The sequence below is a fragment of the Eupeodes corollae genome, chromosome 2 (assembly GCF_945859685.1).
Source record: "Eupeodes corollae chromosome 2, idEupCoro1.1, whole genome shotgun sequence".
Classification (NCBI taxonomy): Eukaryota; Metazoa; Arthropoda; class Insecta; order Diptera; family Syrphidae; genus Eupeodes; species Eupeodes corollae.
In genome coordinates this window covers 78,783,158-78,855,246 of record NC_079148.1, presented here as the reverse complement: position 1 = coordinate 78,855,246, position 72,089 = coordinate 78,783,158, and the positions used below count along the sequence as shown (strand labels likewise).

The following is a 72,089-nucleotide window of genomic DNA, read 5'->3' as shown; positions in this document are numbered from 1 at the left end:
AACAAATAAATACATCTAATTCTGAACACATCCAGTCTCAAACCCCAAACATTTCTTCTTCTGCTAACCTGGAAACTCCAAATCCTAATTCTCTAAAAATTTGTTTTGGCACTAAACACGAATCTACCCTTGCAAACATCACTTTGTATAGTACAGAATCTAACTCCGAATCAGATCATAGCTATGCTTCATTGAAAGAGAATTTAACCCACTACAAGGATTTAGATGACATTGGAAGATGACCAGACCATATTGCACCAAGAATTAGAACTCTTCTTGTTCAACGAGGACCAGAAGTTGTACAGCTTCCTCAAAGTAACTTTGCTGCTGTATCTACAGTTTCAGGTACATCTAGGCGGTTAACGAAAGATTGGTTTTACCGCACACTAACAAATGGCGAAAAAGTATTAAGGAGCTGGTTAGCTTATTTTCCTTCTAAAATGTCATTATTTTGGTTGAACAGAACATTGGAATCAATGTTCTGTTCAACCAATGGATTCAATAACTGGAAAAAACTTAATCCCAAAGTACAGAACCATGATTCAGGTCCAAAACATAACATAAATGTTTTCAAATGGAAAGAATTGGAAGTAAGACTTCAGAAAGATCAAACCATTGATCAAACTGAGAAAAAACTCTTGGCAAATAAATATGTAAAAAAAATGGCAAGAAATTCTTGTTAGAATGGTTGACATCATTTAATTTATAGGAAAACAAACTTTAGCTTTTCGTGGCCATAGAGAAGACCCTACAAGCTCTAACAGAGGCAACTTCTTAGAGCTAGTACATCTCATCTCAAAGTATGACCCAGTCCTTCGTGAATATCTTGTAAGAATAAAAATGAATGAAAAAATAACAACAATTTATATGTCGCCACAAATTCAAAATGAATTTATTAAAATTTTAGGAGAAGAAGTGCGACATCAAATTATTTCTGAGGTGAAAAAAGCGAAATACTATTCAATCATTTTTGATAGCACTACTGATATTTCCCACAAAGACCAGTCAAGTGTTGCGGTACATACAAATTGAAGATCATGATATAAAAGTGGTGGAATCCTTTGTTGATTTCATTGAAACGAAAGATAAAACTGCTGAGGGCATTGCCGAGATGATCCTTTGTAAACTAAAAACCGACGGCCTCGATATAATGTATTGCAGGCATCAAGCTTACGACAATGCCGCTGTTATGACCTAAAAAAACACAGGAGCCTAAAAAAGAATTCAAGATATAAACCCGAAAGCCCCGTTCGTTCCATGCTCAAATCACGCTTTAAATCTTGCTTGCACGCTGCTGCAACTGAGTCCGACTCAGTTACTTTTTTCGGAACATTGAACCGATGCTATGTGTTTTTTGCAATGTCAACTCATCGTTGGGACGTCCTGATTGCGACTACTGGCAAATTGTTGAAAAGGATTCAAGAAACAAGATAGATTGCAAGAGCGGATTTTGTGGAGACCACATACTCTTACTGTGAGGATATTTTAAATTCTATAAAAAACCTTACTGAGACAGGCAAAAGCTTAAATATCAGATGCAGGAACTTTGCTTACAGCAATGCAAACCTTCTCTTTTCTCTGCTTTTTGGGCTTTTGGAAACCTGTTCTTCATGAAATAAATGATTGTCAAATTTACTTATAAACCGAAGGTCTTGACCTTTATCATTGTGCAGCTAAAATCAGTGCTCTACTGACTTTTCTTGAAGACACAAGAGAAAAATTAGTCAATGATGCTCTTGTTTACGCAAGGAATTTGTGTGAGAGCTTAGGTATTTCCTTGGATATTCCCAGAAGGAAAAAAAGGAAGTACATCTTTGGTGATGGAAGCACAGATGTTGGCCTGTCTCATGACGAAGAGTTGAGAAGAAATTTGTTTTCTTCCTTAGATAAAATCATCGTCGAAATCAAGGAGAGATTTAAGCAATTGCAAAGTTTGGCCAAAAAATTCGACTTTTTTTCAGCTTCCAAGCTACTGGCTGAAAATTTTGATTATGATTCGGAACTTGCATTCAATGAGCATGATGTATCTCCCGATGATTTCAAAATAGAACGTGGTCGATTAAGAGCCTTTGCATCTTCCTTGGAAAGACTTAACTATCTTGAAAGAACAAACCCGTTTTAAATATTAAATTTCATAGTACAGTCGAAGTTAGAAACAAGTTTGCCAAACATTACCATTATGCTGCGTATTTTTTTAACAATAGCAATAAGCAATGCCGGATGTGAGGGGAGATTTTTAAAATTAAAACTAATAAAAAACTATCTCAGGTCAACAATGAGTACTCTAAGGTCAAGTAACCTAGGAATTCTAGCCATAGAAATGCAAAAAAAACTGATGCGATTGACACCGAAAGAATAATAAAAGAATTTGTGTGTTAAAAACAAAGAAGACAAATAATTTAAAAATTTTCTACGTTTTATAAATTATTAAATATGGGTAACGTACATAAATCAATGTCAGTTGAGTTGCTTGCCACAATGTAATTGAACAAATCAAATTTGCTTAATTTAAATATCGAAACAAAATGTTCATTAAAAATAAAAATACACGAAACTTTCCTTATTAAAATGAATACAAACATTAAATGTTTGCTTTATAATGTACTAGTAATAACCAAAATGAAGTGATTTAAAAAATTAAATATAATTTCTTAATCTTAATTTATTTTTTGAGCTTTATTTTATAGTGAATTTGAATGTTAGGTTCCTTAAAATGTGGTTACTTTCAATATAGTTATAATCGATATACATCACCTACAAATAAATTTATACTCTGTAAGTATAGTTCATTGTTAAAGAAATGGTAGTGTTCACCAACTTTGACAAAAAAATTTGGGGCGGCAAATGCGCCACTGCTTGATTCCAGTCAGAAAATTTGTGTTCAATGAAAGCTTTTACAAACCTGTCAAAAAATTACAATTATACCTATGAGTGGCACCTAAAAATTAAAAGAAACGTATATCTAATCTATATTCTAGCTTTAAAATAAGTTAACAAATCCGGTCAAATTAAATATATGTACATAGGTACTTATAACACCTTCTTTACAAAAGACTTTCCGAATAAAATTTGTAAACTGAAAAAGAAACAATTTGTGTATGGAGGCCTTCATAATACTTAAAATTGATCGGAAAAAGTTTAAAAATAAATCAACGTAGTTTTTTTAAGTTACAAGATGAAACATTTCGGAATGAATCGAATAGTTTTAATCTTAACAGTAGATTTATTTGTTTGAACAGTATTTACATGTATTAAAAAAATAAAACGTTTGTACTTAACTTATGTCTTTTTTGTCCAAGTGACGAATAATTAAGAGAAATGTTTTGTTTTTTAACTTTGAATTAAAACAACTCTAATAACTATTTTAAGTTCTGATTTCAAAATTGGCTACTCCAGTATTAAAACACGTTTTTACAAAACTTTTCCCTTTTTAAGTTATCACCCGGCACCCGTGAATACCTTAAAGGTAAGCTGATATCGTGGTGCTGTAATTTAAGTCAAAACAAATTATTTGGGACTTGATATGTATTTATGAATAAAATATAATGAAACGCCACACAGTAGGTACACATGTAATGTTATATTTATGTTTTGTTTTAAACATTAAAATAACATACTTACAGTTTCAACACGCCATGTCAAGGCAAAAGGTCTTTATAATGGAAGGTCAAGTATGATTGTCGTTCGTGTTCAAATAAATAGGAGTTATTTTTTTTAACAGAAATACATACAGATGTAGTTAAAAAGAAAGACTTTATTTTATATTTTATCTTTATATATTATGTAGTTTCAATCGTAGGTATAAGTTTAATAAATGTTTTATTACAAAGAAATAGATAGACAACATAACGAGACCATCGAACAATTCATATCGTTTATTACATACATTCTGCATCTGAATATTGTTATCATATATTTTAATTTATGAAAAAAGAAAATAGTAAACTACTTTAATGGGTATATTATGTGAAATAATTTGTAGGGTAACCTCAAATCAAGCAACGAATTATGTATTTCAGTCAATTTTGACGCTGGGTAAACACATCCTGCTTGTAATATAGCTTAGTTTAATTGGTGAGTTAACTTGAGGTATAACATATTATTCTTGATAGTTGCGTGTAAAAATAACTGAAGAAATGGATGGCGGAAGTATAGACTTGGAGTCACCATTTCGAGTTCGTTATTTTGTTTAATTTATTTATTTCAATTTATATGCTAACGTGAACAATACTTATGAATACATGCTTCAAAACTACCAACATCTTATTTTAATCTAAACTGTTATTAAACATCGTTTTGAATTTGAAATTCTTAAAACTGTCATTTAGGGAACTTAAAAAAACATTTATTGAATATTTCAATTAATTCATTAAGAGAGCTTTGAATTTTAAGTCGTATACTCGATCTACTAAAAATAAAGTTGAAACGAATAAGAACCGATGATAATGGTATTATTCCGGCAGCAGAACAAAATTGCAAATATTTTTCATTGTATGTCAACGAAGGAAGATTAACATGAGTGATCCTTTGTAAATAAGAAGGCAGAATATTTCCACTTAATAAAGGAAAATAACGGAGATAAAAACGCAAAAACCTGCTCTGAATCGGTTTAGTTATCATTTAGTGTATAGAATAATAAGGCGCCCACGCTAAATAGGATGTTCTCGCAAATGATACACAAATTAACGTGAAAACATAAGGATTTACTTTCTTTTTTTACACAAAGCTAATATGCTCAGTAAATGTAGGTTTCGAGTCTAGAACTACACCCAAGTCAGTAAAAATAGATACAGAAAAAGAGGCTGGGATGCGACCCACACTGATAACTTCCCATCCCGTCTGTCGATTTGTCTTGCTTAAAAGTTTGTCCATATGTACTCGTATCAATTTTTACCAAATTTGAGAGCTATTTTTTGTATATTTTATTTTTTATGAAAAAACGTTGGATTTTTATATCGAAAACAATATTTTCTGTGAAATAAAATAAGTTTGAAGCCAATAATTTAAATTTTTGAAAAGCTATTTGAGTCGATATTCAATTTTTACCAACTTTGAGTAATTGTTTTTTTTAGATTTTTATTTTTTTATAAAAAAACTGTCAATTCGATTTTTCTCAAAATTTTATCAGATGTCAAAAACATTATTTTTCGTTGCACAAAATTGTTTTGGAGACGATATCATATTTTAGTCGTAAAATTTTGGAGGTGACAAATTTTTGTTTCCAGTTTTTTTGATTTATAAAAAAAACCGTTAAATGGATTTTTTTTCAAAAAATATACTTCCTTGATATCACGTTACAATATATAATATAAAATTTAATTCAAGTCTCTAGCCTTTTTGGTTCGTAAGATATTTAGGGTTAACCAAAGTGTTCACCTTTTTTCAAACTGCTATGGTAAAAAAAACACCCACGCAATTTTTTTGAGAGCCCATTCTGCATCTTTCTGCCTTATTATCTGTATAACAAAATTTATTTGATATCGATATCTCTTTTGGTTCTTGAGCTAAGGACAACGAAAAAAACGTCGCGAACGTACGGACGTACGAACGTACGTACACACGCACGCACAGACATCTTTCTAAAAATCTTTTATTTCGACTCTAGGGACCTTGAAACGTCGACAAATGTCAAACTTTTCAATTTGACAAATCGGACCCATTACAATAACTTCCAATTGGAAGTTAAAAATAGAAATTCTTTCGTGTAAAATTCATGGTTTTACAGTTATCAATATTTAAAACTAGACGGTTTTTATTGCATCATTCCTAAATATTAAGTCTACTTGTCAGACATTCTAATTATTTTGAAAAGGTGTAATTTTATCAGAATATATAAGGACGGCGAATGTTTAATGATCGAAACCAAGTCATTTCTAAATAAAATAAATAAGATATTGCCTAAATGGCTGCCCTATGGTAAGTAAGTAAGCAAGCAATTCATCAATTCAAGAATGTTACTTGTATCAATTTGCATATCTTCACCAAATGAAGTGGTAATTCGTTGCCATTTGTCATACCACCAGGCATTGTTCCTTATTTCGTGAAGCAGCATCATTTTGCTCAGTCAATCATCTGGAAAACCTAAGACTTTGATAATACAATCCGCTTGTAATTTCAAAGTGCTGGTAAGCCAGTTTCTAAGTAGATCGCATAGTTTGGAGTGTTGGTAGGTTGAAGATTTTTTTGATGAAACTCCTCTGAAATTTCTAAATTTCCTGATACTCTTCCATTCCCCAAACTTGACCTGCATAACATAAAGTGGACTTGACAACTGTATTCAAAATTTAGTATTTGGTAGACAAATAATACAAGGATGTTCGAGAAAATCTTTCTCCATGTTAAGTTTATTAGACTTTGTGATGATTTGGCTTAAAAGTCAAGGTGCTTACTAAAATTCAGTCCTGGATTAAGGTTTACTCCAAGGTATCTATATTCGTTTGTCATTTCCAAGCTGCTTCGGTTGTACTTCCAGCTTCAGTCCGATTGGATCGCAAAAAGATCATTATTTTTGATTTATCAGTATTGTTTTCTAATCCCCATTTATCGCAGTATGCAGACAGTCGGTTTTTCATCAGTTAAAGATTTCCTTTCGATACCGATTATATGACCATGTCATCAGCATCAAGTAAAACATTCCGGATTCCGGCCATTCTAATTCCTCCAGGTAAGTGGTTAACTATGTCATTAATGAATAGGGAAAATAAAAGTGCACTAAGCGGACATCCTTGTTTGACACCAAAAACATCCAAGGCGTTAGCTTCTGTGTTTATGTACATATACTTGATGACATGTAAAAACCTGTTTAACACATCCGTCTGCGAAAGTTTGTACATTTGCGATTTACCAAATCAAACGCTTCTTTGAAGTCGACAAACAGCAACTGAACCTTTTTATTTCTTGCCCTATGGCACACCAGAATTCACAGCGAAACAGTTTAAAAAATAGTGTTTTACGACACAACTTATCGAACACTTGTTCTCGTTTCTCAAATAGATCTAAACAAAAGGATGTAAAATCAAATAAATTAGTAATTGTAGAACGTTTTTTAACAAAACCAGACTGTTTATCAGAAACAATTAAACTACAATGAGAGGATAGGACACTACATAGGATTGACTCAAACAATTTAAGTATCAAAGATAGCTTAGCAATAGATCTGTAGTACATAATTTAAATTTAAGGACCTTTCTTGTGCACACATATATACGCATGTAAGACAAAACTCAATTGCTTTTATTATATGTAGACGATTTAGGCTATCTTAGCTTTACTTTAAGGCTTTAACTAAAACCTAGTTTTATAATGTGATTTTGAAAAATCGAATTAGTATGAATAGATTCCAAATAAACAATTTATGTTAGTTAACTCTTAATTAATAAAGTGTTTCAATTTTCATTGTGAGCATATCTTTATTTATCTCCACCAATTCAGCCAGATTTTGGTTATAGGCTTGCGCAAATGAAATTAACAATCGAAAAAGGAAATGCTGGGATGTGACCCACACTGGGAACTTCCTATTGTTATACGCGTAAAAATTAGAAATTGCTATCTTTAGTAATTAGTCAAATTTTCATTTAAAAAAACTTGAAGAAGTATTTAATCAGTAATAAAACTTAAAGCTGTTGAACTACAATCAAATATTATTTTTTTTGGTAAAAGATTTATTAATTCAGTGTTATAATAAAATCGTTATTTGTGCTGATATTTGGGATTATCCATAATCACTTTGTATGTATTGCACGAAATGATTCGAAAGCTGTAATGTATTTTTGTTGACAAAAGCGTTAACTGCAAATATTATTCAAAATATTGTTGCGATTAACGCGAGCACCCCATAAATTTAAACTTATTTTTTTTAAAAAACCTACACACAATTATTTTTCTAAACAAATCGCGTGTCTTTTTTCATTGGTTAGAGATATAGTAAATACAAAATTATCGTTCCAACAATATTAATGTCCTATTTGGGGGAGTGAAAAAAAGAAGAAATTCCTAATGACATTTATTTTACATTTAATTGTAATCTTTTAAATCAATTGATTTTTCTTCAATTTAAACCGTGATAAAAAATGAAATTAAATGTATGATATAAACTGAATGATTATGGGGAAGTATGAGTTTTTGGTTACAAATATTGCGATATTTAAATTTTTGTGATGGGCGAATTATGTATCGAAGTTGACTTGTACATGCATTATGTATACATCAAACGTGCGTGGCAACTCCGGAAAGTTCTACATTTCATGGAGTTTATTAACTAAACTGAAACACATATTGATCGCATACGTAGATTGTTAGATGGATATGAATAAAAGTTGAAACCTACTGAAATTAATTTCACTGAAATAATTATGCAAAAATATGGCTGTAATAAAATGTTATGTACATTTATTCCTTAAAGAGCTTGAAAAACATTTGAAAATAATATGGTTTGGCATATTTTTCTTATATGTATATTTTCTTGCTGGTAGTTTTCTGGTGCCAAAATATTTTAATATCACAATACTTTATTTAATTCAAATACTTATTAGTGCATTGGTAAAGAAGAGTAAAGCGAACTAGTTTGGTTGAATGTAGAGACGGAAGTGGTAGAACCAATATTTGTTTTTTTAGCTTTGCATAGGACGTTGTTGCAATCGGTCTCATTTAAAAAATGGCCTTTCTCGGCTGCCTAGAATCTAAATCAATAATTTTTAGAGAGATGTCTGTGTGAGCGTGTTAACGCACTTTGATACGTTGCTTGGGACACCATTTTTCAAAGTTCATAACTTACGAACCAATAGAGATATCGACTTCAAATGCATTTCTTGTTTTTGTTTTTTAATTTCGAAAAAATATTTACTGGATGAAGCAAATACATCCCCGGATATATTTATTTGTAAAATAGATACTTACAAATATTTTCCAAGATAAGATATAATATAAGACATATTTAAGTTAAGATAAAGTTCAAACCAAAATATAGGCTTCAGGTCCAAACACTGGGTCTTGGAAGCTTTCATTAATTCTTGTATGATTTATGATGCTGTCGGTTATAAGAACATATTTTGAAGAATTTTTAATAATCCAAACATTCTTTTTTAAACGTTTATTTTGTTTTCCGAAAAGCTTAACCAAAAATGTTTTCTACGTTGTGTCGTTTATATTAGAAATCAAAAACCCAATTGCGATGTTTTGATAGATACCCTGAACAAGGCTCCACAAATAAAATTTGACTAAATTTTTTGGGTTCAAACTCGTCACCATTTAAGGAATAGAGAGCTCTTTAAAGCTACCATGGCCTCGGGTTGGATCTTTCTGAATCTAATCTAGATAGTTGGAGTGAGTTATTTGCAAAGGTAATATCTAAGGCTGATGAAAAAAATATATGTTCAACACCTAAATCGTGTGGCTGCATCGTCAACAAGACTGATATACAGTGATACAAGAATGAATTACATTGAACTCAAGCTGCTAATTATTTTAAACCAGAACTCCAGAGCTAAAATTCTTAGCTTAAAATATCTTAATAATCGATCAGTTATACCAATTTTGTCTAATTTATGCCACATATTCGAGCTCGATGATGTTTATTACTTTACAGATGTGATCAAAATTTTGCAGTAACTAAGAAGACTTTACTTCCACCAAAGTGGCTCCTCTATAATTTAGATTATAGAAATCTTTACCGGTTGGCTTTTGTGAACAAGTTCTCAGTTATCTAAACTATTTCTTGTGTAATTTGACGTGTAAATTATTTCAAAAGCTTTTGTTTCCAGGATTTTTAAATTGTTGATATTTAAATGTTTCGTATGTCTTCATATACATATATACTTATACGAAGTATAAGTTTTTTTTGTTTCGCAATTCTATTTTGATAAATTTTAATCGATGAACTTGCATATACCTATTTGTAAATATTCTTCAGACTGATTTCAGTGAACGAAGGGAGTATCTAAAATAAATAAATTACGTATCGCAACGGTAAATGAAGAACCAGGGCCTAGTGACTTACAACTCTCAACCATTCTTGTGTGCGAGTAATGTTGTCGGAAATGGAAGGGACCTACAGTTTATATGCCGAATCCGAACGGCTAATTTGAGAAAGCACTTTTCATGACAAGAAATACTCTTGAAGGAATTATTAATTCCTCGCAAGATGCAGTACCCGCGAAAACTTTTTTTTTAAATTAAGGCACAGGCAGGAATTGAACCCAAGACCCTTACATTTGTAATATTTATATAATTATTAAAAGACAACTCAAAATTTCAAAAGGTATTGCTCATTTCCGGCCGAAGGTGTGTATACAAACGAAATTGGTGTCAAATGGAAGGTTACGTTTGGCTTGTAAAATCTATCATGTGAAAGCTGATAATTGACTATTGAACTTGAAATAGTTGAAAATGTCTCTTGGCATCAAAATAAAGTAAATTTTATTTTACTTGTCAAAAAAATATCTTATAATGAAGATAAGCTGTTTCAAAATACACCTTAATATTCCAATAGACTTGGAATGATGTAAATCATAGGGTAAGCACATTAATTTATGAAATCTTGAATTTGGCATAGGATCATGTATGGCTGTATTTTAGCATAAAATATTTATTTATTGGATTATTTAGTCTTTATTTCAAAACAAGATACTATTTTTATTTTTACAAGACATTTGTTTTAAAAGTGGAATGAAATAACATATTTGTAAATACTAACAAAAGTAATTTATTGTTGTGAACTTTATGACTTTGACAGTTTTGGAAAAAGTATTTTTGAAAAATTTAGAAAGGTTTAGACACATATATGTCCCCACCCGTTATTAACTGCCTTACCTGTTGCAGACCACCAAAAGTTGTTCCAATAGCGAGCGCATTTGGATTTATATTTTAAGAAGTCATAGCAGAAGTATAGAATAATAATTGAGAAACTGATTTCCATACTGCATTGTAACTTTGACTTCAATTTCCATTTCACTGAAAAAAGTATTCATACAACTAATTTTACATTGAAAAATTCGATGGTTAAGTTGAAATATTAATACTGAAAGAAATATTTTTTTAATATTTTGCTGCTAGATGAATTCTTTGTCTGGCAAAAAAAATCCAAAATACTTTGAAATGTCAGCGATAGCTTCAGTTTAAACCAAAAAAAAAAAAAACAATAAATTAGATTTTTCTTAAAAACTAACTAAAAGTTTTTGAGATTGTGAGTTCATACGTTCGTTCACTTATTAAGGTTCTAGAGACCTTGAAACGTAGATCAATGTTGAAATTTTCAACTCGACAAAACGGAAAATTTGTAAAAAAAAAAATAGCCTTAAATATTTAATGTAGATACATAAATGACGCTGCTCCTTTAAAGTTTAAGTTTATTTTAAATAAATTCTGTTATCAAAAATCTGTTGATGGCAGCACTTATCCCATGCGAATCTAATTTATCACTTTTTATATGTAATACTACTACTCAAGTTTTACATACATACAAACCATACACCAAACCAATCGAAATCATATTAGGTACCTTTAACTTATACGGTTTGTCACTGCTGTTGTTGACTTTGCCAATCGATATTTTCCATTAACTTTCTCCAAAATATAAGAGAACTCTTTATTGTGGAGTTGGAAACATTTAATTTAATTTACACGCAGCTATACCATATGTGTTCATTTCTATATTGTATTTACATATGCATTGTTGTCCACGTATTTATTCACACCTGACATTTCCTTTATTTGTATTCAATTGTTATTGTCGCTGTGAAGGCTTAGATATTAAAATAAATATTTTCAAATAAAAATCCAGAACAGACGGTAATAAAAATTGGTAGTGGAGTGCAGAAATTATTGCCGGCCGGAAACGATATTAATATACCTACATATAAAACAGGTATGAGTATATGGATACTGTGTACGCACACATAAATATTCCAATGATATGGATGCGAAAATAAATGTTTTTGACAGTTGGGGGAGGTTTTGTTGAAGAGCGGAATTCTCTATGAAGAATGAACTGGAGGAACAAATTTAAACTTTAAAATATACAGCTATTGTCTAAATAATAAGAACATTTTTTACTTTTGAGTTTAACTTGTGACATATATATACATATAGGAACTTTGTAGGTATTGTATTCGTAAAAAATTTAAAACTCGAGATTTAAATCAATACGATTGTATACTAGTCGATAGACGTGGGTTCCTTGATTCGGTCCGCCTGTCTGTTCTAACCCCTACAGCCCAACTTGGAAATACAGGTTTTTTAAGACAAAAAATAATAGTAGTCTCCAAAATTCGAATGTTCTCAAAAATCAATCGATAGACGTTTATTTAATTTTCTCTATTTTTTTGTCTTAACTTTGCTTGTTTCAATAAAGAAAAATATGGTTGTACTTCTCCAGATTTTTGCCCTCAATAAAACTGTTATTTTGTTTTTAAGAGTTCTCAAAAACTAATGAACCGATTTCAACCGATTTTGCTGCTCAAGATCTTATATTGTTTAAATAATATTTGATTATCAAAAATGTTTAACATTTTTTTTATTTTTAAAAATGTACTATTTTTATTGTAAATTCGGTATCTCGCAAACAAGGCAACATTTTTTACGAATATAAAATTTGTAATAACTGCATATTAAACTAAAATTGAAAAATTGTATGCACACAAAATTATTTAAGCAAAACCGCTCTATCGATATTCAAAAACAAACATTAAGGTTTTTTTTGAGAAATGAAACGGCATGTTGAAATAATTATACATTTATTTAGATTGGATTGAAAAATGTTTGTTAATTGCTAAATGTCGGAAACATTCACCTCTAAACTTGTAAAACTAATTTTCAAACTTGGAGGTGAGAGCATAATACTTAAAGCTTACGCCTCTTGGGTTAGTGTGTCGAATTTATCTAATGTATGGAATGTTTAGAATAAAGGTCGTATGCATAGAATGTTGACTAAAAGAGTATGCCCCTAAATAGCGTTTCAGCAGAATAACGGCACACAGTATAATACTATAATGTAAATGTTATTCTCATTTCAAACAAGCGGTTTTTCAATACCTGGGCTTAATATCAATAGGAATTATTCTATTTCAGCACAAGATTAAAGTAGACATTAATCTTCTGATAAAAAAACAAGAAAAATGTCAGTAACTACATGGCACTATGAAAACTAGGATTAATGTAACAAATACACATAAGAATTTCATAACTACATAAGTATGTACATATTTCTCTATGAACAAACACAATAAATTGACATTTTTTTACAAAATATATTGTTTTTTCAAGTATAAATCAAGTAATCCTAATATTTTGTACAGTCCTTAATGTAGCAAATTTGAAGAATGACACATAAAGAAACATATGCGAATACAAATACAAAACAAGTACTAAAGACATACATAGTTGACCAAAATTACGCTTTGTTCCTATTATGTTGGCCATAGCTGTATAAATGTATATATGGTTAAGTTTTAAGATTATTTGAATATCTAGGCAAAATTAAGTAATCCTTTAATCGTGACCTAAAAATATAAATAATTGTAGGATTCAGGTCATAAAAGATCAATATCACAACTCTGCATGATTAAACTATAAAAATAATAAAGAAATTACTTTTTCTGTATTCAAAAGGCATTAGTTCTTTCAAATGTCACACAGTCAATAAAAATATATCCATCGGGCACTCGCTCGGATAATGGAACTCTATATGTACTATATTGAGCTTATAATTTTTATGCATTTAAATCCATAATTCCATTTTATGGAATTATAAACTTTTTTCAAATATGTGGAATATACATACATACGAGAATGTATATCTATTGTAATAAACAAAAATTAAACCACAACACTGAGGGATAATTATGGCAACCAGTTTGAGGTTGGTTGAAGTATTATGAAATAGTCTCGACATTATTTTGTAGAGTACCTACCACATGAAGTGTTTGCTGTCAACTCGTATTTTTTTTAACGGTTAGTACGTGTTTTATGTACGGAAATATTGAAAGCTGCTTTTGACACACCTTCAACTAATTGGTTGGCTATGAATGTATACTATATTTGTTTGTTTTGTCCCTTTTGAGGACATGTAAAGTTTAAAACTCTTCATTAAATATTTAAATAAGAATAAAAGGAGTCAGTGAGTAAAGATTTTTAAACAAAAATACAAAAAATAACTAATAACAATTTTGATTACTGTACCACAATATCAATTATGAATCGAACACAAATTGGCTCAAATTAGTCGTCGGATTCGGTTTTAAACTTTAGGACCCCCCATCCCTGACAATAGTACTTGCAAACAGGAATTGTTGAGAGTTGTAAGGCTTTATGCCCTAGTTCTCAACGGACTATTGCGCCACCCAATTTAATTTAAATTATAGAACTAACTTTTCGCTATCAAATGCAGTACAGGACTTTATTGTAAGTGTTGTCAGTGCTTTTTAATTAACTTCCCATAGGAAGTTATTGTAATGGGTCCGATTTGTCAAAATGAAAATTTTGACATTTCTCGAAGTTTCAAGGTCCCTAGGTCGCGACGTTTTTTTCGTCGTCCATAGCTCAAGAACCAGAAGATATATCGATTTCAAATAAATTTTGTTATACAGATAATAAGGCAGAAAGATGCAGAAAGGGCTCTCAAGAAAATTGCGTGGGTGGTTTTTTTTACCATAGCAGTTTGAAAAAAGGTGAAAATTTTGGTTAACCCTAAATATCTTACGAAGCAAAAACGCAAGAGACTTGAATTAAATTTTATATAATATATTGTAACGTGATATTAAAGACGTTAATTTAAAAAAAAAAATGAACGGTTTTTTTTATAAATCAAAAAACTGAAAAAAAATTTGTCACCTCCAAAATTTTACGACTAAAATATGATTTCATCTCCAAAACAATTTTGTGCAACGAAGAATAATGTTTTTGACATCTGATAAAATTTTGAGAAAAATCGAATTGACAGTTTTTCTTATAAAAAATAAAAATCTAAAAAAAACATTACTCAAAGTTGGTAAAAATTGAATATCGATTCAAATATCTTTTCAAAAACTTGAAAGTTAGGCTTCAAACTTATTTTATGTTATAAGAAATATTGTTTTCAACATTCAGTAAAATTTTGAATTTTATTTATAAAAAAAAAGTTTGTTGAATAGCATAACAATTCCCCATGACGTCACAGTGAGTTAAATACAATTTTAATAAAGGCATGAGATATTTGGAGTTAACCAAATTTGAAATTGCTATAGTAAAATAAAACGTTCATTGAATTCTTTTAAAATTAATTTCTGCATATCTCAATGTTATTGTGTGCCAAATAAAATATATTTAAAGTCAATAGGTACCTCTATTAGTTCTTAAGATACAATCAACCGAGGGTACAGTCATTCTGAACTTTTATGTATGCAAAATAATTAAATTCTCTGTTAAAATTATTAAAACTAAAAAAAAAAACAATTAATTACAGTTTTAACTTTTGCACATTTTTACCGATCCCTTCAAAGGTGTACGATTTATTGATAGAAGATTTTATTTTGAATAATGATGTATTTGGGAATTTAACTTTAAAAGCTGTCATCTTGTGGCAATTGACAAGTAGTCTTATAAATGCCGTTTCAAAAAATGACACGATAAACGCTTCAGAAAAACCATTGGTTACGAGATCTTGTGATATATGAACATTCAATAGCTTAGCGAATTTGACATTCACAATTTCATGAAAAGAATATGTTGCTGCACCCGCAGTTATGGCATCCATTTGGCTGATATTGTTTTCGATTGTTAATGGGAAACCTTAAAATTTGCATTGGAATAAACATCCATCCAAACTTGACTTAAAGTATGGTTAAAAAACTACTGCATCCAAAATTAATTTAACTGATAACAAAGTTTTATTTCGAAGCTAAATAAAAGTGTGGGTGAATTAATTTATATTCAATAAGAAGTTTTTGCAATCGGTCTGATTTGCCGAAGTTAAAATTTGATATTTTTCGATGTTTCAAGGTTTATAAAATCTAAATCAAAGACTTTTAGTGAGGTGCCTGTATGTGGGTGTATTCCTACGATCGTACGTCCAAAGTATCTCACGAACCAATAATGCTAACGACTTTAGTCAAATTTTGTATTATATAATGTGATATGATAAAAAACTAGTATAGTTTTGAAAAGTTCAATTAACTATTTAACTCTGGTAAAATGCTCAAAAAATTGAAGAAATTGTTTTTTTTTGGGAGAGTACGATAACTCAGGCGACAAAGTTTAATGATGGATTTGTATAGAACAGTTGAAAACAAGCGTTTTTACTATGGGAGGGCGGTCTATCTCCCCCCATTTAGGCGTCAGCGTTAATTTAAGAAAATATGAACGTTAAATAGAAACAAAAATAATTACAAAATATTGGTAATACTAACAACTAAGTTTTATAAATGTTCTTAAATCCAACACTTTTGTCTATTAGCTTGTTTTTAAATCAAGTCAAAACTATTCATAGTTTTTGAAAATTTTGTATAAACTTAAAATTTAGGCAAAAAAAGTAAAAAAAAAGGTTTAAAGTGTAATTTTTTAAATTTTTTATTCTCATTTGATTTAATCAAAAACTGACAAATAGATAATTTTATGTTTTCGAGTTCTCGAGAAAATTGAAAGTTACCAAAACAAATATTTTAATTAAATTATTTTTTCCTTGCTTGAGTATTTACGTAGTCATATTCTGCTGGTATCGAATATGGATTAAGATATACCTAGCATTCATTAATGTTTCTTAAATCTAGCTTATTTAAATGCAAAAGAAACTTTACATGGACCCCAAGTTGCACCCACCGCACCTTGCACCCTTCCCATCTTGCACCCCACATCCTAAAGTGTGTCCAAGCAGGGGGGTTGCAAGGGGCAGCAAGGGGTACGACATGCCCCCATACACATCCCACTGCTGCATACACCCAAAATCGCACACACCTTACTGTTGCAATACAGCCAAACTCGCATCTACCATTATTACTATCAAAATAAGACTACTTCAGCAAAAAACAAATAATTAAATTAAAATAGTAGTAATTGTGATGTTTTTTTTTTAATTTTCTCAAAACAATCAATTTTCAAATTTTGATCAAAAACAAATAAGAGCAATACATTCTAAAATAGAAACAGTAGTAGATTATCCTGAAGTATTTAGAAATTACGCTTTAAACCTTTTTCTTAATTTGTTTGTTAAATTTTTAGAATTGATTTAAAAATTGGCTAATAGAACAGAATGTAATTAAAAAAAAACATTTCATAAAATTGGCAAAAATTGTTGCTCGATTCTCGATACTCGTGAATAAATAAAAATGTTACAATAACAAAAAAATCCTACTAAAATTGGTAAAAATCTCGTTAACTAAAAAAGATTTAAAAATCAAATTTATTTTATCAAGACACTAAAACCTACAAAAACTACAGAAAACTGATAAGAAATAGTTTTCGACTCAAGTATTATGGAAAGAAAGAAAGATATTGACTTCAAATTTGTTCACCTCATTCAAAATGTTGTTAATAATATTTTATTGAGGCTGGGATGCGACTTTTATTTAAAATTATTTTGAAGTAATTGCACATATTAAAATATAAATAGATATCAAGTTTAAATACTAAACTGAATGCAATTACCAGATTTAATTTATTGAGTGATTGATGGTTATCAACAACCTTAAGGAACATTTGTTCATAAACATTTTTAGGAATTTTCCCCAAAGTTCTTTTTTTTATTCTTTGTTCTCATGACAAAAAGTGCAAAAAATCATTCAAGACTATGCTTATTTTTACCAATAAACTTTCATTTTCACATTTTCTTTTTATATAATTCATTCACCCAAAAATAACTACAACTTACCTGTGTCAAATTAAAGCACACCAAGCCAAACGTTGACCCACCTCAATTTGAATATGCAACTTCGCAATAGATACAAGCTATACGAGTATTCAAAAAAAGTTTCCTTAAGACACAACTATAATAATGTAGGTGGAATTAAATGTAATCCCGCACCTATAAAACTGCACAACTTTCCTTTTGGGCTATTTCTTTTTTGCAATCCTTAACAACAACAACAATTTTGGGTTACATATACTTTTACTGAAAATAGGGCACCGCCGGCCATTTAGTACCTAAGACCTACTTACACCAATGCATTTATAGAGGAACTAAATTCTTTTCTGGCACGATCCGCCCTTGCAGTTAAATTACAAAAAAAAAAGACGTGCCTCGCTAATATTCCAGAATGCGTGTGTTTTTGGAATATCAATTGAATGTACCAGCTAGCCTACCGTGGAACATTACTAATTCAAAACGATTAACAAATGCAAATATACACTTATTTCCGTAGTGGTTCCTTAAAGTGGAGTGAGCTATTTAAATACACCGTATTTTTATTTAATTGCAATTGCAATGGCAATTGTAATTGCAACAGCTTTTAGCATAAAAATGCAACTCAAAAGACCAACAATAGAAGCTTTACATATGTACGAGTATAATATGAGTACATTTGTACATATTTGAAGATGCGAACAAAAAATTGTAGAAATAACGTTACACTTTAGATATAAGAACAATTCACTCTTCTCGGTTGGTTATAATTAGCCGCTCGTGTTAAATTCACCGAGGGGATTTAAGCTTTAGGCTATTAGCACTATTTAGAGATATTTATTATTGTTATTTTTTTGTTTAATAAACTGGTATACTCAGAAGATTAGAATGTTTTAATTATAGTAATCTATCATGTCACTTAAGCACTTTGTTGCACCGTCCCGTCCGTGGTCGTTCAAATGACAAATAAAACAAAAAAGCCGAAAATTGAAAAGGGTGTATTTTTTGGGGAGTTTGTTTTCTTACTGAATTTTATGCGGGTGGTACTAAATATACACAGCTGAGTTCTGGAAAATCGATCCTTAAAATTTCCTTATCAGAGATTGCTACTTATTAAATTGATATGTAGACAGCATCCGATTGGCAATATTATAGTTGAGAGCTCAACGTTTTATTTTCACGTGATTAGGACGAACGGCAGCGACAACGGCGATGATTATGATGAATTCGGATATGCTTCGGATTCGGACTGTGTAAAGAGAAAACGACCTTCAGAATTCATGAATGGTCACCCGTCCGATAAGATATTTTGAAAAGAACTAAACGCTTGAATGGACTGAAAAACCAAAACACAGAATTCTCATTTCGGTTCTGTTCGGTTCGGTTTGCGTCGACGTCGTTTTTGTCGGTGTAAATGTTGGCGTCGTCATCCCGCTCCTACAGTGGGACCTTTTTTATTGGCAGTTTTAAAATTAATTATAATTACGTTTACTTTCACATTTTATCCATCATTGTGGTGTTTTACATTTTTTAACCGTTGACTTTTTTAAGAAAATTAATTACTTTTGATTACGTATTAGTGACGAATTCGGGTTGAAAAAAATTATATTGATGTTCCATAACCCAATTTGTTTAACTTTTCGTTTTTAGTAAAGTTGTTCTACTGTGCGTGTCGTACTTGTTTTTGCTGTCGGCTCCGGCTACGACATCGGCATATTACACCAGGTCAGAATGCTAGGAAGTTTATAGAGTACATATAGAGAATTCTTTAAAGCTTATAAAGGGGAGTGATGATTTCGTCACGAATGAGGTGGTAGCATAAGCAGAGTTAGGTAAAGAGTTAGGTCAGAGGTTACAATAAGTGGGTGATGAGTAAGTTTGTAGAACATATTACATATATATGCGTATATGTGTATTGTGTATAAAAGAAAAAAGCTACAGCTACATAAAATCAAAGCTATCCTGCCGACACAGTGCGATACAATGATAATCTTTTGTCGAATCGTCGCTGGTTGGTGTATTAAGAAGATTTAAATCAAGTAGCTTTAAATCTTATAACGATGTTTTGCTTTTATTTAATTTTTGAGTGTTATGGTTTGTTCTAAGGAAGTAATAATGCCAAACGAAGATGAATTGGCGTCTTAAAATTAAAATAGGTGAAGTAAAGCTTTCAAGAATATGTAAATATAAATGAGCTTATCTGTACAGGAATGTTAATATAGTACGTTCAGAAAAAAATAGGCGAATGAAACAGCAGCCGAAAAAAATACATTTTTATGTTTATTTAAATTAAGAGGAATTACAAAAGAAAAGAGAGTAACAAAAAAGTTTTATAATGCACTTTTTTGTAGATATCCCAATCGAACACACATCAAATCAAAAAGTCAAAATAAAAACGAGGTTTTCAAAAAACAGTTGTTTAGACATTTATATTAGATTTTAAACCATAGATATGTGCGTACATCGTTCGGGAAACCAATATACATATCTCAAGTACCAGCAGAAATATAGACTTTAAATAAATTGTGTTATACAAATAATAACACAAAAATATGAGTATATAGTCGTTTTTTACTATAGTAATTTAAAAAAGTGGGAATTTTGGTCGACCCCAAGTATCTCACGAACCAATAATGCTACCGACTTTAATTAAATTTTGTTTTGTAAAATGTGAGGTGCTAAGAAACTAGTATAATTTTAGAATAAAAAATCAATTAAGTACTGTTTTTTTAAAAATCAAAAAACTGAATGAAATATTTGTCATCTGGAGTATCTTACGAACTAATAATGATTTTATCAAAATAATTTTATGCAACAAAGAATAATGCCTGGTACAATTTAAAACAAAATCGAAGGGGTGGTTTGGTAAAAATTGATTTTTGACTCGAATATCTTGGCAATAATTAAAGATATTGGCTTCAAAATAATTTCATCTTATGTATGTACATATGTACACAAAATATTGTTTTCAACATTCAGTTAAATTTTTATAAAAACCCAACAGCCATTTTTTATAACAATTAAAATCTGCAAAAAATAGGTAAAAATTGATGTTTTATTCTCGATATCTCGTTAATAAATAAAGGTATTAACTTTCAAATGATTTCATTCTTGCTATTTTGTTGAAAAATCTAATTTATATTTTTGAAATAAGAATAAACATTTTCAAAAAAAGATTCTTAAATTAGTTACAAAATTTAGTTCATATTTAAACATTGTTGTTGGCTTTTAGTTAAGTTTTTAGAAAACATCAAATTGTAACTTTTTCAACAAAACACGAAATCCTACAAAAACTGATCAGAAACGTTTTTCTACTCAAGTATCATGGGAACAAAGAAAGATATTGATTTCAAACACATTTTTTTTATATATTTTGTTGAAATTTTAGAAAAATTGACAGAAGGGCATGGATGTAAAGTTATTATTGTGGGTCATATTCCAGCCTTTTGTATAAAATATGGTATCAAAATAAAATTTGGACTGAATTTACGGTTTTGTTAACCAAACACCAATTAATGGGGTAGCCTCAACAAGAACAAGTAACATACAATTCAGCTTCAACTTGTTTCATAAATTTTTTTATATTTTCAAGGATTCATACTACAAAAATCTCAGGTTATATGATTTGCTCAAGTGACACTAATCTAATGGTTGTTAAAGTCAAAATATGTATAATATATTAACGGAAAAATTAAAAGACAATACTTCAAATACGTACATATCAATAATTTAAGACATAAATAGAATTAATTAGTCTTTTTGAGAATAATTTTTCTACAGTAAAATTTTGCATACAAAATTAGTTAAAAATAAAAAATGAATTCTTCTTTTTGACATACCTACCCATCAAAATTTAACAATGACTTAAAAAAGCATGACCCTATTAAAAATGTATTTATATCCTTTTACGAGTACTGATGCTATTTATAGCGAATCAAAAATTAATCATTTAGATCTTTTCAGAACGTAAACCTATTGACTGTATATGTATCAGGCACTCCAAAGGTTGTCATTAAATATATCATTATCATTTTCCCGATAGGCTCATGTGAAATAATATTTATACAGGCATGTGTGGGAGTTTATTATGTTCATTATGTGGTTACAAATTCATACGTTACATGTGGATATTTTATGTTTATAATCATTGAACCTAAATTTAGCAATGTAAATAATTGCACATACTCATCATACCTATTCTAGTTAATGAGTTTTCCGTTTCGCATTATTTAAAAATATCTAACTTCCCGTTTTCTGTCATTGTCTTGCCTAAGCTGGTCCTCTTCCCTCCTCGACTATATAGCTTTATATGAGTCTCATTCATAAAAGTGTTTCATTTCAAATGCGTTGTGCTTTGGCGATGCGCATGATAGTGTAAAGCTGTAAAAGTGCTCCAAGTCAAGTGTGACGTCAGTAAATCGTAATTTTACGAAACGACCAACGCCAAAATATCATACAACGCATTTCAGAACCGAAGAAAATTCTGGGGACAAAAAAGCTTTTTTGGTAATAAAAACGTTCATACATACATACATACATACCTATGTACCTAGCCGGGCAAAGTTTCATATAAGTACCTATAAAAAGACGTTTAAAGGATGACTAGTTGCTGTCATAATAACTGATGCGTGTATTTAAAGTTAAGTGCGGAATATGTAAACAATAAGAGGAAAGTGACAAGAAGAAACTTTTACCTTGTAAAGCTAAATCTGTTTGAATTGCGTCATTTGAATTAGTTTTGATTTTAATAAAAGTTGATGAATATTGAGTAGTTTACATATACAATATGATGTATTTGCTATAAGCCCTATTAGTTACTTTAAGCATTGTTTCAGAATTGCAATAACAATTCAAATAAATTATAATTTAATAGCTTTGCATTACTCAGAAGTAAGAAAAGTATTTAAATTTAGGATCTAGTTATTGGACTTATTTGTCAATTATGACCAAAGTAACACTTTAACAACATGATTAAAAAAAACGCTTGAATATTATTTAGATATTTTTAGTTTTCAATAAAAATTCTTTTAATTTTGTTATTAGAACGACAAAAACACATAGTTGGATATTTGAATCAATCATTATGTTCGTAACGTTTCCAGTTGTAGGTACTTGCAGTCTGTCTTTATTGTGCTTACCCAGTAAATAACGGTCAATTTTTATTTAATCTCATTATTTACATATACTGCCCAATAATATAAAATTTTGAAATTATTAATCAAATAATATTTTCCGTATATAATTTCTTGGTTAAGTGGATCAAATATCAGTAAAAATGATTATTTCGATAAATTGATCTGAAATTTAACAAATGATATGAAAACATGCTGTAGCAGCAAGATAAAATAACACTCATACGCCATAATGCAGCGTTTTTAGTCAATTGGAATTTTTAAGCAAGAATGTGGTCAATAATTGTAACCAAGTATTAAAATATTGCTTAATTAGAACATCGCAGTGCAAGTACAGTCGATTCTAAGAACATACTAAATGTTTTCTGTAATCTTATATTTACAAAACGGCGAAGATAAGAATAACGCTGACATAAGGAAGATAATACAATTAAATGTAGACAAAGTTAGACCCACCCTTCTTTCCAACCGATCTTCATTTATCTCTAAATATTTGGTCAAATTGTAAGATTGCCAACTTGCAAATTGACAAATTTTCGAATTTCGTACAATTATTTTTGCAAGTCCTTCTCTAACATATTTTGGGATATTTGTAAAAGTATAAAGCTGATTTTCATCACACTGACGGAATATTCACACCATGTTGATATTGAAAAGATCCATGCAATAAGGTTAAAATTAGACTATAACTTGTGATACCACATGCATCTAACGTTCCTCGCTCTCTTTAAACCGTTTGAAGCTTATTATGAAGTGTAGTAGGAGTATCCTGTTTTTGTGATTGACGATCGTAGTATTTAGTCCTAGTATGACAATATTTGCATATTTCTTACATCGGTTTAAGACTTTCCATTCATATAGATACATATGTATATTTCATAGCATTTCTTCAAAGATTTATTATCAACAAAACACATTCCGCTAAAACGGAAAGTTTAACAGCTCTAATTATTTTAAGTTTTTATTGCAATATCAACGGGTACTGATTACAATATTTACATATAACGGGTGTTTTTGTTTTTGGACTGTGATAATCCTGAAAAACGATAAGAACTCAAAAAATACAGAAATAATTAAAACGTAGTTCTTCTATAAGGTGGGCTTGGGGTTCTCTTCGCTTAGCGAACATTAAAAAAGCTAAGTTATAAACGAATACAAAAAAAAAACATATAGCCTGTATGGTTTTCTCTGTATTCGCTCAACCTTAAGACGTAAAAAAACCCTGCTTACGCTCAAAATTTCGATTAAAAGTTAAAATCAGTGGAATTGAATCAAAAAACAGGATTTTACTTTGTCAACAATCAATTTTTGATCTTTGTTGGTATCTCCTTGACAAAAAAAACACATCATCTTCTATTATATGGATGTTTCTTGAACTTTTAAAGCTGCGAAACCCTTCACAGAGCCTAAACACATTTCGGAACTACAATTCTTAACTATAACAAAAAACTAACATAATAACATTTTTAATTTAATTTCTTTAATTAAATTAAAATCAATTATGTTTGATTTATTATTGTTTGAAAAATAATGTCTGTGTCCGAAAGTTGTATACCCATATATCTGTGGCAGCCTCCAACCTCGATCTATATTTAGTTTTGGTATAAGTATACGTAAAAAAACCCGGCTTCACAGAGATACGTTGTGACAAAAAGGAGCAAATTCAATATGGCCATCTTGGACAGTATTCACTAATATAAACATACTTGGCAATGAAGAATAGAACTATAAGAGATTCGTTTTCTTGTACGCTTAGGCGACAATTATAACGGATTTTTTAGGAACAGTTAAAAACAAGTATTTTTCACAATGGGAGGGGGGACTTCCCCGTCTAGACAGGAGGGGCAATTTAAGAAAAGACATCAAGTACTATTGTGGTTTTTTCAGTTTCGTTAATCTTTTCAAAAATGTCTACAGAATAAGCTAATTTTATAATCCATTGCTCATCATTCAAAACGCAGGTGGGTGAAGACCTCAAACAACTTGGCGTGCGAAACTGGAGACAACTAGCTAGGGACCAAGCTGGCTGGAGACGCATGTTGGTTGAGGACCATGTCCGCCCGGACTATAGCGCCACCTTAAGTAAGTAAGTCATTATTCAATATCTCAAAATCGTTTGCAGGTTTCTAGAAAGTTGCAAACTTCTATAACTCTTTCATAGAATCCCAAGGTTTAACGAAACACAGTTTAATTTTATACCATCAACGAATTGAATTCAAGTATTAAAGAAGTGCCCCTGTCATGCTAATCGGTTTCAGAAAGTTTTTCAAAAATTTATTTCACCTTTAGTCCTGGACTATATACTAAATAAGCTTATATCAACAGTGAGATCAATATGTTTACCCTTAGAACTCACCCCAATTGCATTAGATATTCACCCCTGACATGCGCATACAATGTCCAAGTTCATATCTCTCATTTATCCAAGAACCGACCAAGTGAGACCGACTGAAAACCTTTATCGCTCACAACATAAAGCAGGGGTTGAAGTTATTCTCATCACATTTGTTCTCATCAGCAAATAGCAAAACTTTGAGAATTTTTAAGATACCAGATAAATTTGAAGTTGTATTAGCTAGTTATACTTTTGCATCCTTTCACAAGGTGCTCAGTCGAATTTCTGTCTTAAAATCTTTAAAATAAAACTTACCAATAACTTATTTAAAAACTACTCATATTACACATTGGTAAGTGCTTATTGAATAAATTAAACTTTAGTACTCTTTAGTTCATTTAAAATCTGTATATTTGTTCTAAAAAGTGTAAAAGAAATGTAACTTTTAATAGCAAATTATAACATACCTACCTTTATTTATTTTCACATTATTAGAAAAATCGATAAATCTACTATAGATTGAACAGGTACACATACGGTATTTATGAGATACAGCAATAGAAAAGCGACATACATTTTTGTGTGAATAGTTTTGGTTTTGGATTAACGACGCGAAAGAGGATAACAAAGAAAAAAAAATGTTTGTAAACGTAACAAAACTTTCACAGCAAAAGACATGTCAACAATATTGAAATTAGAATAAGCTAAGATTTAGTGAAGATTAAATTCCAATTCTATAAAAACATTGAAACTTTGCGTTTAAGCATTTTCTTTTATTTAATACATCGCGATTTGGAGTAGATTTTTTTCAAGTTGTGTATAGGAAGGTATGTATGTTTGAAATTGGTACACCAAAAAAAAGTACAATGGGTGTGGGACAAAAGAAGTTAGCTGTATATAGTTGTTTAAATTCTTATTATAGTTAAATTTATTGAAAAAAATCGGAATCATAATTTTATAGAATGTGTGTAAGGAAAAAAGTGTTTGTTCGTTTTTGTGGTCTAAGGAAACAGGTAAAACATTTCAAAATTAATGTTGGTATTTATTTTAAGGACATCAGTTTTGAAAAAGTTATGTACCGACCAATCTATTATTGAGTGCAAAATTTGAAAACGATGAAGTAAAATAGAATGTATTAATTAATGATTATACACTAAACGTGTTTGTATTGTATTTCTTTTAACATATCTTCATCAACAAATAAAATATATTAACAAAACAAGCGGCATGTGAATGAATATAAGGTACAAATTGTAGTGGATTTAAAACTAAAGCATGATTTAGTTTGTCTTCAATACTCATTTAACCCTTCAATCAAATAAATGGTCTTATATTCTAGATTTTAAACAATAATCAATACTTTTATCACATTCGAAACATTAAAATGGATTTATTTGAAAAGTAAAATAAAGTGTTTACACTTTTCAAGAAAATTGGTTTGTCCTAGAGGACTTTCAAATGCGAGGGTTTATTTTGATAATAAAAATAAAACTAATATTTTATGAGTAAAATCAGTAGATGTATGTTAGTAAACTGTATAGGGGCAGGCATGCCATTAACAAAGCAAAACGATATCAGATATGGCCGCCACGACTATGGTCGCTGCACTATATCCTTTCCATTACGTTTTTTATTCCCAATTCGTATATTTGCAACTGATATTCTCAGTAAATTTACAGATTACATATATCTTTAAGGTCTTAAATTGATTTTGGAATTGAACTTATATTTCATGTGGCCCAAATTAATCATAAGATATCGCTGGCCAATTGTAACCACCTTTATCGAGAAGTAATACGATCACGAATTAATTTTTGAAAATCGCAATTGGTTCTTTGCTTTCGTCGCTCATATAGCCCGAATACGTGGTCAACATCAATATCCTCCAATTCTATTGCTCGATGGCGCAGGTTTCATTTTCTAACAAAGAAAGTCCAATCACCAGCTCAAAAACCGCACCTAACTATATTAAGAATGAAGACACTTTTCATAAATGATTCTTGGATTTTTAAAGACACAAATGTGACAATGCAGCTTATTTAAGAAGTCTCCGAATGAAACTGAGCTTCATCACTTAATAATTTTGATTCATTCAAGAACTACGAGTAACAATTTGAAAATCATAAATAATGGCATATACAATTATAAGAAAAACAAACAAAACAAACAAAATTATTGCAACTTTTTTTTTAAATACTGTATATCGATTGAAACACATAATTTTGAAACTTTCTATCCTTAAATTGTCAACACTAACTTACAACAAAAACCGATATATTTGAATTTAATTTTAAATTCGTTTTTACTTTACATTACAGATTCAGCGTACAGAATGCTTGGTTGTGTAGAAAATTGTGGTCATTTTGGCCCACCTCCAGATACTATTTTATCTATGCCTCCTCCACCATTGCCATCATTTCTTATCCCAAATACCGCTGTCATCGCCTTACCCCCAAATGATACCCATCCATGTTTTGCAGCATTCCTCTGTGAACCAAATCCACGTCCAAGAGAGAGTGGATTAGAATTTATCGAACTAACTGGAAGAAATCATATGGAGAACACCTGGGTCTTTGTTTTAATAAGTTCATGTGTTGGAGTTCTTATTCTGGGTGCACTATTTGCCATCATTTTGCTTAAGTGTCGGGAGTGAGTTTATCCTATTGTTGTTTAGACACATCAGAAATAATAGTAATTATTTTAATTTATTTAAGGACACTATTTTCGAGCTGCAATTTATCGTATCATGATTCCAACATAAAGCAGACCACAATGTCTGCTCTGGGTGAGCCTTCAAAGGCAAATCCTTTCATGGCAGGAGGCATATTATATCCATGTGCAACAAATCGTGATTCATTGCAACACCAGCTTACCAACGATAATAGGCTCCTTTGGGCTACTCTGACTCCACATGGTACAAGGCATTTTGTGTCTGATTATCCTCTGGGTCACGATGGTCATTATGAAGTTGTTGATTATCGTGCCAAGGATCCGGTTCCGGCACGTGACTACGTCAAACGGACTCCAATCAAAGTAAATTAACGCATAAAATACAATACAAAAAACGAGTAAAATTTAATAAATCTCTGTATTTAAATTTCAGTCATTCGACAATAGCGGTTTCATCGATTATGACTACGAAGATCCAACTCCCTTAATGGATTCCTATCACGATGATTTAGATTCAGGCTATCAAGAACCACAAGAAGTTTTGGGCACCCTTTCGCGCAGTTCACCACGACCACTTGTATCATCGCCAACCAAAATTGAAAATCCAAATATCCCACCTTTGAATATTTACCCCCATCGCTCCAATACTTCGCATTCGGGGACCTTGAATCGAAAGGCAACTTTGAGCCGGCGCATTAGTGATGCTTCATCGTATGGAGGTCCAAATATGTAAGTCGACAATCGAAACACGAAAACCACACACGAAGATTAAGATACAGATCTAAATCGCTCATACATGATGGTTATGTGGGTATAGAGTATTTATAATTATAATTTATTTCCATCCTTAATTTTTATATAATAAATTTAGAAGTTAAGATTATAACGTAAAGGCACACATTTTACCTAATTTTATAAGGTACTCGAGGTACTTACAATTTCACCTAAACTTATAGTTTGATAATGTTTTTAAATAACCTGCAAATACACTCTTAGCAACTTTTACATTGAGAACGTAGTGCCTATTTCACAGTACTTTGTGTTAACTCACCGAAATAAGTGGTACCTTATTTTCGGCTTTAGAATGTATTCCTTTGAAAAAGTACATGGGTTTGATTCATTTGGGTTCAATGTAATATAGGTGGCAAATAAATTATATTTTTATAAAGTATTTGATGTCTTAGTCAGGGCTTTGAGATGTTACCTTTCATAATTTGTAAAAAAACTTATTTGAGGCTTTTTGAGGCCATTAAATTCATGAAGTAGTTTTTTTTATTAAATTCCTGATAATTTTCCTAATCTACAATCTCTTACTTTAATGTTCCTTTTAAAATTTTTTAGTGTCTTACTTAGTTGTAAGTCTTCACCTTCTATACATACATTAAAATACCGCTTAAATATTTATGTCTGAAAAGAAAAACCGAAAAAAGGTATAAAAACCGTTTTTGATCTTATTACGAATTCGTCTTGAAGTTATAACATCAAAAAATAAAATCGTAGTTTGGATTCGGAATCAGCACTAAAAAGAGTTTAGGACTACTTAATTCTTTAAAAAAATATTGTTTTGCATGCATGACATAATCAAAACTTAATTTTGTTGACAAGCAAAGTTATATTTATTATGTTTGGATTTTAAAACATTTTCATAGGTATTTAATTCCACAGTTAACATGCAAGCCACTTATAAGGCTAAGAGGAAGTAAAGTTGCGTGTTTTGTTTTACTACAGTGAAAGACATACAAGAAACATAAAGTAATCGACATTATTTGTGCGTCGAATATCGACTAGATACAGAATTAGCCTCTTATTAATTGTTTTTTTTTTTTTAATCTACTAATGAGTTTTTCTAAGGTCTCAAATACTTCCAGGTACGACTTAACGTTTTGAACCTTCTACTTTTTGTGTAATTTGCTTAACAGCTAAATTAAATCCCCAAATATTTTGCTAGTCAATGATTTAAGCATTTTGCTTCTTAGAAGTATTTTTTAAGCATTAAATCAAAATAAGTTGTCGATTTTTGGAACTATATTCAACGTTAAATCAGACCCAGTGAGTTGCGGTAGATTTTCTCGACAAAATTAGAAAACAACTTTAGCTCGCAATAAAAAGAAATGTACTTTATCAGAAATTAAATTTAAAAAATAAAGTCTTGTAGACTTTTGTTAAGCATTGTTTTTCTGTAAAATCAAAATTTTAATTAAAAACTTAAGTCTTATAAACTTTTAATTAATGTGTACAACAAAATAGGTTTAAAAATCATACACTTGAATTTGTATTTAGCTTTCAAACTGATCTCTATATTGCAATTGCATACGAAAGCAAATAAATTAAAATATTTGCATAATGATACAAATATAATTTATTTAATGGTAGAATAAATAATAACAAAACAAAAAAATATCCTACATTTAAACATAATATTCCTATCTTATACTAGCATTCGTGAGTGTTATTCTTTAAAATACACCATCAAAAGAGTAACAATTTTCAAATGTCCAATGTCCAATAAAAGATTAATAAATAGCTAATAATAATAATAATACTTTGTTTAAATTACTTTTATATCGTTTAAACTCTGAACGGCTTTCTTTATATAAAATTGTAATTCATATAATTTCAGAATAATATAAATACTTCAAAAAATCCTCAGTTAGATTTAGTTAATATTAATATATTATTTGTTGTTAAATATATGTTCTTATATTTTAAGTGATAAAAACTTGGTTGTAAAAATTAAACACTTATAAATCATAGAATTCCTACAAGAATAACTTAAAATTAGATTTCATAACTTCACTACACCTTTAATATCAACCTATAAAACTAATAAAATTTCACTACTATGTGTAATAATAAATTTATTATACCATAAGAATAAATGTTACGTATTTAATCTGTGTTTTTGTACATAAATATTAATGTTATCTATTATTTTAATTTTTTTGTAACAATAAAATATCCAAATGATAAATAATAAATTTTTCGTTCATTTTTAACATCTTTGGGATTGGCAGTACCAATTCAAACTTATCTTGTTGATTTTATCATAACATACTTTTAAGCCAAGGTTTCATTATTAAGGAATGTTTGACAATGGCGGATCCAGGAATTCCTTTCAGTTCTAAACTAATCGTACTTATATACTTTCCACTTTGTTGCAAAAATTGCTTCACTTTTATTTACGGACTGGACAAAGAACAGAATATGAATTGGAAATCCAGGGGTACTCCAATAGCTCTGCACAAATTTATAAAATTTTAACCAATAGACGGTCCAGGGGGGACAAATGAGCCATAAAGCTTATGCAGTTTAGCTTTATGTACAAAGATTTCATCTACAGATTTGTAAGCAATTTAACAATATTCACTATTGTTATTGTTGTGGTTAGTCTGTCAAAAATAATTCTTTTTAATAACTCGAAAGGTATCCACAAAATTTAAAATTAAGAAAAACTTTAGTAATGACTTAAATTACTTTAATAAAACCTTTTCTGTGAGAAAGAAGAAACTTTGAATAAGAGATCGTCTACTAGATACTATATTCTGAGAAAACTGTTTTTCTTTTGGTTTCTCAGTTGGCATTTAGTTCTTGCAAACTCGTCTTCAATTCCATTTATTTTTTTTAACGCACATAAAGAGTGTTAGGCTTCACTAAAGTATTTTTTTCTTTTAAAATTGATTATCTATTAAATACAAACACTTTTAAAATATTAAAGTGTGTCTTAAATCAACTTTTTGGAGTTAATTGCTTTTGAATGCTCTAGAATAACGATTACAAAATTGAACATGACCGTTGTTGATAATGATAATAGACTCCCGGAAATTGTGTCAGAAGAAAATACGCTCGAAAAAGCAAAAAACAATCGTCACATTTAATTCAGTTCTATTTTCTTAGGGGAAAATGTCATATTTGGTTGTTTTTTTTTATCATTTTCTGGCTTGTTGGAAATGGCAACAAGAACAGATCATATTATATTTGGAAAAAAGTTAATGTAAATATATGTTTAAGATGCATAAACATTTTTTTATTGTACTTTTCTCACGTTGGCCTATTTCAAGACATTATTTCTTTCTTAAGATTTTATCACGTTATTGCAAATAATAAAAAAAAATGTCTCCCTCACAGATTTGTTTCTTATATAAAAATTAGAGTGAGATGAAATGATGAGACTTATCAGATGCGATGAGTCACCTTAGACGCCTTTAATGACAGTATGGTTTTATAAATTTTCAAATTATTACCTTAGAGACCTGTTTTAGACCTCAATGAAATCTATGGGGATACAATTTTCTTTTTGTTGATTAGCACGCAAATTATATACCGGATCGAGTGAAAATTAACAAACCTATTTTTAAGAAATAAATATAGTTATGTCAATGTCAAAAGTTGATCGAGCAGTTCCAATGATTTGTATTTCAGACATTTTTCAAATTCACATTTTCTTTAATGATAGACATTTTTAATCCTATCTTTAACTTTCAATGATTTAATTACGAATTATGACTATCAAACTATGACTATCAAACTATTGAAAAGCAACTTTCACCATAACAGATTCCACCTTAGCGTTTAAAAGCGGATCTGGATCAAAATCCCTTTTGCCAAAATTAGATCCTTATTAAACGAATATCATTTAGGCCATTTTTAGGAATTTTTCATGTAGAAGACATGAAAGAGAACGACAAATTGTCATTCCATTTCGAAATGAAATGCGTTGTCCAAAGAAATTTAAAATAGAAATCCTTTTCTGTGTTTTTTTTCCAATATGCAAATGGCTTGTTCCAATCATTTTACAATTATAGTGTTTGTCCATTTCAATAATTTGGAATTGTAAATAGCTTCAAATGATTCTTTGAGCCATTGAAGCGGTCAAAAATTGCAACTTGTGGGAAATGAGCAATAAGGTCTTGAAGAAAGTATAGTTTTGAATAATTTTGATTGTATTTTTCCCATATTTCACTGGAAGTTATTGCGTTGCCAAGAACATAATATCAATTAATTAAATTAAAATGTTTTTTTTTTTTAAATATAATTTTGAGATTAAATAAAAAAAAACTATAATTATAAACCGTTTCAAATATTGTCACTTTATTTAAAAAAAAAAGGGCTAAGAAAATCAATAATTGGCTCAACTTTCCATTACCACAGCACGAATTTCGACTTGCGTTTTTTTTTGTAAATAAATAATAACTATAGCAATTTAAGAGCGAGGAAACATTTATTTCTATTTTAAATTAATTTTTAAAGTTCAAGTTTTATTTTGCAAATTAATAGTAACTGTAGCAATTTTAGAGCGAGGAAACATTTATTTCTATTTTAAATTAATTTTTAAAGTTCACTTTTTTACATAAAATGAAAAATGGTTGATTTTAACATTTTTCCCTGTTTTCTGTCCAGTGCTGCCATACTTGCTTTTTGTGATTTCTTAGATTTTAGTGTTCAAATGCAAAAAGTACTTTGCATATATCCAAACTTGCACCCACCCCAAAACCTATAGTGATTCCAAGCAAGGGGTTGCAGGGGGACAGCATGTCTTACATACCTAGTTGTTAGTACGCGCCGTACTATCAATTCAAGAAAGCTTGTTTTAGGCTCAAAAATTAAATACAAAAAAGTAGGATTGAGTCCAAAAAAGAAAATATTTTGTTTTATGACTTAAAGGTGTTTCCTCGCCTTAATATTTAAAACATGTTTTATTGAGGCCCCTACCTAACTGTAAAAAAATCAGAAGGAAATTTATGCTGCGGTAATGGAAAGTCGCACCCAATAATTTCCAACGAAATATGTGAGAAATACAATCAAAATTACTCAGAACTACACTTTCTTGAAGACTTTTTACTCATTTTCCACTAGTTACAGTTTTTGAGTTAGATCACTTTCATTATAAGTGTGCCGTGTATGAACAACCTTAAACCGCTATTTACTACCGCAAACAAACAAAAAGAAACTTAATAAGCTTTTTTAAACCTTTACTCTGTGAACACACTCCAATAAATCAATCGCGTGACATCTGCGCGTGACTTCTGCCTCCCTCTTTTGGAAGCTTTTTTCGTTATCAAAATGTATGTATTTGACGTTTTCATGAGCGGAGTACATTTTATAATTTGTATTTGGTCATCAAATCGTCAGCACTCAGCAGGTACGTCGTCGCACATAATTTAATTCTTATCGAAAAAGTTTGTGAAGTTTTCCTACTTATATTTGCAGTAAAATAAATATTCAGGAAAATGACTAGCCAAACTCAAGGAATCCAACAATTGCTTGCAGCTGAGAAAAAAGCAGCTGAAAAAGTATCTGAAGCAAGAAAACGTAAATAAAATAACATTATTTTTCTTAATGGCCATGGCAAAAGTCACATGACGTGAAAATTTTTTCATTTGATAGATTTTTTATAAGATGATAATTTATTTGTTTAATTTGTTAATTAATTAGGCAAAGCAAGAAGATTGAAGCAGGCTAAGGATGAAGCTACTGAAGAAATCGAGAAATACCGTCAAGAAAGGGAAAAGCAATTCAAGGAATTCGAGGCCAAGGTGGGACATTTTAAATTGTGTTTTTTTTTCCTGTGTTTCTTTGTAGTCAATTGTAACTGATGACATATTTTAATATATTATAGCATATGGGCTCCAGGGAAGGAGTTGCTGCCAAAATCGATGGAGATACTCGAATTAAATTAGATGAAATGAATCGTGCAATCCAATCACGAAAGGAACCTGTAATCAATGAAATCTTGCAATTTGTGTACTCAATTGAACCTGAGATGCATAAGAACTACCGCAAGGCTTAAATGTAGATACAAAAAAAATGTAAAAAGTATTAATTGCGTAGTTAATGTTTGATGTTTATTAAAAATATAAAAATTTCCTTGTGCGTTTGAAACGTTAATTTCTATTATTTTTCTTGTTGAAGCCATTTAAAATTAGTTAATTGACAAAAGTAAAGTTGTTTTAAAAATTAAAAATTTCGTATCAGTTCAAGTTAAGGGAAGGGATAGAAAAGGCACTCAGGCACTTTAAACTCAGTGTGCATTTTTAAAAAAAGGAAGGATTAAAGAGAAGATTGGTGTTAAAGTTTTGAACATCAACATAAAAAGGAAAAACAGTTGTCGTACTTCCGAAATTGAGTTCAAGGGCAAACTGATGAGCATTCCTAAAAGTTCGAGAATTACGGGTGAATGAAGCATGAAATATTGTGGCATGGATCGGTCGATATAACGGTTTTGGTTATAGTTTGGATTCTTTCCAAAAGGTTTTAGCTTGCTTTAGGAATACCTCCCCCAATATGCGAGTTATACTCAACTTTCAGACGAATAAAACCCGTGTAACATATAGCCAGATCAGGGGTACATAATATACAAATATTGTTGGCGATGTCAAATATTAGGTAAGCACTAAACGAGAAATGGTTTTTGGTGCACATAGGTACCTAGAATTAAAAGTTATTCAGTTTCCTCGATACAAGCACTACCTATGGATGGGATGGTGTCGTTCGGAGAGAGTTACGCTTTTGCGACAGTAGACAGCATTGGGTTATCGAAGCATTAAATTCAACACGGTTTATGATTTCCATTGGCGAATGCTATCAAGATCAGATTTAATAAGTTCAACATCCGAAGGATAAGGATGTGAATGTAAAAACGAATATGAAAAACTGAGGATACAGTCGTCAACAATTTAGGAGATTAGAAGTTTGAGACAAAAGATCGTCTATAAAAAATACAAACAAATTGTTTTGGAGTTAAACGAAGCCTTGGGGCACACCAGCGTTTATTTTATGTATATCAGATTTGAATCGGTCCAATATTATTTGTATTGAATGGTCCGAAAGGTAATTTCTAATCGAACAAAGTAGAGATAGATCGAAACCAAATGCACGATAAGAGTTTAATGCCTTTGAAAATCATCGCAATAATCTTGTTTTTTTTAAATGATGTAAAAATTAATTCACTGTACTATGATGCAAACCATGAGTCGATCTATTAAGCCATATTGCTTGACATCAAGATATTTTTTAAGCCGAAAATTGAGTGTTTCCAGGATCTTGTCGATTGGACGATATATATAGAGTGGGAGTGCCAATTCTGCTGGTCTGATGCTAATTGTCGTTTAAATTGAAGACAATTTAAAAGTGAAGGGAAACCATTAAAGGTTTGAAATCTTAACCAGTATTAAATAAAATAGTTTTTTGTGTGCTTAAGAAACTATAATTTTTACATTAAATTAATTTAAATTCTGCCTGAAAATTTAAATAAAAACAATTTTGCCGTTTTTTAGTAGACGTACATCAATACGCACGTTATTGGATAATGTAAGTTATCGATTTCCGTAAATAATTCTTCATTGTGAGAAAAATATATTTGCGTTAATGAAAGGGGTAGACGAATTTCAGATACACGTTTGTTTGTGACTTCAAGTCAAATTCGTTTTGCCAACGCACTAACGTTAAACGCATAAATTGGATATTGTATTAGCGTTCGATATTTAAAAGAACACGCATTGAGCATTTTTATTATTCCTCTATTGAGAAAATGGCTGTTTACTTTTTTACAAAAATAAGAATATTGAAAAGATTATAATGTGATATAAGCAATATCGAAATGCTTTTGTTAAAATTTCAACTACATATATGTTTGTAATGCCTTACTTAATGTAAGTGTCTTTACGTTTTAAAATAGATCATGCGCTGTACCAACAAATTTCTCTTAGTCAACTCCGGTCTTAGCCAGCTGTTTTTGATTTCGTTTGCCACTTTGTTTGCGCCACAATTGCTTGTTATTTGGGAAATTTATTTTTATTTGCTCAACATTACCAAGCCACTTGTTAAAGGTTTTTTTAATGTCTGCGTTTTATATTCCCTTTCTATTCAAACGGAATCATAAATCACCCATGTAAATACTTCCTTGCTTATTAGATTTAAAAACACCAGCAACTTTCCGTTGCTACAAATTGACTCACTAGTTTCTAGAGGCCTCCCTCGACCTTCTCGACTTCCAAAGTGCATTACTAAGCTTTGACTTACTACTTGGAATTCTGGAAGTTAGCGTGACCTCTAATTTATTGCTTTGCGTCACATTAAGTGTAGCGCAATTTTAGTTATTTTGCAATATTTATTACCGCACAAAATAACATAATATAATTGTTTATATGCAGAATACTTCAATGGTCATTGTATAGGCATAACAGTGTTAAAGCTTTTAAATAGTGTAAGAAAAACTTGTTGGTGGAAAGTGGAAGTAGTGTCGCATTACGTAATTTATATATTAAAAAAGAGGCTGGGATGCGACCCACACTGATAACTTCCCATCCCTTCTGTCGATTTGTCTTGCATAAAAGTTTGCCTATACCTATATTAATTTTTACCAAATTTTGTAGATTTAATTTTTTCTGAAAAAAACGGACTGTTGGATTTTTATATAAAAGTTACTGAATATCGAAAACAATATTTTCTGTGAAATAAGTTTGAAGCCAATATTTTTAATTTTTGAAAAGCTATTTGAGTCGAAAGTAAATTTTTACCAAGTTTTAGTATTGTTTTTTTTTAGAGTTTTATTTTTTGTAAAAAAACTGCCAATTCGATTTTTTTCAAAATGTTATCTAATGTTGAAAACAATATTTCTCATAAGATAAAATTAGTTTGAAGCCAATATTTTAAATTTTTGAAAAGATATTTGAGTCGAAAATCAATTTTTACCAACTTTTGATAATTTTTTTTTAGGTTTTTAATTTTTTGTACAAAAACTGTCAATTAGTTTTTCTTTAAAAATTTTACTGAATGTTAACAACAATATTTTTAAAAGATAAAAGTAAATTAAAGCCAATATCTCAAAGTTTTGAAAAGATATTTTTGGGTCGAAAATCAATTTTTACCAACTTTAATTAATTTATTTTTTGTAAAAAAACTGTCAATTCGATTCTTCTCAACATTTTTCAGAATGTTGAAAACAATATTTCTTATAACATAAAATTAGTTTGAAGCCTTAAGTTCAAGTTTTTGAAAAGATATTTGAATTGATATTCAATTTTTATCAACTTTAAGTAATGTTTTTTTTAGATTTTTATTTTTTATAAAAAAAAACTGTCAATTTGATTTTTCTCAAAATTTTATCAGATGTCAAAAACATTATTTTTTGTTGCACAAAATTGTTTTGGGGATAAAATCATATTTTAGTCATAAAATTTTGGAGGTGACAAATGTTTTTTTGTCAGTTTTTTTTTATTTATAAAAAAAAACGTTGAATGGATTATTTTCAAAAAATATACTTCTTTGATATGACGTTACAATATATTATATAAAATTTAATTCAAGTCTCTAGCGTTTTTGGTTCGTAAGGTTTTTAGGGTTAACCAAAATGTTTACTTTTTTTCAAACTGCTATGGTAAAAAAAAACCACCCACGCAATTTTCTTGAGAACCCTTTCTGCCTCATTATCTGTATAACAAAATTTATTTGAAATCGATATCTCTTCGGTTCTTGAGCTATGGACGACGAAAAAAACGTCGCGAACGTACGTACACACGCACCCACAGACATCTTTCTAAAAATCCTTTATTTCGACTCTAGGGGCATTGAAACGTCGAGAAATGTCAAAATTTTCAATTTGACAAATCGGACCCATTACAATAACTTCCTATGGAAAGTTAATAAAAAAAACACTTTAATAGAAAACTATGTAGCTAATCCTGTTAGAAACAAAGTTAATGTAATTTATTTAGGTGGGTAAGATAAAAATAGTAGTTTTAAGTTAGGTCAATCATAAGTGCTGATGATCTACTACCCTCATTGCCGGAACATTCACTATAACTATCACAAATTGTGCTTAAACTGATATCACTACTACTGGATGGGGATGACGACGATGAAGATGATGATGATGAGGAAGATGAACTGCTTCGTCTTCTACGGCTACCTTTTTTCGTTCGTCCTCGTTTCTTTGATTTCACGGTTTTTTTTGAGGATTTGTTGGTACGTTTCTTCTTCTTATTTTTCTTTTTCTTCGTCAAATCTATTGTATGAAGTTTATTTTTCTTTTGTTTCGCTTTTTTTTGTTTTTTAGGAGCTTCTTCTCGAGCCTTATTCAATATTAGGTTATTGAAATTATTCAGAAAAATTGTAGCCAAATCCAAATGAATCCCGGCGGGTATTTGATCAATTACTTCATCTGTTCCTGGATAGTAATCGCATTGGTCAGTTCTGTTTTGGTATTCTGGATGCTTCTTCCGAACTCTTCTTGGTTCTCTACTTCTGGACCTGGATCTGGGTCTTCTTCTGCTTTTGTTGAGCTCTCGAAGTTTTCTAGATGAGTTACGTTTTTCTTCAGCATTTCTGCGATTGTTGTGTTGCAAGACCGAAACAATGGTTCTACCTAAAAAACGACTATTGGGACGAATTTTCCTTTCTCGAGGATGTTGACTTGCTAACTCCACTTGCTTCTTGTGTTCGAGTTCCTCAATTATTTCTTTGATAGCCAGACTGAAAAAGCATTTTTTGTTGAGTTTTTTAGATGTTATTTAAAATTGTGTTAAATTCAACCCAAGTACCTTTCTAATTGACCATCGTCCATGGCTTACATCAGGTGAATTTCTCTTTAACCAATCTCTATAGAATATAGTTATTAAAATATCTCATTCCATTTAGAAATTAATTTGATTTATATTTCTTGGAATTGTACAAATACATTTTCCCATCACAATGTTTATTTTTTGCCACAAAAATTAATTTCATCAAATTGTTTTGATGTATTATGGGCTGGATTATAAGGAGTTTGAACTGTGTTTCAACAACTTTGTTCGTCCACTGAACTGAGTTGAAAAATTGATGTTTGAGGTGAGTATTTTTATGAATTTTTTCAAATTGTTTAATCTCCGTTACTTATACATACATCAATTAAATATATCATCAATTTAAGTTAAATCAGGAAGATATTAATGTGTTGTTGCTGAAACGACCGGAGATATAAATTCAACAAATTTTGAACTCAGCTATTTTCTGTTTATTTTGAAGTCGATATTTCAACTTTAGTTCAAGCCGATCGTAAATAAAAACGAAGTGACAGTTGTTTTATTAGTTCTCTTACATTTCACCACGACAAATTGTAAGAGAAATGTTCAAGAATAGTGAAATCTTTTTGGGTACTGCCTGCACTGACATACTATACATGGACTACTAGTGATGTGAATTTTCCTTACAAAATTTGAATAAAAATGGTCCCACCCCAAATTAGCTACACTAGCCCTTTCAGTCGCAGTGGCAAAAAAGGTATAAAATATTTAGCGACATCTGTTTGTATTTAGTTTAGTATAATTTGTTGAAGACAAAGGATGCCATGTTTTTTTTGTATGTTATTGAAAAATTTTGACAGTTCGTGCAAAATGAAGCAGAAGCAGGCTTTGCGCTGTGAGTAGTGCTGTCGTTTTAAAAAATTCAATAGTAGTATTTTTCTATAATTTTGGGGAGTATTTTCTTAAATTGAGGAGTAAAAAAAACAACAAATACATGCTTGGCCCATAAACAAAATTAAAAACTAAAAATAATAATGTCCAAATTCGAAGTTAATTGGCCTACTGCGAAGGTTAATGTTCCGAAAACAGATAAATAAATTGACTATTGAAATTATATTTAACATCAACATACATGTTTGAATATTAAAGAATAAATTAAATTCATTATTGTAAATTCGATGTTTCATATTTTCATTTAACAATATTAAGGGCCAATTATAGCTATCATTGAAATCGATCCGCAAAAAAATTTGAATCAATATTTGACGGTGTTTTCCTTTGATTGAAAATGAAAATTATATACTCATCCATCGGAAATCAAACAAATTTTTTGTTCTCTACAACTTTATGTTTCATTTTAATGAACAGCTGATACTTTATGTTCAAAAGTGCAACTAATCGTTCCACTGATTTGTGTTCCAATTTCACACAATTGATGGCTCCCATTTTTCGGTGAAATTGTTTTTAAGAAGTGATTGAATTTCTTTTTTTATCTTTTATAAGGCTAACATCGGAAATTTTTCTTTCTGCTGTTCTGTTGATTAAAGAACCGACGAATTTTAAATTTTGGTTTTTATACCAAATACAAATTTCTTTTCCGTTTTATTTTGGGGAGTACTTTTCGTCCGTGGGTAGTAGAGTAGCAAGAACGACAGCAGTGGCTGTGAGTATTAAATGTAAATGTTGCAAATTTTTTCCGCTAGCCCTCTTTGCGCTAGTGTTTTGTCCGTTAAAAGTGGAACCATCGTGAAGTTGGCTACTAGCAGTCCATGTATTGTAGGTCAATGACTGCCTGCCTTACCTCGTACACAATAACCACTTGTGATAGACGCGTATTTATATCATAGAAATGGTTGATTTACATTTATCTGCATTTGGTTCCTGCAAATCAAAAATTAGACGTGACATATAAAATTGTTGTCTTTCAAATAAAGATGTTCGTATCTGAATAATAGGATACTCGAGCAATGCAGAAGTCAAAATTATATTGAAGACATACATGACCATCTTTATTATAGCATCTTAGTCTGCTTCAGTTAGGCAGTTTGTGGTTCGTCACACTTTTTTTTTAAATTTTATTTTTAATTCCAACGATTTTTTTACACCAGTGACGTACTTGTTTATATTATATTTCCAGATTTCTTACTACTTGTACAGCTTTTATGTTATTTTGATTTTACACTTTCGTGTAGGACTGTTAAGAAGAAGTCAACACTGTTCTGCCAAAAAGTTATAGTATTTTATTGGAAATACAAACAATAATAAATTCTCTCTCCCACGTTTGGATTGCGACCTATATCTGCCTCCCTCTAGTTTCTGCATTATATTTAAATCCACTTTAAAGCTGATTACAATATGTGGTGTAGTGCGAATATTAAAGTGGAATCTTTTGCAAAAACACTTAAATTCTTCTACGGTATTTGTATTTATATAACTTAAATGGCATCAAATGACAAAGTTTGATACAGAGTACCCACTGAAATTTAACATTGCTTGAAAACTGTTTTTTTCACATTTTTTGATAAAAATTCGACATACATATTATTTAATCATTTCTGACTTTATTTGGCTTACACAGCCTTTAGAGGAATACTGTTATTTAAATAAAAGAAGATATCGACTGTTGAACTTCATAGGTGTGTCGGAAAATTAGAAAGCATTCTATTAATGCAAATAAATATGAAATTCAGAGACATCTTTCGGTATTTTTAACTAAATTATAATGTTTTAAGGTCTTTGAACTACTAGATATGAATTCCCATATCCTAGAATGACCTACTTCTAAAATTAAATAACACTTTTGGCTAAAAACGAAAAGTTTTTCTTGTTAAAAGCTTCATATCTATTCAGTTTTAGTACATTAACTCAAGCTTTAACTTAGTTTTTTTTCACTTTTGGAAAAAGTTTTGAATGCAGTTAAATTTAAGAGATTAAAACAAGTTGCAATCATCTTTTTCAAATGGTGATCCTATGACTTTCATAATAACACGAAAAAGAAAGACAGCCCCACCTGTCGCCTCTAGAAAAACAAAACACAAACAACCATTGACGTACTATACATGGACTGCTAGTAGCCAACTTCACGATGGTTCCACTTTTAACGGACAAAACACTAGCGCAAAGAGGGCTATGCGGAAAAATTGTGTAACATTTAATACTCACATCCACTGCTGTCGTTTTTGCTACTATAGTAGTATTTTACTATTTTCAGAGTCAACTGCTACTCTAACCACGGACGAAAACTACTCCCCAAAATAAAACGGAAAAGAAATTTGTATTTGGTTTACAATAAAAACAAAATTTAAAATATAATGCCCCAATAATAGTGCAACAGCAGAAAGAAAATTTTCAGATATAAGCCTTATAAAAGATAAAAAAAAAGAAATTCACTCAAGGTAGAAACGGTAAATGCCCTACTAACTGCTAAGGAACTCCTTAAAAACGATTTCACAGAAAAATGGTAGCCATCGAAAACTTTAATCGAGAATAACAATTCATTGTATAAGGCGCCAGTTATAACTATTATTGGTTTTCATCATTGAAAACAAACATTAGAATTTTTTTGACAGGTCGTTTATAGCTATCCTTAAACATTTCTGTCATTGAAAAAATTTCACGATTGAAATGCACCGACAAAATTTGGAACACAAATCAGTGGAACGATTCGTTTCACCTTTGAACATAAAGTATCAGCTGTTCAGGAAAATGAATTTCCGTTGTAGAGAAAAATAAATACGCAATTACACTTTTTTCTCAAAAAAACAAATTCTTTGTGTGATTTCCGATGGATGATTATATAATTTTCATTTTCAATCAAAAGGAAACACCGTCCTTTGACCCCTTAATTATTGTAACTGAAAATATGAAACATCGAATTTACAATAATGACTTTAATTTATTCTTGAATATTCAAACATGTATGTTGATGTAAAATATAATTTCAATTGTCAATTTCTTATTTAATAAAAAAATGTATGAATTTAAATTATTTATTTCAACTCTATTATGTTAAAATGTTGGCCTTTAAGCAGTGAAAGCAGAAATTTGGTACGACATTATATCCTTCTATTTGTCTGTTTTCGGAACATTAACCTTCGCAATAGGCCAATTAACTTCGAATTTGGACATTTTTATTTTCAGTTTTTAATTTTGTTCGTGGGCCAAGCATGTGTTTGTTGTTTTTTTGTTTTACTCCTCAATTTAAGAAAATGCTCCCCAAAATGATAGCAAAATACTACTCTTGAAATTTTCAAAACGACAGCACTGCTCACAGCAAAAAAAACATGGCATCGTTTGTCTTCAACAAATTATACTAGATGTAAGTACTTTCTATGTCAGAAAAAGCTTATCTCAACTAAATACAAACAGATGTCGCTAAATATTTTATAACTTTTTTTGCCACTGTGCCTGAAAGGGCTAGTGTAGCTAATTTGAAGTAGAACCATTTTTATTCAAATTTTGTATGGAAAATTCACACCACTAGCAGTCCATGTATAGTATGTCAATGCAAACAACGATTTCATTAATTTATTTCATGCGCAATTTCTCAAGTACTTTTTAACACCTTAGTAAGCTCAGCAGTAAGAAAACTTCCAACCGGTAGCCGTTAGCCGTAAAACTGGTTTCGCAAATATCCATCTCCCTCTGTCTCATTATTCCCGTTAGAAAAAAAACCCACCACTTCACAAATGTCAGCTTCTCGCTGAAATCAATTCACCTCTCCGATTTTCTTGTATATCGAAGGAAAAAAAGAAGTGTTCAAGCGTGGTTATTTTTTCTATTAAAAAAATCTTCCATAAAAACTAAATTTTACTTCGTAAATAATATCAAATTAAAGTTTTGCATATTGCCTTTATAGTCGGTTAATAATATATTAGCAATAATTGCGATTTTCTCCAACCCGAAAAAATAGAATTCCAATTCAATTTTTTTGGGAGTTCACCAAAGAGTTGTAGAAGGGAGAAGACCGAAGACAGAAGAGCAGCAACCAGCAAGAGTCAAGAGAGAAGAGATAGAAGATCAAAGAAGAACAAGAAGGCAAAACCGAAACCGACGTAGAAGAAGCAGTAGCACTAGCAGGACAGCTACTAGCTAGCAGCAAACAGCAAGCAGAAGCAAAAAAGCAAAAAAAATAATTTTTGCGATAAAAATGTCGAGCGTGTAGGAGCACGGTAATTTTTAATAAAATTACACTAAAATTCTTGGGTAAGTAATGGAAACAGTAATTTTTTACAAGTGGAACCAACCAACCAACACCCTGATACCCTACAGCATCGCTCCATCTAATTGTTCCGGATCTCTGTCCTGTGCATTAAGCACAATCCCGAGTCCCCTGTGGATGGATCCTTTTGTTGGCTGGTTTCAAGAGGAACAGGAGGGTCCAGCGCTACGAACGTGGTACAAGATCTGGGAGACCAATGCTCATGAAATGAGCCAATTGCTCGACTTGCAGCAGCAATTTCAGCAACAACAACAACAGCAGCAGAACACCAAGAACGGCAACACCAACCCCACAAATAACTCCAACATGATTATGATGAACAGAGAACGCGACCGTGATACAACCAATGCTGCCTTCCACCAGATCCTGGATCAACAGCAACAGAATGCGCCGTCAAACGAGCAGCAGCAACAGCGCGAACGTCCCACAAATGACCGAGGAAGCTATTATAATCCGTCGCGGAGGAAAATCGGTCGCATCGTCGACAATAAAGCATCCACTTACAATCTAAACAGGCATGTCGAAAAACTCATCAGCAAATACAGAGGTTGTCCGTGGCGCGTTCCCAATTACGTGTACGGACGCGGCGTTATCGGCCTGCACGAGGAGATCGAACAGTTTTATCATTATGTCCTGCCAACGCCCGCCGAACATGCCATCCGCAACGAGGTCGTCCTCCGCATAGAAGCCGTCGTCCATACAATCTGGCCAGCCGCCGTGGTCGAGATATTCGGATCATTCCGAACGGGATTGTTTCTGCCCACGTCAGATATTGATCTGGTGGTTCTGGGTATGTGGGAAAAGCTGCCACTGCGTACCCTCGAAACAGAGCTTATTGCGCGCGGAATCGCTGAGCCGTCATCGGTGCGGGTGCTGGACAAAGCGTCGGTGCCCATTATTAAGTTGACGGATCGCGAATCGCAGGTAAAAGTGGACATTTCTTTTAACATGCAGTCAGGAGTTCAATCGGCCGAACTGATCAAAGAGTACAAGCAACAATTTCCGTTGCTGGCCAAGTTGGTTCTGGTTCTGAAGCAGTTCCTGCTGCAGCGCGACCTCAACGAGGTCTTTACTGGCGGCATTTCATCCTATTCCCTTATTCTGATGTGCATCAGTTTCTTGCAGCTGCATCCGCGCCAAATACACTCTGAGACCGCCAATTTGGGCGTATTGCTTTTGGAATTTTTTGAGTTGTATGGCCGCAAATTTAACTACATGAAAATCGGCATCAGTATAAAGAACGGTGGCCGATATATTCCCAAGGAGGATCTTCAGCGCGAAATGGTCGATGGCCACCGGCCGTCGTTGCTATGCATTGAGGATCCCCTTACCGCTGGCAACGACATTGGGCGCTCGTCGTACGGAGCGCTTCAAGTGAAGCAAGCCTTTGAGTACGCTTACCTGATGCTCTCGCAAGCGGTATCGCCTCTCAACAATTATGCGAGTGACTGCAACGAGCGCTCCATACTCGGTCGCATCATTCGCATCACAGATGATGTGATCGACTATCGCGAATGGATACGAGAAAATTATGAACATCTGCTAGTCACAAGAATGTCGCCTGGTGGCGGTGTCGCTAACACAGGCCTAATGCTCACCGGAGGCGGCTCTGTGCCAATGGGACAAACGCAAAAGCAATATCAGCAGCTTCAGCAACATCATCATATGATCAGTGGTGGCGGCGGCGGCGGTGGGGGAGGCGGAAACAATAGTAACAATGACTATCGACGGCGCGGAAGTACCTCGAGCGGCGACGACTCCGAAGACAGCAAAGAGGGGGACATAGAAACGAATATGATGTCAACACGCGGTGACACATGATGACTGCAGCGACAGCGGTACCACCAGCACCTAATTCCTAATTCTAGCTCTCCTTCTTTAAATCCTTCCATTCATTCACATACACAACAACAAATACAGCAACATCTCTTACCAAATGTCTTTGTTGCCACTAGATCTAAAACGGCAACATTGTTGCCAGGTCAATTGGAGTACCACCATCATGTGTACACTCCAACTACTTCATTGACTTAACTTTTTTTTTCAAAATTTCCAACTAAAATCAAATTTACAATCAACCCGGCTCCCATTTCTGTTCCAAAGGTTCACTGCGATCCTCTTCCTTACATTCAAAACCCTTTCGTTCCGTTCCCTTCACTTCCCTTAGCCCAGTACTATTATCGTATTTAAAAAACAAAAAGAAGCATAAAACAACATTTTTAAAATAATATCAAGAAGGCTGTCGTTATGAAAGTAAAAGTAAAACAAAAAACAGATTTTCTTTAGTCGCATAGGTTTTTTTTTGTTATCATTTTTTTTTTAATAATTTTAATTTTGATTCATATTCTCTCTTTCCAAATGATGTTCTTAAACAAGAAACGCCTTGCGAGGGTTTTTATATATTTTATTTAATCGAAGAAAAGAAAAACAAAGCTATTTGATTTTAATTTGTTATAATGTATGTAAAGGTTTGAACTTTGAAGAGATAAAGCTTGAAGTTAGGAGTTGAGAAGTGTGTGGACAAAACCTGCCTTAAAAAGGACTACACAGAAAAGTCATTTTTTTCTTTTGTAAAATCAACTCAAAAACACGAAAAAAATATATAAGAAAGATTATTTCAATAACATTTTACAAATAAATTTATAAAAAAAAATGTCTGCCATTCGCGGTTCTCGTTGTCTCCTTAAAAGAAAAAAAATTATTCTAGTTCTATTCAAGTTATTTTTTTTTCATCATACATAGTGATAGTTATTTTGTTTCTTAAATGTTTAATTATGTATATTTTATTTTTTATTAATTAATAATTATTTTTCTTTTTTTTTTAAACGGTTAAGTTCAAATGAAATTTTTCAAAGTTTAAAAATATAACAGAAAATTATACATTAAAAAATATAATTATTATTATTATAGTTATTTAATAGTTTTGTAAGTTTCTATTTAATTAAAACAACAACAAATAATACTATGTTATATGAGAATGATGCAACAATTTTATATAATTATGTTACAAATTCATACAACAAAGTGAATAATTTAGTGAACAAAAAATAGTAAAGATAAATTAGAGGAAAATCTGAACTTGAATTAATACACAAACAGAAAATCTGAAATTCTGACAAAAAAAATTACTAAAATATCAAAAAACAAAAAAAAAATATTAAACAAAATTACAATAAACTGCAACGAGAACTACAATAATTAGTATTTTTTTTTTGTTCATATTCTTATTAATTAAACAAAACTGTCTTATTTACCAGTTATTTTATAAAAACAAACTACAACTACAAACAAAAAGTTAATTACAATAGATTGTTTTCTTTGCATAAGTTATCTGCTATTAGCACGAAATATTCTCTTTTTTTATTCTTTTTTTTTTAATTCTTATTGAAAATGTTCTACCGTTAACAATTATATTTTCTTTCAATTTTTGTTTGTGAAATGATTTTAATGATGATCTTATAGTTACGCAATTAACAACATCAACTACAACAACAACATTACAATTTACAATACACATTTTAAAAAAACAAATTCACTCGAATTATTTTCTAACCAGAATCGATATTACATTTTAAAAAAATACATAAATAAATAATAACTTATTGATTGTATGAATTGCTACAGAAACGATCGTCTTTTTTGGGAATTTAGCATACATAATAATTATATATGTTTGATGATTGATTGTACTGTGAATTTAGTTTTTAATGAAATGGAAATTGCATACATAATACATATTATATTATAGTATATACATATATATATATATATATATATATGAAAAACAAAATATATTTAAATATATTTTCGAAGAACACGAAAAGCAAAACAAACAAAAAAAACCAACATCCTGTAATTAAAATACTTATCGATAATTTTTAATTAACAAAACAAAAACAAAATACAAAAAAAAAACAAAAAACAAAATAAGAAAAACATAAAAATCAACAAAAAGAAAGTAAAATTTCAAAAATAAAAAAAAAATCTAAAAAAAACCTAAACTGTTAGGTAAACGTAAGTAAGATGTTTTTTTATTTCAATGTTCTAAAATCATTCTCTTAGATGTGGTTTAATTTTGTATTGTAAACAAAATCCAATTGGTTTGTTGGTCAGCGGGTTAGTTAATTGGTTGGCGTGAGGGTTAGTGCTTAGGACTGTCTAGAGTCTGGGTCTGGTTTCAATCTCTTCCTGCCACAGCTAAGAATTTCATGGAATCAGACTAATCATTGTCATACAAAATAGCTTCTCAAATTTTTCAATCGCTTTTCTCATTCTTGACATTCCTTCTATATATGTATGTTATGTAGGTATAGTTAAGTGTTGTAAGTCACTAGAGTTCTCGGTGACGTGTATCGCCCCCAAATTTATTTGAACACAAATTTCAATGGTTTTAAATTTCTAAACATTAGAATGACTGGAAAAGACCAAGTGAGATAAGGCCTACTATCGCGTAGTACGGCTTAAGGATTTGCCTGTATATGACAAGTTGGGGCCGAAGGTATACTAATGAGCCGTCCTAGAAGTTAGCTGGCTATTTTGTAGAACATAAACTGTCAAAATAACGGTAAAAATGAAGGAGGAGACAAGCAATCTTACGACGATATTCAAGCGACGTAAATGAACCAATAATGATACTATCACCAGTCAATTTAATTATTCTACGTTCAATACTGTCCAACTGGCATAAGTAAGTTGCAGGAGCACTAGCCCGAGATGGGATTTATACTCAAGTAATACATCTATCGAGAATGTCTGCGGCCAATAACAACACTAGCTCAAGATGAATGCTTTGAAATTCAAATGATAGTTTGTAATTATTATAATAGATGTGTTTCATGCTGCGGTTGCAATGTACATTAGTTATTCGGGAGTTGTTTTTGGAGAGTCTAACCCCATTCCTGGGGTTTGAAATCATGTGCTCACCATTTTTGTTCTTGATAAAAACGCTCGGCTTATATATTGATGGGGGGCTGCAATTATGACAATTGATCAAGTTTTCATTCAACTGAAAGCTGAACTTTATTACTCAATAAATTATTTATTTTCTGTACAACTTCATTAAATGCTTTCTTTAAAATGGTTCCTTGTCAAATTGGATAATATTTCTTTACAAAACAAAATACAAATCGCGATAGACTTGTAGCTTGAGGAGTGTTTTGTAGGTAATAATGTTTTGAAAATGGTAGGCTTATGTCTAGAGATTTGGTGAAGGTTTTAAAATCAGTGTTGATACAGAAACGATATCCCGAGAAGGAAATCTTGCATACTTTTGTAAGTCATATGAGACACACTGTTTAGAGTTTCAATCGAAATGTTTCGAGATTCAAGATCTTTTATTTTCAAAATCAATTTAACTATTTTAAATAAAATATTATTTTCTTATCATTGTTAGGGGGGAATCTAAGGAAAGGATCTCGCATCGAGAAACTTCTCATCATATTTATTTTGTACAACTCTCCCAAAGTTTTATTGACCTAACAAATGCAATCTATGGATCCTTAATTATCAGGCTAACTAACGCAACCTAAGAACCTATCGAGGAGGATAAGTGTGTAATAAGCGGGAATTCAATACAAAAATAATGGAACTTTATTCTTCGTTCCACTGTGTTTTTATTTATTTATGTAGGTACCTATTTATTCTGATTTCTGATACGATTTGATTCTCAGAAATAGAATTCATTGCAATTAATGTATGTACATATGTACCTATATTTTATTGGAACGGTAGCTTATGAAGTTAAATTCTATCGACAAATTGCATTTTGTTGAAGATTTTCAAAAAGTCGATATTCGATAATTAAAAGTAACAAGGAAGGAAGTACCTACGTTGATGCCTAAAAAATGCATTGTTAAATTTTTGTAATGCAATATTTGTACAGTTTCGTAAAAGAAATCATGACGTCACAATAGCAAAATAGAAAGAAATGGTTCTAAATATGAATACAAAAAAAAACGATAATTGTTTGAAGTTAAGCTGCACTTTTTAACCAATTAGGGGAAAACCCGTTTTTAAAGAATATTATTGTGCGTAGGTACTATGTTTATACATAGGTACGTATCGATAATTAACTTAAAAATGTACTAGTACCTACATAACCACAAATTTTGTGGCTAAAAAGAAATCAAATTGAATAGATAATCAATTAAAAAAATAAACACTACGAAAGTCTTTAACTTTCTATGTGCGTAAAAAAAGTAATAATAAAACATTGAAGACAAGTTTCAGGAAGGCAACTTAATAGTAAATTGGCCATTTCTTATTTAAGGTTTATTCTTAAGAATCTGAATTTTTGATCTTTCTCTCAGAAGATAGTCGAAAAGGAAAGATGTTTTCAAAATTATATTTTATTCCTAATTCAATGAGACCAAAATTATGACCATCATCATCACCATGGAATAAAGTTACATTTCTAACGCTTAAGTGATCTCAAAAGTGTAGCCTTATTTTAATAACCCTGGTACATATATAGCTCCGGTTGTTGTGGATTGTGAAATAACCAGACCATACAATTGTAAATTAATCACTGTAGCATACCGTCATGCCCTCATTTTGAAACCACTTTATTCCAAATTTGTATTTTATGTCTAAATTCATTATCATCGATAGGGATAGTGCTCTTCACTGATAAAGCTTTCAATAAGATGAATTATATGCATTTCTAATAAAACACAAATAAAGATATATGAAGGTCGAATCCTTGAACATTTTTATTAACAAAAAGAACTGTTTCGCAATTTTAAAATATATATAACTCTCAAAATTCAACAAAATTCACAGTAAGGCACATTTTGGCTTGAATATCTATCAGTAACTCTTTATGAATATACGCAGTATTTTTAGTCATTCAAAAAATCTTCCAGGTCATTTGTATCATCGTTGTCCAGATCAATTTCTTCCAATGTCATAACTCTGGGGCCTTTAAGCTCGATTTCTAGAGACACAAATTTGATATATTGGATTGTGGAAATTTTAACTTAAGGAACACAAACTCACTTGCTACTCCACCGGTTTGCTTGAATGCCTGCATGTCACTTTGAAAGGCATCATCAAAAACGGCTTGTCGTTCTTGTTGCAGTTGTTTAAGCTTTTCCTCTTCTTTTTGGATTTTTAGCCTTTGTTCTGTTGCTTCTTTTTGTTGCTGAGCTTCAAGCTCGACTGTTAGTTTAAAATTAATAGCATTTATAGCAGATAAGTTATAAGATAGTGGATAATATTAACTTACTCATTTCCTTGCATTTGGCTTCCAAATTCATTTGAATTATAAGTTCCTGCCTGTCTAGCATTTGAGTAACATTCAATAAATCGGCTATTTTCTCTTCGACAGCAAAACCCAAAGCTTCAATTTGATTGAATTTTTCAAGGCTAGCTTTTAAGTTGGCTTCTATCGTGGGCAGTCCCGCTAAACATGTCATCATATCGTTTATATTAACCTGGCGCGTTTGCATTCGTTGCTGAAGTCTATCAATTGTTTCAGTTATATTCTTTGCTACCTCGACATTTGCTTTATTGGCTTCATAAGTATTTATCCAGGCATCTTCATATTTTTGCAATAGTTCTGCACCAGCAGCAATATTGATTTCCGGAGGAATTCCCAATTCTGGGTCGTTGTTTGAGTCAAGAGTTGGCGAAGTCACACGAGAAAACTGAGTGGATATATTCTCGGTCATATGGATGCCCTCTTTAAATGCATTGTTTAGTTTTTTCTTAATGTTTTCTAACATTCTAGAGGCAACATTAAAGAACAAGTTAAGTACCTTCAATGTAAATGAAAACGATCTTAAATTTTAAACAAAATTAAAAATAAAAACACTGGTTGTTTGACAGTTCCTTTGTTTTATTTTTGTTGAATCGATTGACATTTGTTATCAGCAAAACGGAAAGTTCATATAAATCGACTTTTGTTGCGGGCACGTTCAGAAAAACTCAATAAGGCTCCTTTCATATGAGAATCATTATAATTTCGCGGAATATCTGCACCACACATAACTATGTTATTTTGTTTGGTCGAACATTTAAATTAATGATCGAATCAACAAATCTGAATAGAAAACAGTGCGTAAATCAAGTTAATATAATACAAATATTTATTGTTTTAAATGTAATATGATATTTATACACCTTGCAACGTTTTTACCCATTTACATAGTACAAATAATGTTTGATTAAAAATACACAGATTATAGAGGCCGATGAATTATTTTTATTTGATGCTTGATTTTCATTTTTGATTTTAAACAATAAAAGAAATGTCAAATTGTATTTTGATAGAAGCAGGAGACTACTAATCGGTTTCTGTAATATGTGTAAATGTGACAGTTTTGGTCTAGTAAAAATAGGATGCCTGCGATTGGCATTATTAATCGGATTGGCATTGCTCCAATGGGGGACACCATTGGAGCAATGTTAATAATATTCGTCCCAGTTGCAACTAAATATAACTAATAAGTGAAACTGAAATTTACATAAGAAACTTTTGATTGATTTGTCCTATAAAATTACACATCATCAGTAGTTGGAATAGGAAAAGTGACGTTTTAACAAAATTTTTCCAAACACGCTAACAAAAAAGTATGCCTTCAGATGTTAAGGGGTCGGTTATAGCTATCAGTATTTTTTTTTTTGTGAACGTGTTATTGTTATATTTTCAGCAGAAGTTCAATGCAATAAGGGAAATACTTAAGTCAAGTATTTCATCAAAAGGAAACAATGCAATTAAAGTTAAACTTTGTTCGCAAATTAATTTTAAACATTTTAATGATGATATTTTATTATTACTGAATGCAAAACTTACTAACTTAATTAAGGTGGCGCTACGTTCCTGTGTGAACTAGGGCCTCACCCAGCAAACTTCTCCATCTAGCTCGGTCCCTAGCTAGATGTCTCTAGTTTCACGCTCCAAGTTGATCCGCGGTCTTCCTGGAAACTGAAAATAAATGTTCAGAAGTCGGAGACAATTCTGTTCCGGACTCCGTTGGCTGGGGCCACGAGGGATACGTGTAAGAATTGGAGCAAGATGGTCATCGTTGATCTTCACGGGCAGACTTTAGCGACCAAAAGTGTAGTGAAGTACCTCGGTCTCTGGTTAGATCAGTATTTATATTTCGACAGACATATAAATGCTGCTCTGACCAGGGACAGAGGAGCCTTCGCTCTGACGAAACGGCTGTTGTTTAGCAGTCGGCTTGAACCCAGAGTGAAGGTAATTTGCTACATGGCCCTCATACGGCCAATGATCGTTTATGGTTGTCCTGTGTGGTTCAACGTTGCTCCTTCCCAGATGGAGAAGTGTCGGGTGTTCGAGCGGCAGTGTTTACGACGCTGTACCGGCTTCTTATGTGCATTATTTTTCCAACGAGGTCCTATACAATGGGGCTCGAATCAACAGAATTGACTTGGTAAAACTCGTTCGAGGTCACATTGCAAGAGCTATGTCTTCGACCAACAATTTAATTTTCAGGGTGTTCTATCCGAACGACGAGTATTTTGAGAGTGCACGCTTGAGTGGCTTCATTCCACCAGAGACATTCCTCTTTTTAGACAAATGCGGTCTGATACAGGATAGATTGGCAGTTCCGTTAATCTACCACGTCAGACGAAGAACCGTGGATAGGCGACTCCTGTACAATCAGGATGTCATGGCACAAGGCGGAGCAGAGCTCCTTCGGTTCAGTAGGGTCCGAACGGGACCGAATTGATAGGGTGAAGCAAGAGAACCAGTTTTGGTGGCATCAATCGGCACTTGATGGGTAGTCGGGATGGGGTTTTAAGCCTTGGCCGGTTTACATACTTGTTTAATAGTATTAGGGTTTAGTTTAGGGTGATTTTTTTGAGGTTAGGATTTTCATGCATTAGTATTTGACAGATCACGCGGGATTTCAGACATGGTTTCAAAGAGAAAGATGCTCAGTATGCTTTGACATTTCATCATGAATAGACTTACTAACGAGCAACGCTTGCAAATCATTGAATTTTATTACCAAAATCAGTGTTCGGTTCGAAATGTGTTTCGCGCCTTACGTCCGATTTATGGTCTACATAATCGACCAAGTGAGCAAACAATTAATGCGATTGTGACCAAGTTTCGCACTCAGTTTACTTTATTGGACATTAAACCAACCACACGAATGCGTATAGTGCGTACAGAAGAGAATATTGCGTCTGTTTCTGAGAGTGTTGCTGAAGACCGTGAAATGTCGATTCGTCACCGTTCGCAGCAATTGGGTTTGTCTTATTCGACCACATGGAAGATTTTACGCAAAGATCTTGGTGTAAAACCGTATAAAATACAGCTCGTGCAAGAACTGAAGCCGAACGATCTGCCACAACGTCGAATTTTCAGTGAATGGGCCCTAGAAAAGTTGGCAGAAAATCCGCTTTTTTATCGACAAATTTTGTTCAGCGATGAGGCTCATTTCTGGTTGAATGGCTACGTAAATAAGCAAAATTGCGCATTTGGAGTGAAGAGCAACCAGAAGCCGTTCAAGAACTGCCCATGCATCCCGAAAAATGCACGCTGGTGGAATCATTGGACCGTATTTTTTCAAAGATGCTGTTGGACGCAACGTTACAGTGAATGGCGATCGCTATCGTTCAATGCTAACAAACTTTTTGTTGCCAAAAATGGAAGAACTGAACTTGGTTGACATGTGGTTTCAACAAGATGGCGCTACATGCCACACAGCTCGCGATTCTATGGCCATTTTGAGGGAAAACTTCGGAGAACAATTCATCTCAAGGAATGGACCGGTAAGTTGGCCACCAAGATCATGCGATTTGACGCCTTTAGACTATTTTTTGTGGGGCTACGTCAAGGCTAAAGTCTACGAGCCGAAATGCTCGAAAAAGTTACCCAAAATTGGACTTTCCGAATGGACCACCTAAGAAGCAGCCGCGGTCAACATTTAAATGAAATTATCTTCAAAAAGTAAATGTCATGGACCAATCTAACGTTTCAAATAAAGAATCGATGAGATTTTGCAAATTTTATGCTTTTTTTTTTAAAGTTTTCAAGCTCTTAAAAAATCACCGTTTAGAATAGGCATGGTGGCACGAAAAAAAAAATAAAAAAAAAAACATTAAAAAACATTTAAAATAAAAAAAAGACAACAAAATATGAAAAACAAAAATGTTAGATAGTTAGATTTGCTTCTGTGGTTGTTCTAGTTTTAAGTACTTTATAGGTAGAATAGGTAGTTTAAGTTAGTTTTAAGTTTTATTTAAGGACCTCATTTTAAGTAGTTTGTAAGTAAAAATAAAAAAGGATATTGATATTAGTTTTTTTCAAAATTTTCGAATAAAAACCAAAACAAATAAAATTTAAATTAAAGTAAAATAGATCTTAAGGCCGAAAGGCATTAGTAATTAGTGTTATAGTTTAGCTTAGAGTGTCCGTATGGGACCATTAAGTTAGTTGTAAGTTATGGATAATTAGCCTAGTTTTATGAATTTTTGTCTAGCTTTAAGATAGGTTTAAGAATGAATTAATAAAAATGAATTAGAAAAAAAAAGTGCGTTGGACTGTCATGAAAGGGGTCTTTGGTTCAATCCCTGCCTGTGCCACCTTAATTAAAAAAAAAATAATTTTCGCGGGTACTGCCTCTTGTGGTATTGACAAATCCTTCAAGAGTAATTCTTGTCGTGAAAAAGTGCATTCTTAAACTAGCCGTTCGGATTCGGCTTAAAATTGTAGGTCCCTTCCATTCCTGACAACAGTACTCGCACACAGGAATGGTTGAGAGTTGTAAGTCACTAGACCCTGGTTCACAACGGACTGTTGCGCCACCCCATTTGATTTTTTTTTTGATTTGATTATTGTATTGCAACTGTAGATTGTGAGTCGTGAATGAAAGTACTATACTTAATGTAGGCCGGCTAGAACCATGCATATTAGCACAATCATCTTGAACCATATTTTATTTAGAAATGTTATATGAAATAATGTTTAAGTAAATTCAAAAACAGTTTATCTTTTCGACGGTCTTCTTCACTTACTAGTTCATTTCACAACATATCTGTCACCTATTTCACTTACTCGTTCCCTTATCTAACTTTTTCTGTGGTTTAGCTGACATTTCGTTTTATTTATAACAAATTTTGACTAATCCCATGGAATAAATAAAAAATAGAGGATTGTGATAAATGGACTAAACAAAAAAGAAATTACAATCGAAAATCTGTAAATTCGTAATACAAATTGGGATTTCTTGACAGAAGTCAAAATTATAGTGAAGACAAACATGTTCGTCTTTATTATAGCATCTTTATCATGTACTGTATCTGAAAAATGCAGAGGGATCCAGGTATAATATGTATGTCAAAAGCTGAATTTGGTAGAGAACATAAACAGTGGTTACTACAACTGTTTGGCAGTACAGTGTTTCCGCAAGCATTTATGAAAAGCAATAAAATGAATCCAAAAAAAACAAAAAAATAATAAGAAAATCGGAAAATATTTTCGGACAACTCACAAATAATAAGGTACACAGAAAAAGAATTGTAAAAGTTTTGTTACACTAGTAAAATTCTGGCAAGACTGATACAGATAAAGATGGTAAAATCTAAATTAACATAATTCGTTTGTTGACTTCGACAATTCTCTAGTTTTGTATTAAATGCAAAAAGAGGATGGGGTGCGACCCAAACTGACAACTTCCCATCCCGTCTGCCTATTTGACTTGCTTAAAAGTTTGAAGGTTTTCGTGTTGGGTTAAAAAAGTTGTTAGTTGAATTATTCTTACAAATCTTAAAATTACGAACATTATTTTTCATATAAAGAAATCGTTTAGTTTAAAAACCTAGTTTTGTTAAATAGATTTTTAGTCGAAAAAAAATGTTTACCAATATAAGTAGCATTTCTTAAATTTGTACAAATTGGATAAACGAAATTAATTTGAGAGATATCAAGGACCGAACATCAATTATTATTTATTACCATAATAAGTACTTTTGGATTTTTATAAAAAAACTACTGAATATCGAAACAATATCTTCTGTGAAATAAAAAGAGTTTGAAGACAATATTTTTAATTTTTAGAGGATTTTTGAGTCGTAAGTAAATTTTTACCAAGTTTTAGTATTGGTTTTTTGTTAGGTTTTAATTTTTTTGTAAAAAAAAACAGTCAGTTAGATATCTCAAAGTTTGGAAAGACATTTGAGTCAAAAATCAATTTTTAACAACTTTTATTAATTTTTTGTAAAAAAACTATCAATTCGATATTTCTTAAAATTTTTCCGAATGTTAAAAACAATATTTCTTATAACTTAAAATTAACTGAAAGACATAATTTCAAATTCTTGAAAAGATATTTGAGTCGAAATTCAATTTTTACCAACTTTGAATAATGTTTTTTTAGGTTTTTATTTTTTGAAAAAAAAAACTATCAATTCGATTTTTCTCAAAATTTACCAGATGTTAAAAACTTTATTTTTCGTTGCACAAAATTGTTTTGGAGATATGTAAAATCATTTTGTAATCGTAAAATGTTCAAGTTGAACATTATTTTTTTCAGTTTTTTTGTTTTATAAAAAAACTGTTTATTGGATTTTTTTTTTAAAAATATACTTGTTTGGTATCACGTTACAATTTATTATATAAAATTTAATTCAAGTGTCTAGCGATTTTGGTTCGTAAGATATTTAGAGTTAACCAAAATGTTCACCTTTTTTAAACTGCTATGGTAAAAAACCGCCCACGCGACAGCCCTTTCTGCATCTTTCTGCCTTTTTATCTGTATAACAAAATTCTGGTTCTTGAGCTATGGACAACGAAAAAAACGTCGCGAACAAAACACGTTCAGGAAAAAGAGAACTTTAAAATGACGATCAGCAAAAACAGAGGTGGGATTGGGGTTTTGATTTTGAATCAAGAACTCTATTACGAAAATAATGTTGTTGGATCTCAGGACCATTTGCAGAGACAAGATCATTCCACTTTGCCCGACGAGCTTAGCCACATGTCCAAAATTTTAGCTGAATTTATTGAGAGTGCATTTTTAAAAAATGAAACTAAGCAAATTATTAGACTAGATTTCTATTTATTTAATCGCATCTACCATAATAATTCCAATTCATACACTTCTGCCAATTATTTTTGTTAAATGTAAAAATATTTATCAGCAAAAATCCAAAACACTATTTATTCCATACAAATCGTATACAATTTTATCGCGAATTGAAAAATATGTTTTTATTTGTACCCCTATCTATTTATGTTTTATAACAAAAAAAAAAACACACACAAAAGTTATCTGAGCTATAAATTTCAGTTAGCAGATAAAAAGCTTAAAGGGCGGAATATCTCTATGCATCTCCTGTAGCTCTAGCACACATGTGGAAAATAGTTTTTCTTGTTTTGGTACTTTTGCCATTCTGTCATTGATACACAACTTGCAATAATTCCATTGACAAAATAATGATTTATAACCGGAAGTTTCCCCGCACATCCATATCCACATCCATATCGATAAGCAATACTTCTCGTAGCAACGAATAACGATACAACACTATCTTTTGCCTTTCAAAATACCTTAGATATTTGTAGTAGGGATGCAGAATGCAGCCGACATATCCCTCGTTATCCCATACCCGGGTTTATGTTTTAACATTCAACTATAGTTAAAAAAAATAGGGATTTTCAACCCTTTGCAATGTCGGTCTCGGTAGTAAGCACTGCACTCAATATTTTGAAATTTATTTTCCCTGTCAATTTTTAGTTCTGCGACAAATGGGAGTTCTCAAGCACACACGTAGACCCTCTAGACTCTTCTAAAGGGGTGTAGGGGTTATTTCTATATAAGGTATACTATGTGCGAAGACACACAATTTGGGATTTAACTGTTTATAAATAAACTGTTTGTGTTAAAAAGATTAATGCTTTGTGGGTTTTTGTATTTTGAAGAATATGAATAGTTGCAATAAAATGTCATCTGGATAATTTGTTATAATGCTATGAAGTGGAATAAAATTGAGAAGATGTATTGCTGCGTATATAGAAACGAAACTTAATAGGAAAGGAAGTAATACTTATATAATTAAGTGATACCTTCCTTAATATATGAAATGAGTTAGAATCAGGAAATCAACAAGCTTTCACTAAATTAGTTAAGGGAACAGAGTAAAAGTGGCTTTAAGATATTATTCAATTTCTTTGCTAACCTGTTCCATTTCGATTCTTCTTGTCAAAAATGAAGACAAAAATTATTTAATATATATTAATCTTATAAAACTTTAGCAAAGTTAACTTACTTCTAAATTGAGTAGAGACGGAAATAGTACAATATTTATGTAAGATGAAATTAATTTAAGGAAATATCTTTAATTTTTGCCAAGACTTTTAAGTCAAAAATTAATGTTAACTACTTTTTAATAATGCTTTTTTTTCGTCTTCTTGTAATTTTTATTTATGAAATATTCGTAGTGTTAAATAATTTGTTCCCATTTTTTGATTTATAAAAAAATCGTTTTAAGAACCAGTTAAATATGGACTTCAAATAAAGTTTGTTATACAAGTAATAAAACAGAAAGGACTCTCAAAAAATTAAGTGAGCGGGTTTTTTAACATAGCAATTTAAAAAAAAATAACCAAAATGGTTAACTCAAAATATCTAACGCACCAGTAACGCCAGCTGCTTAAATTAAATATTATATATTGTCTCGTGAAACCAAACTAATACAATTTTGAAAAAAAAAATAAACAAAAGATTTTTTATAAACCAAAAATCTGAAAACAAAATAACTGACGCCTCAAATATTTATCTCCGAAATAATTAATCTGAATGAAGAACTATGTTTTTGACATCTGGTTAAAATTAAATATATTTTTTTTCAAATAAAAACCTAAAAAGTTGGTAAAAATTGATTTTCGACTCAAATATTTTTTCAAAAATTTAGGATGTATTTATGGCTTCAAACCAATTTCGTTTTAAAGAAACTATTGTTTTTGACATTAAGTAAAATGTTTATAAAAATCCAACTGTACATTTTTTTTTTATAAAAAGATAAGATCTACAAAAAATAACACGCAAAATTGATAAAAGTTTATGTTCGATTTTTGATATCTCGTGATATTTCTAAATAAAGGTATTCTCTTCAAAATAATTTTATTTACATTTTCTAAGAAAAATTGAATCTGTATTTGTTTACAGAAATAAAAACTTCCAGAATATTTTACTAAAATTGGTAGAAATTGTTATTCGACTAAAAATGATAAGAAATGGTTCGCAACTCAAATAAAAACCACTAATTACTTATCTCACACAAAATTTCGTTGGAACATTTTTTTAAAGTTTTAAACAAGACAAATCGACAAACGGGATGGAAAGTTATCAGTGTGGATCGAATCCCAGCCATATCCCAAACATACTGACATATACGAACGTACTTACACACGCAAACAGAGACATCTCTAAAAATCCTTGATTTAGATTAAGGACCTTGAAACGTCGAGAAATGTAAAAATTTCCAAATCGTCAAATCGGAACGATAACAATTACTTCCATACGATTATCATAATTTTTCTTAAGACCAAACAATTCTTGTCATAATAGTAGCACCAAATATCACAACATAAATACATAACTAATTGTTATATCTTTTTTTTAAATTACTGAAATGATCACGTGTCGGTTATTATTCATATTATAGCCTTCAATATTCATATTTGATGATATTAATCATACTGCAATACCTTGAAAACAAAACGATGACACCACAAACAACCCAAATAAAAGGCCACACGATTTTTTTGCTTACGGCGTGAAATCCTCCATTTGATCGGCTAGACAAGATAACAATTATTTTTGGCTTACGTTTTGGTTTAATTTAATTTTTATTTCCCAAAAAATTGGCTGCCTCCAGCTACAAACATGCTTTTAGTCCCTATGCTAAGTACAGAGCTATTATATAGATTTTGTTTCCTTTTTATTCCTGTTTCGATGTTTAAAAAACATTGCAATACGCCGAACGGAAGGAAGATTGCTAGACATCTGTTGGGTTGGTTCATTGGCTTACTCCCACATCAAATGAAGTTATTGAGCGTGATTTGTATAAAACTGGCATATACCTTACCCCACAATACCGACTAAAGGATGCTTAAGGATATTTAAACATAAATTTGGTGAATTGATCAAATTTTTGTTGAAATGTAAACAAAAACGTGGCTGTTGATAATAGCCGAATGTTTTATATGCGTGCAAACATCCTTATAGAGTTTCTTTTTAATTAATTTATTTTAAGATACGCCAATAACAACTTTTGTTACATTTTATCAGATGTTATAATTAATATTCAGTGATTGACAGCTGCGAATTGTAACAGCATTAATTTAAATTTGGAGTACATTTGAAAAACTCTAAGGTATTAAATTTGAAGATGGCCAAATTTTTTTTAAATACTTTTCAAACACATAAAACAAAATTGTTTACACAAAAATTGGTTACACGAACAAAACTTACCTTTAAAACGTTTCACCGTTTTGTGCTGAAAATCGTTCTACCGTAAATGGTTTAGCGTATCTTTCAGATTTTAGTAAGACACTTGAAATCTAAAAACTTCCATCACGGACTTTATTTATAAAATGATAATCTCAATAAGCCTTAAATACGTGTTTTTTCGAATTTTAAAAAGTTATATCATAAAAACCTAACGTTGATAAATTAATTTTGAAGTCGGATTTGATTTAAGAGCATCAAAGCACATTAGAAAAGTTCAATTTCATTGCCACCAAAAATCTCCGAACTTTAAAAAAATATTTTAGATATTTTTTACACGTTTTACAACTAGTAAAGCTCTGTTCGAGCGAATACATTCGCTGACTACGACGAAACAAAAATAACACAGATATTTATATTTGTAAACATGCCTGCTTTTGAAAGTAAAAATGACGCTTGTTATTCGATACAAAAATTGACATTTCACACGGCATACGCAAATTACTGATGAATTTGAGGCTCCAAATATCTTAGGTTCATAGGCAATTCTTTATATCAGATGTGCAGTAACTTTAAAAAATGTCTGCATACAATTATCTTGGTTAAGTATTTGAGGTGGTATCATCTGTTTTAGGCATTTCGAAGTTTTCGTTATGAGTTTAAAGCATAATTTTAATATACAAAAATAGGCTGGGATGCGACCCACACTGATAACTTCCCATCCCATGTTGGGTTAAGAAAGTTATGAGTTGAATTATTCTTAACAATTTTAAAATTACCAACAATATTTTTCATACCATTTTTGGCAACAGTACTCGCACACAGGAATGGTCACTAGGCCCTAGTTATCAACGGACTGTTGCGCCACCCAAATTAATATTTTTCATACAAAGAAATAGTTTAGTTTGAAAATCTAGTTTTGTTAAATAGATTTTTAGTCGAAAACAAATTTTCACCAATTTTAATTTCAGCATTTCTTAAATTTTTACAAATTGGATGAATGAATTTAATTTGAGAGATATCAAATACCGATCACCAATTTTTAACAAATTTGCGTACTATTTCTTGTAGATATTATTTTTTATGAAAAATAAACGGAATTAAAAAAAAAATACTGAATATCGAAAAAAATATTTTCTGTGAAATAAAAAAAAGTTTGAAGATAGTATTTTTAATTTTTGAAAAGCTATTTAAATTCAATTTTCACTAACTTTTATTAATTTTTTGTAAAAAAACAGTCAATTCGATTTTTCTCAAAATTTTTCGAATGTTGAAAACAATATTTCTTTAAGATAACGTTAATTCGAAGCCATTATCTCAATTTTTTGAAAAGATATTTGAGCCTAAAATCATTTTAACAAATTTTTATTAATTTCTTTGTTTAGGTTTTCATTTTTTGTAAAAAACTGTCAATTCAATTTTTTTTGAAAATTTGCCAGAATGTTAAAAACAATATTTTTTATAAAATAAAATTATTTTGAATCCATTATCTCAAATTTTTGAAAAGATATTTGAGTCGAAGTTCAATTTTTAGCAACTTTGAAGAATTTTTTTTTTTAGGTTTTTATTTTGTATAAAAAAAACTGTCAATTCAATTTTTCTCAAAGTCTTACCAGATGTTAAAAACGTTATTTTTCGTTGCACAAAATTATTTTGGAAAATAATCATGTATTCGTAAAATTATCGAGGTGACAAATTTTTGTTTTCAGTTTTTTTTCATACATAAAAAAATTTATATATTTTTTTTCCAAAATTATACTTGTTTGGTATCACGTTACAATATATTATACAAAATTGGATTCTAGTCTCTAGCGTTTTTGGTTCATGAGATATTTAGGGTTAACCAACATTTTCAGCTTTTTTTTAAACTGCTAGGAGAGCCCTTTCTGCCTTATTATCTGTTGATATTATCTTATATCAACATTTAATTGAAGTCGATATCTCTTCTGGTTGTTGAGCTTACTTACTTACTTACTTAAGGTGGCGCTACAGTCCTGTGTGAACTAGGGCCTCACCCAACAAACTTCTCCATCTAGTTGGGTGAGGTCACTTTCCACTTGTGCGCGCCACCTGATCCGCTGTCTTTCTCTACTGCGCTGTCCTGTGGGTGTGGATTCGAAGAATTTCCGGGACTGAGCATTGGTTTCCATGCGCTCTACGTGACCCAGCCATCTTAGTCGTTGCACTTTTACCCTTCTGGCTAAGTCTACGTCGCTATACAGCCTGTACAGCTCGTCGTTCCATCTTCTCCTCCACTCCCCTTCGATGCATACGGGACCGTAGATCACACGAAGAACTTTTCTCTCGAACCGACCCAAGGTGCTTTTAGTCCATCCTTCTGCACCGTATAGCAGGACGGGGATGATAAGGGTCTTATATAGCGACACTTTGGTCTTTCAAGAGAGGACTTTAACACTCAATTGCTTTCTTAGCCCATAAATAAACAGCGGTTAGCAAGAGTTATTCTGCGTTTATAGCGGAGCCTTGGTAGACGAATACCTTGACTACCTCAAAGTTACGTCTGTCGAAGGTGACGTTTTGACCAAGACGTCAGTGTTGTATGTCCTTTCTTTAGGACAGCATGTACTTTGTTTTGCCCTCATTAACCGTTAAACCCATTTTTGCCGCCTCTGCATCAATACTTACAAAAGCCCCATTGACATCACGCTGAGTTCTTCCGATTATGTCAATTTCATCAGCATATTCTAGTAATAGGACAGACTTTTGAAAGATAGTGCCTCTAGTGTTGACGTGTGAGCTCTGCACTATTCTTTCAAGCACGATGTTAAAAAAATCGCAATACAGCGCATTACCTTGTCTAAAACTTTTTTTAACATCGAAAGGTTCTGTTAAGTTGTTTTCAACAATTATGGAGCAGCGTAAATTCTCCATGGTCATCCTGCACAAACGGACGAGTTTTGCAGGAATGCAAACATGGCTCTATACAGCTCGTCCTGTAGATGCTATCATATGCAGCCTTGAAATCGGGGTGTTGACTTGGTGTGGATCTGCCGTAATATAAATATTTGATCGACTGTGGCCTTTTCTGGACTAAAACCACACTGATAATGACCTATCACGTTGTTGACGATGGGTTTTAGACGTTCACATATTACAGCAGAGAAGATTTTATAGGCGATGTTAAGAAGACTTATTCCTCTATAGTTGGTGCAGTTTAGAGGGTCTCCTTTTTTCAGGATCGGGCAAAACAATACTGAGGTTCTATTTATCGGTCATGCTTTCTTCCGACCATATCTTACAGATAAGTTGGTGCATGCTTCTAACCAACTTATCTCCAGGTGCTTTTAAGAGCTCGGCATCTTGAGCTACGGACGACGAAAAAACGTTCGCGGACGTACGGACTTACGGACGTACTAAAGTACGAACGTACGTACACACGCACGCACAGACATCTTTCTAAAAATCTTTTATATCGACTCTAGGGACGTTGAAACATCGAGAAATGTCAAAACTTTCAATTCAACAAATCAGACCGATTACAATAACTTCCTTTGGGAAGTTAACTAGCATTATGGTGCTAAACATTCGAGTCATTTCATATACACTTAATTTGTTTAAAACAATATACACACACATATATCTCTACATGTACATTAGACATATATTTAAATAAAATAACAATATATTTTCATTTATAAATAGGCCTTACGATACACAAATAGAAATTTTTGTTATGCAGATTTTTGCTTAATCCACTCTGCTCATTAATTTTTGCCAATTTATCAACAACTAATAAATTGAATTTATGAGAGCGAAATGCTTTGGAAAATAAAAATAAAAACACACAAAATATTTATCATGATTTTAACAAGAGGCTTACTTCAAACAGAATTAAAATGGCCCTCATTGAATGACTTCCACATATGTTTGCACCCAACATATTATGTACATATGTCTACACCTATGTATGTACATTATTTATGTAAATAATATTTAGTTATGTGTCCATGGTGTTCCTGATGCACTGCGTTGCATTGAATGGCGGGCGGGCGGCACGTGTATTTTAATCGCATTAAACGACTAGCAATTTGGCATCAATTAGTATTAAGCCCTCTGCAATTTGTTTTTGTTATAAGTTCGCAACGTTTAATTTTTTACATTATGCACTTATACCTATACCAACCTGTCATTAGTTAATATTTATTTAACACATGAGGTTTTATAATATTTTTTGAAGGATTTTGATTACAAAAGGAACATAAACGTGTACTATCCGTAAAGTTGTTTGATATGATAATAATTTATTATTATTAATTAACATAACGAAGTACAATTTTTTAATCAATTGACGCTTGGATTATTTTTTGTTAATTTTTGTTCAGATTAATTAAAATTAAATTCCTATATTTTTACCTAACAACGAATATATACAGTACTATGCAAACCTTTTGGAAATATCACCGCCTATCAAAAAATGAACATTCGTGTATACATATACAATTTGTTCCAATCAAATTATTTTTCTATGAAACCATTTTTTAAGATAAATTCTTTGTAAATAATAAAAAAAATTGTTTTAAAAATGGCGGGAAATAAATATTCATCGGATGTAAAATTCAGAATTTTTAGTGACTTAAAAAAAAGAGCATCCCAAGATAAGGTGTTAGGCCATCATAAAGAAGGAAGGTCTCGAAGCACCACAGTAAAAGATGATTGAAAAATGACAAATTCCTTCCGAAGAAACCCCACGGCATCGTCCAGGGAAGCAAAAATTGAACTTAAGTTACTCATTGACCCATCAACTATCAGACGATGCGCACTGCAGGCCGGATTGCGTTTTCCAGATGGCAAAAAAAAAATGTTAAAGCTCGTTTGGCTTTTGCAAGAACTCATCTCAATTGGAGTCCCCAAAAATGAAAAACTGTCTTGTTTTTTGACGAATCAAAGTTCAATATGCACGGATCGGGTGAAAAACAACATGTCAGAAGGGCAAGAGGTGAGAGGCTAAATCCAAAATACACTAAAGGGATAGTCAAACATGGAGGTGGTTCAATTTTAGGTTTGGCCTGCTTCTCTGGCCAAGGAATCGGGCCAATTCGACAAGTGGAGGGCATAATGAAGTCTGAAGACTATTTAGACATCTTTTGTAACACCATGGTGCATTATGCCCATTGGAAAATATATGTTCCAAAATGACATGATCCCAAACACAAGTCGAAGTTAGCCACAAAGTAGATCACAGAACTCTGGCTAATAAGTGAAGGTTTGTGAAGATTAAAGCTCCGTAAAAAGAATATTTTATTTAAGTAAAAAAGAAAAATATTTTAGTTTAAAAATACAGTTTTTATAATAAATTAAAATAAAATTTCAACACAAAATAAAAAAACAAAAAACTACTGGTGAGTTTTGTTAAAAATAAAACAAAAAAAATGCCCTTATCGCGATCTCCAACTGTGAAAGACCAAAATCCAGCAAAAAGAACTTATATGGAAATGACACTGCCTAAAGCATCTAATTCAAAGGTAAACATAAACCCAGTTGGCAATATGGCGATCAGCGAATTAGACAAAATGCTGCAAAATTCTTTGGGTAATTTGTTGGATATAAAGCTGAAAGACGTAGCAACTAAATCCGACATTGAAGGAATAAGTGCTGAAATTTCTATATTGAAACAAAGCAACGCTGAACTAAAGACTCAACTGAACAAAATGGAGTCCCGATGTGTTTTGTTGGAGAAACAAGTGGAGTTGCTTGAAAAAAAATCAAACGAAAAGAATGTTGTCGTTCATTTGCACCCTACTAATAGCCAAAACGCAGTAGAGAAAGCGAAAGAAATCTGTCTTGATTTATTGCAAACAAACAACTCGGATAAAATAACTACAGCAAAACAAATCGGAAGATCAGCGACAAGTGTAATTGTTGAAATGGCGAACAGAGAAGATGTTTTTCGGATTCTTCGAGCAAAGAATAAGCTACAAAACACCGGCACAACAATTCACAAGGACTATCCAGCAGCGGCGAGAGAACGAAGAAAAAGATTAAACAATCTGAGAAGAAACATCACTTCAAATAATAGGGGCATTAAGTGCCAAATTAAAGGAGAAACCCTTTTGATTGATGAAAACAAATTTTTTTTCGATAAAAGTGGCAAAATAATTTCGGACGCAGAAGATGGTTTGTTTACACTTAAACAGCTGGTTGGTGACACATTTGATCTGACAACGCTGGAAGACTGGAATAATGAGAAGTCAACAGAAGACAACACCAGAGCTTCTCAAACTTCAAGTGGTGTTCACACGAGACATGTTTGATTGTAATGCCGTCTGCCATAAAAATAGTTTAATTAAAATTAGAAAAAATGAAAATTGTTTAGAATCTTTTAATTATACAATACTTTCTTATAATGTTGCAGGATTAACCAATAAGACTTTGTTTGTAGATTTTTATGAATTTGTTAATCAATTTGATTTTGTTTTTTTATATGAGACATTTATTATGGAAAATAATTTTACGAATTTTGAAAGTAAATTTAGGAATTTTGAATTTAAATTAGTTCCAGCTGTTAGAACACAATCAAGGGGAAGAGCTAGTGGAGGTTGCTTCTTCGGATTAAAAAAAAATCTTAAAAATATGTGTTGCGAATTTAAAGTATACGAAGGCGTTATTTTTGTTGAACTGTTTTACAAAGAAAAATGTTTCCGAATCCTGCCGACTTATATCAACTGCAATCAATGGAATACAGATTTTGAACAACTAGAAGGTGTAATAACTCGAGGTAAAACATCTAACTTGCTGGTGGTGGGTGATATGAATGCGAGGACAGGAAGACAAGCGGGAAATGAAAATGAGATCCTGGGAAATGAACGAAATTCGAAGGACATTATTGTTAATGCAAGAGGACTGAAGCTTATTGAACTATGCGATACATACGGTTTAAGAATTCAAAATGGAACTAGCTTATCGGATACGAACGGAGAATTTACTTTTGTTGGAGGACAAGGTAGCTCGGTGATTGATTATAGTTTGGTAGGTAGTGAATGGAATGAACTGATTGTTGATTTGGAAATCCATAATGTACCTTACTCTGACCACTTTCCAATCGCCGTAAAATTTAAACTTAATACCAGAGAAGCAAAGGAATCGAGAATTATGAATACCTTACCGAAAATAAAATGGAAATCGAAACACAAGTCAGAGTATCAATTGAGATTAAATAATGCACTGATATGCCAAAGAACTTACGATTTACCTCAGATAGAAGAGATAATCAAAGCATCTTACTACACAGTTAACACCAACACTCAGCGAAACTCTTCGGCACCATGGTATGATGCCGACTGTAAAAAATACAGAAAATTATCGTTTGGCTGGTTAAGAGCGTATAGGACCTCAAATGAGGACTATTTCAGACAACAGTATTTGATGGCTAATAAGGCGTACAAAGAAATATGTAATAAAAAAAAGGCTGTTTTCTACGAAGCTGAATCAAGACGATTAGCGCTATGCAAAAACTCAAAAGATTTTTGGAACTTGGCAAGACAGCTGAATGGCAAACGGTTTTCAATCCAAACGAACTTGAGTCCAAACCTTCTGGCAGCTCACTTTGAGAAACTGTTGAATCCAGTACATGAGACACCTTCGGTGGAATACGCTATACCAGCCTATGAATGTGGTGTTCTTGATGCTACAATTAGTTACCAAGAAGTAATATCAGCTGTAACGAAGCTTAAAGATGGAAAAGCTGCAGGTTCGAATGGCATATCAGCTGAATTTTATAAGTATGGGACACCAGAACTACTCACAAGGCTAACTTTCATATTTAACAATATCATGGAAACCGGGACTATACCAAATGAATTCAAAGAATCGATTATTTTTCCGATTCACAAGAAAGGAAACATGGCTGAACCAGCTAATTACAGAGGTATATCGTTCCTAAATGCTTCATACAAGATATTTACACTAATACTACAGAAACGATTCAACGAATGGATTGATAGCGACAAACTACTGCAGGAGTACCAGGCAGGATTTAGAAGTGGATATTCAACGATCGATCATATTTTTACCCTTAGATGTATGGCTGAAACATTCCTTCGCAAGAAAAAGAAGCTATATGCCTTCTTCGTCGATTTTAGAGCTGCTTTCGATATGATTGATAGAAAGGCTCTATTTTATAAGCTATATAATAAAGGTATGTCATGCAAGTTTGGAAGAGTCATACAGAATCTCTACGACGACACAACAAGTAAAGTATGGAATGGTGAAGCGCTTTCGGAAGAATTCAAAACACAATCGGGAGTCAGGCAAGGTTGTACATTGAGCCCAAGCATGTTCGCATTGTTCATTGATGATCTGGTTGACATTCTGCCATGTGGAGTAGAGTACGCGGGGATGATAATAAAACTATTGATGTTTGCAGACGATATTGTTCTGTTGGCAGCCTCTTCTGAATCATTGCAGTTGATGATTAACCGATTATTCGAATACTGTCGGGTTTGGAATCTGATAGTTAACCTTGACAAATCCAAGATTTTAATATTCAAAAGTGGAAGAGGCCGCAAATGTGCAAACGAAAAATGGCATTATAATGGAGAAAATATAGAGGTTGTAACGGAATTCAAATATCTAGGAGTTATTTTCACGCAAAACCTGAGTATGGAAAAACATCTGAAGGAAAAATTAATGAAGGCAAAATGTGCAATCAGTGCTACATGGAATAGATGCTTTCATAACAAAAGTATAGCACACAGCAGTAAATTCAAATTATTTGAAGCGATATCAGCATCAATCCTTTTCTACGCAGCTCAGACATGGGGTACAAGGCAGTACGATACGGTGGAAAATCTTCTACGATACTACTGCAAAAGAATCTTCCAGCTTCCGCGTAGCACACCTAACTACGTTATCATGTTAGAAACAGGAATCTCGCCATTGTTCATTCGAACATTAAAAATGCAAGTGGATTATGTCACGAAAGTCTTGAAGATGGATGATAATCGACTACCTAAAATAGTAGCTCTTGAAGTTATAAGGACAAAGACAAGTTGGTGCGCTGATTGGTTGGAACTTGCTTCAGAATGTGGGATAGTCTTAAACCTGTGCAGTGAAGAATTAGAAACTTCGCTTTATCAACTCATTGCTGCAGTGGACTTAAAACATCGTGATAAATATATAAATGAGGCAACAGGATCTATCTACAGACAACTATACAGCCAATTGAATCATAACCTGGAGGAGAAAAATTATTTTAGGGATGACAATAGTACAGCCGAGATTTCAATGATGGTTAAACTGCGGAGCGAACTTATGCCACTGAACTACATACCTCATAGAGATGATTTACCCATTGTGTGCTCTTTGTGCAACTTAGGTGAAAGAGAAGATAATTTTCACTTTATGGGTAAATGTCCGATCTTAAGAGAAATCAGAAGGGATGTACTCGGAAGTGACATGTTGACACAAAGCCAAATTATACAACTGCTTAACAATATGGATATACAAAAATTATACAAATACTGCAGGCTAGCTCTTCTCTACAGAAACAAAATCATAAATGAAAGCTTCTAAGATAAACTAGTTTTTTTTTTTTTTTTTTTTTATAAATATATTTTGCAAAAATACATACGAATTATATTGCTCAAAAACAAATTTTCATATTATGTGAAATTTTCATGTGTTGTCAACTAGGCAGACGGCAAAATGCCATGCTTTTATGTTTTTGTAAATTAGGAATTTAATCATTGAAAAAATAATAAAACCAATCTAAAATCTAAAAAAAAAAAAAATCAGAAAAAAAGATTGAGGTTTTACAATGACCAGCCCAATCCTAAGACCTAAACTCAATACAGAACCTGTGGGAAATTGTGAAGAGAAGAATTGGGAGCAATATTTTTTAAGCACAAAAGTGATCTATTCCCTGGAATTCAGAGGCAGTGGAATGACATTCCAAAAAAAGTTATTAATAACTTTATAGATTATATGCCCAGGAGATACACAGCCATTATACAAAATAAAGGGTACGCAATTAAAAATTAACA

The 72,089-nt window shown here is 31.5% G+C and overlaps 5 protein-coding genes across 7 annotated transcripts; 3 read left to right on the top strand and 2 right to left on the bottom strand.

The window, feature by feature from the left end:
- The first annotated feature begins 25,446 nt into the window (after positions 1-25,446).
- LOC129947112 (uncharacterized) lies at positions 25,447-30,005 on the top strand. 2 transcript variants are annotated; one of them, XM_056057546.1, is made up of 4 exons: positions 25,447-25,622; positions 27,589-27,919; positions 27,985-28,303; positions 28,374-30,005. In XM_056057546.1, exons 2-4 carry the CDS (start codon positions 27,603-27,605, stop codon positions 28,671-28,673), a joined length of 936 nt encoding a protein of 311 aa, XP_055913521.1. In that variant the 5' UTR covers positions 25,447-25,622; positions 27,589-27,602; the 3' UTR covers positions 28,674-30,005. The 2 variants fall into 2 exon arrangements, with proteins under 2 accessions (XP_055913521.1, XP_055913522.1); XM_056057547.1 differs by lacking the exon at positions 25,447-25,622 and adding an exon at positions 25,917-26,097.
- Positions 30,006-33,971: 3,966 nt separating this feature from the next.
- On the top strand, positions 33,972-34,825 carry LOC129945763 (V-type proton ATPase subunit G). 2 transcript variants are annotated; one of them, XM_056055672.1, is made up of 4 exons: positions 33,972-34,079; positions 34,148-34,249; positions 34,373-34,473; positions 34,557-34,825. In XM_056055672.1, exons 2-4 carry the CDS (start codon positions 34,168-34,170, stop codon positions 34,725-34,727), a joined length of 354 nt encoding a protein of 117 aa, XP_055911647.1. In that variant the 5' UTR covers positions 33,972-34,079; positions 34,148-34,167; the 3' UTR covers positions 34,728-34,825. The 2 variants fall into 2 exon arrangements, with proteins under 2 accessions (XP_055911647.1, XP_055911648.1); XM_056055673.1 differs by lacking the exon at positions 33,972-34,079 and having other exon boundaries at positions 34,086-34,249.
- Positions 34,826-38,617: 3,792 nt separating this feature from the next.
- Positions 38,618-39,945, bottom strand: LOC129946012 (NKAP family protein CG6066-like). Its single transcript, XM_056056016.1, has 2 exons — positions 39,478-39,945; positions 38,618-39,409 (listed from the first exon to the last, which is right to left on the bottom strand). The coding sequence occupies exons 1-2, from the start codon at positions 39,498-39,500 to the stop codon at positions 38,677-38,679; spliced, it is 756 nt and encodes a 251-aa protein (XP_055911991.1). The 5' UTR covers positions 39,501-39,945; the 3' UTR covers positions 38,618-38,676.
- Positions 39,946-44,068: 4,123 nt separating this feature from the next.
- LOC129945978 (non-canonical poly(A) RNA polymerase protein Trf4-1-like) lies at positions 44,069-48,190 on the top strand. Its single transcript, XM_056055975.1, has 2 exons — positions 44,069-44,643; positions 44,710-48,190. Exon 2 carries the CDS (start codon positions 44,777-44,779, stop codon positions 46,478-46,480), a length of 1,704 nt encoding a protein of 567 aa, XP_055911950.1. The 5' UTR covers positions 44,069-44,643; positions 44,710-44,776; the 3' UTR covers positions 46,481-48,190.
- Positions 48,191-51,341: 3,151 nt separating this feature from the next.
- Positions 51,342-52,501, bottom strand: LOC129945833 (dysbindin protein homolog). The gene is made up of 3 exons (XM_056055767.1): positions 51,885-52,501; positions 51,656-51,817; positions 51,342-51,593 (listed from the first exon to the last, which is right to left on the bottom strand). Exons 1-3 carry the CDS (start codon positions 52,381-52,383, stop codon positions 51,499-51,501), a joined length of 756 nt encoding a protein of 251 aa, XP_055911742.1. The 5' UTR covers positions 52,384-52,501; the 3' UTR covers positions 51,342-51,498.
- Positions 52,502-72,089: the final 19,588 nt, after the last annotated feature.

What these genes read in the sequence shown, in the direction of transcription:
- LOC129947112 (XM_056057546.1), top strand. Translation starts at nt 27,603, where the DNA reads ATGCTTGGTTGTGTAGAAAATTGTGGTCATTTTGGCCCACCTCCAGAT. An exon ending in ATTTTGCTTAAGTGTCGGGA is followed by an intron (nt 27,920 to 27,984) that starts GTGAGTTTATCC and finishes AATTTATTTAAG; the next exon opens with GACACTATTTTCGAGCTGCA. An exon ending in TCAAACGGACTCCAATCAAA is followed by an intron (nt 28,304 to 28,373) that starts GTAAATTAACGC and finishes TTTAAATTTCAG; the next exon opens with TCATTCGACAATAGCGGTTT.
- LOC129945763 (XM_056055672.1), top strand. Translation starts at nt 34,168, where the DNA reads ATGACTAGCCAAACTCAAGGAATCCAACAATTGCTTGCAGCTGAGAAA. An exon ending in AGTATCTGAAGCAAGAAAAC is followed by an intron (nt 34,250 to 34,372) that starts GTAAATAAAATA and finishes TTAATTAATTAG; the next exon opens with GCAAAGCAAGAAGATTGAAG. An exon ending in TCAAGGAATTCGAGGCCAAG is followed by an intron (nt 34,474 to 34,556) that starts GTGGGACATTTT and finishes AATATATTATAG; the next exon opens with CATATGGGCTCCAGGGAAGG.
- LOC129946012 (XM_056056016.1), bottom strand. Translation starts at nt 39,500, where the DNA reads ATGGACGATGGTCAATTAGAAAG. An exon ending in GACGATGGTCAATTAGAAAG is followed by an intron (nt 39,410 to 39,477) that starts GTACTTGGGTTG and finishes ATGCTTTTTCAG; the next exon opens with TCTGGCTATCAAAGAAATAA.
- LOC129945978 (XM_056055975.1), top strand. Translation starts at nt 44,777, where the DNA reads ATGGATCCTTTTGTTGGCTGGTTTCAAGAGGAACAGGAGGGTCCAGCG.
- LOC129945833 (XM_056055767.1), bottom strand. Translation starts at nt 52,383, where the DNA reads ATGTTAGAAAACATTAAGAAAAAACTAAACAATGCATTTAAAGAGGGC. An exon ending in AGCCAAATGCAAGGAAATGA is followed by an intron (nt 51,818 to 51,884) that starts GTAAGTTAATAT and finishes TTAAACTAACAG; the next exon opens with TCGAGCTTGAAGCTCAGCAA. An exon ending in GCAAACCGGTGGAGTAGCAA is followed by an intron (nt 51,594 to 51,655) that starts GTGAGTTTGTGT and finishes TTGTGTCTCTAG; the next exon opens with AAATCGAGCTTAAAGGCCCC.